The 52,878-nt window shown below is 39.8% G+C and overlaps 2 protein-coding genes across 3 annotated transcripts in view; both read right to left on the bottom strand.

Moving 5' to 3' along the window:
* Positions 1-4,363: 4,363 nt before the first annotated feature.
* On the bottom strand, positions 4,364-19,447 carry ghdc (GH3 domain containing). The gene is made up of 11 exons (XM_084135841.1): positions 19,298-19,447; positions 18,593-18,856; positions 16,959-17,155; positions 16,409-16,603; positions 11,551-11,670; positions 10,714-11,011; positions 9,140-9,329; positions 8,377-8,448; positions 7,730-7,863; positions 5,358-5,446; positions 4,364-5,269 (listed from the first exon to the last, which is right to left on the bottom strand). Exons 1-11 carry the CDS (start codon positions 19,371-19,373, stop codon positions 5,048-5,050), a joined length of 1,857 nt encoding a protein of 618 aa, XP_083991967.1. The 5' UTR covers positions 19,374-19,447; the 3' UTR covers positions 4,364-5,047.
* A 22,345-nt stretch (positions 19,448-41,792) lies between these two features.
* stat5b (signal transducer and activator of transcription 5b) overlaps positions 41,793-52,878 on the bottom strand; it is a 22,009-nt gene continuing 10,923 nt past the window's right edge. The window contains exons 10-20 of one of the 2 annotated variants that reach the window (XM_084135952.1): positions 52,610-52,697; positions 51,472-51,594; positions 51,267-51,359; positions 50,658-50,864; positions 48,394-48,488; positions 48,178-48,320; positions 47,880-48,035; positions 46,764-46,821; positions 45,094-45,198; positions 44,932-45,003; positions 41,793-43,917 (exon numbers count right to left, since the gene is read on the bottom strand). In XM_084135952.1, the coding sequence (XP_083992078.1) occupies positions 43,794-43,917; positions 44,932-45,003; positions 45,094-45,198; positions 46,764-46,821; positions 47,880-48,035; positions 48,178-48,320; positions 48,394-48,488; positions 50,658-50,864; positions 51,267-51,359; positions 51,472-51,594; positions 52,610-52,697 (1,264 nt within the window). In that variant the 3' untranslated portion in view covers positions 41,793-43,793. The remainder of the gene's footprint in view (positions 43,918-44,931; positions 45,004-45,093; positions 45,199-46,763; positions 46,822-47,879; positions 48,036-48,177; positions 48,321-48,393; positions 48,489-50,657; positions 50,865-51,266; positions 51,360-51,471; positions 51,595-52,609; positions 52,698-52,878) is intronic. The other variant, XM_084135953.1, reaches the window with a different exon arrangement.

The following is a 52,878-nucleotide window of genomic DNA, read 5'->3' as shown; positions in this document are numbered from 1 at the left end:
TGTTAATTATTTGTAAGTAAACAGCTGATTACTTTATGAATTGACAGCCTGTCTGTTAATCTTCAACCTGAGGGTCATAAGCTTGTTGTCATTGTTACTGTATCCAAATGAATTTACCTTCTTTCACAACACTTTTTCAGAACCTGAAACTGAACTCAATGATACTTTTATCCATTCATTACAGGGATTGCAGTTTGGCGAAATTCTGTTCCAGCGACGTGATTGGCTTTTGTTATAAGAGCTAGCCACTACTTCTAGATTAACCTAGACATACATGATCCTGAAATGTTGAATTTTCACCCATGCATTCATTTATACCTCAGTAGGTAAGTCTGTATATGAAGAGTTCAGATGCAAAAGCCTCTAAGTGCCATCTGAAATTTTCTTCTACAATGATCATTTTTATCAAGCTTGTGTATTTAAGGTCAATAATTTCACTTAAATGGCAATGCGAATTACCTATTAATTGTCATTTAAGTGAAATTACTTAACTTAAATATACAAGCTTGATAAAAATGATCATTCTAGAAGAAAATTTCAGATGGCACTCAGAGGCTTTTGCATCTGAACTCTTCATATATTGTTGTCACAAACAGCAGTCATTAAGCGTGTACAGATCTGTGAATGGATATGCATAAGGCTTCCACCTCAGAAACATCACTACCATGCTATCTATTTCTGATACAGAAAAGTTAGTTTATGCATTCATGACCTCTAGACTAGATTAATGTAATGCATTACTAGGCGGTTGTCCTGCATCCTCAATAAACAAGCTACAATTAGTCCAATATGCAGCCGTAAGAGTTCTTACCAGGTCAAGAAAATATGATCATATAACACCAATTTTATCATATCTACATTAGTTACCTAATAACAATCTTCGCGACCTCCGCTCTCATAACAGGGGCACTGCCACCGACCATAGTGAAGCGGACTCTCCTGAAGCGGGGAGGAGACCGCGCAAACTGAATCGTGTAGCCGAGCCTGATGGTCCTCGTGACCCAGCGGGACAGCCTGGGAAGCTCTAACCAGGCTTCCAGGAACTGTACCAGCGGGGTCATGCGGACCACAGACGTACCCTCGGTGGTGCAGCGAGGTGGAATGACCGGCCCAGGCATGGGTGGCATAGCGGGGACACGGTCATTAGCCGCGTCTTGCCAGAGGAGGCCAGGGGAGGACCAGCGCCCCACGGGGGCATGCTCTGGCAGGGGTCTGGCGACAGAGGGGGACGAGAGTGGCGAGGCTCGAGAGCGGTGCGCACTGTCATCCGAGAACTCTGTGTGCTCAGAGATGGGGAAGTGAGTTCTTTCTTTAACCACATTAGGGTGCTGCCCGTCGTGGGACGAGCAGCGGGAGTGGGGAAACCAAGGATTCTCCCCCGGCCCTCCACCGGGGGAAGGAGCGGCCCTGCTACCGTCTCCTGCAAAGAACTCAGTGCCATCTCTGAGCAGCCCGTCTCAGGAGCGCCGCTTTGCCTGCCGTTTAACGGGGCACGGGGCGGGAGCGGGCTGTGGCGCCTTCCTGCGGCGCCCTCCACGACGCGACCCAGATGGAGGCTGCTGCTGGGGCTGTGCGGGAGGGGCGGGAGCCGTAGGAGGGCGCCCTCGGCGGCGAGCAGACTGAGGCACCTGTGCAGGACGTGTTTGAGAGCCTCAGTCTGCTTCTGGGCGGTCGAGAACTGCTGGGCAAAGTCCTCAACCACCCCGCCGAAGAGGCCAGCCTGGGATATGGGAGTGTCGAGGAACCGGGTTCGCTCGGCCTCACGCATATCGGCCAGGTTGAGCCACAGATGTCTCTCCTGGACCACGCAAGTGGACATCACCTGACCCAGGGAGCGTGCGGTCACCTTCGTCGCTCGGAGAGCAAGGTCGGTGGCGGCACGCAGCTCATCAAAGAGCCCTGGGTCAGTCCTCCCCTCGTGCATGTCACGCAACATCTGGGCCTGGTAGACCTGGAGTGTTGCCATGGCATGCAGTGAGGAGGCCGCCAGCCCCGCAGCTCTATAGGCCTTCGCCACAAGCGTCGAGGAGAACCTACAGGCCTTGGAGGGGTGCTTTGGGTCACTGCGAGAAGAAGCACTCTGAGGACACAGTTGCATCGCAACAGAGCGTTCAACCCAGGGAATCCCAGTGTACCCTTTGGCGGCCACCTGATCGAGAGGAGGCAAGGCGGAGGAGGTCGCCGAGCGATCACGGGAAGACAAGGGTGCCTTCCAGGACCTCGTGACCTCCTCATGCACATCCGGGAAGAAAGGCATTGGGGTCACGCGCTGACGAGGATCAGCGGCGGCACCTAAAAACCAATCGTCCAGCCACGAGCGCACCGGACCAGGTGGCAGGGACCACTCAAGACCGATGGCCGTGGCTGCCCGGGAAAGCATGGCCGTCATCTCGGGATCAGACTCGGGCAATGCTGGGACACCCGAAGGTGGCAGCACAGCCGAATCCTCACTTCCCAAGGACTCCTGCCCACCTTGTGATGCAGCGATCGACATCACATCTTCCTCTGGAATGTGCACTCGCTGGAACTCGCTGTCACACCAACACTTGGAGAGAGGCTCGTTCGAAGAGAAGAGAGATGAATCTCAGGATTGGCTTGTGGAGTGAAGTACATCAACTTGGCTCCGAAGCGAAAACATATCTGCATGTTGCCAGCGCACTTCCTTATATACCCCCAGGGTGGGACGGAGATACGCTATGCAAATTCCACAGACCCATGGCATTTCATTGCCATTGGCTCATTTTATATACTCGAAGATGATAGGCTTTCTAAGCGAAACCCCATTCGTCGTCATCCGACGTAACTCGGAGTGACTACGAAAGGGAACAACGGGGGAGAGTGGATGAATCCATCTCAAAGCAAGAAAACAAGCAAGCAAGCCTCGCATCGGTTAGTTTTTATGTTTAAAATTCTCACAAAACCTGCAGCCAGGGGCACCATGAATAGCCTTGCGAGCATGAGACAGACCGAGGCATTTGGAAAATCTGAGGAGCAGATGGTGCGTTCACTATATCAAGAGTGAGTAACTTTGTGCTGCTGAAGGCGACGCCCGCGCCATCAGCCAGTATATTGACGTGATTCTATACGGGTTCAGACAATCAGCACCGCCCCAAGGGCATTTCCTATTGTCATGAGTGAACCTATGATAGAGAACATCATTGCGTCTCAGAATACGTCTCAGAGTTGATAAGTGGGAGAAAGCTTTTTTGTGATATACAACCATACCATAATATAATAAAAAAAGAATGGTCAATCAAAAATGAAAATTAATAAGTATGACAGCACATAACTTTTAATGAATGACTTTCTTCCACAATGCCAAGTTTTTCCTTCTCTTTGCAGGAATTTAAAATTTATATCATAATATTTCATTTCATTTATTCTAGAAATTATAGATATTATTACTAAGAATAATTATAAAGATATAATTAGTGGTGCTTTGTTAGTTAATGATTCAATGCTTTTGAATGAATCGCAAAAGTGAAATTGTTACGTTCAGGTCCATTGTTTCACTTGTGAACAATTTGGTGTTTTCAACAATTCACTTGAATTGATGATTTAATGACATGCTAATACAAAACGGTGGTCAATTATCGCCACCTATTCACAGAGGCCAACAGAAAGTCACATATAGAGTCAAAGATTTACTGGCATGATTGTCAGGCATTTACAACACCATTTTTTTCAACATTAGATAACACTATTTTACAGTGTCATTGTTACATGATACATGTACTTACTGCAGTAATAACAGTAAATTATGCACAATTACATACAACTAACCCTAAACCAAACCCTTATCCTAACCCTAAAATACACCATAAAGTAAAATTACTCAGTACTTAGATGTACAATTGCATTGTAACAAGGACACTTGTAAAAGTGTAACCAAACATTAACTGAAAAAAGAGATACATAATATAATATAATACTAGAATAATGCCAGTTTGTCCAATGGCTGATCAACAACAGGCAGGCCAGATTTATTTCTGACATTGTTTTTTATTTATGTTGTTTAAAGTATGTTATGAAAAATACATAGTTTAATTTGCTACATATCCCTGCAACATTTGCATGAACATAGCCTGAAAGTTACTCAGGAACCGAACATTTGGGTTAGCGCTTACTCTAAATTAACTTACCTAGTTAAACTGCTAAATCTCCTTTCTTGAATACACCCTAATGATAGAAATCTGCTGTGCTACAGTAAATAAGGGACACATCCGAAATGTGCAGTATTGTGGTCCTGCAGGATCAAGAACCATCACTCAACCATCAGCCCCAAGCAGATCTGCAGACAAGTTTCCCAAATGATCCTTGTGACCTCTGAAGGACACTCAGAAGCGAAGACCAGGAGACTTGGTTGCATCTTCAGCAGGATTCTTTATTGAGAACACGAGCTGTCGGTAGCTGCAGTCATCAAGTCTGACTACGGGAACTTTACATGGTATCTTATAGGCATTCAGTGGGCAGTCCTTAAAGGTGCTGACAGTCCTTAAAAGTGTTGACCTTACACACAGCCTTAGAGATGACCACTAAATCAAATAATTTAAAAGACAATACAGGAAATTGCCTCAGACAAAAAAAAAAACGGTACCCCTCAATTGTATAAACATCACATGGCCACAAGAACTAAGACTATGTAAACATTCACACATAGTTTGACTCTCAGTAGTAAGATCAAAGACTGACAAAACCCCTTCAATGGAAACTATATTGAATCTGATCAGTAAATTGATGCCCAATACTGTGTAGTTCACCTTAGTTTTTCATGTGATGTTATGTAAGGATGTAGGATCAGCAGATCTTTAATTTGTAATCCTACACCTCCATCGGATGGACAACTCATGCCCCTGGTTGAGCCTGTTCCAGAGGTCTGCTTTGAAAATGCGACAGGGGCACACTGTTACACTTTTCAGGGAATCGCCCTACCAATGGTTTATTTACAGTTGTCTCTGCATATACAAATAGGATAGGAGAAACTATTTTAACAGCCAAAAATGACACCTCAGCTTTGTATCAGAGCCTTCATCTCTAATTGAAATGCTCATGAGAAAGCCCTCTGCAGTAGAAAGTCTGCAAACTCTCTCCTACGTATCACACGCTGCATTTTGAAGGTGTTGGACGAAACACTAGAGAAGGCCATCATGCGATCTTTCAGTTCTTGGAAAGATCCATCGCGAACGAGCTGAACTCTCATTGGTCCGATGCTGCCCTTCATCCTGAAGGATCTGTAGATGTCAGAGTCCTCCTGTAGGCAGTGGTCTAACTGTTGGATTTGAAAAGATATCTAAATTATGAGCAGTTAAAGAGAAGGGTTTCTTAAAAGTTTTTTAATGAACATTATAGATAGTCACCTTGTATCTTTGTTCCTCTGAGAGGTTCCTCACACCCTTTAGCTCAACAAACACAAGATAATGCGGCTGAGATATTCCAGATGCATTGCCTACAGCAAACACAAATAACAAATTAAATGACAGGTTTACTGCACGTATTTCCATTTCAGTATTATACGCAAGATCGATCTTAGGAAAATTCAAGTTATGTTCTAGATTCATTACAACTTGTACTCTATTTACGTTGCAGACAGGGTCAAAATTCAATCACACTAGTCTTATGCTGACATGTATAATGATCAGGGGAGGGTTGAAACGAAATTCCAGTCCTTGAGGTGCTGGATGCAGCCTGGAATCATAAATCACACCATGTTTGCTCATATGGCCAGAGGAGACCGGCCCCTCGGCTGAGCCTGGTTTCTTCCATGATTTTTTTTCCCCATTTCTGTCACCTGATGGATTTTGGGTTCCCTGACACTGTCGCCTTTGGCTTCTTTAGTTGGGGACATTGAACTGACTCAAGCTGAATAATGACACTATTGTCTTCTGTAGAGCTGTTTATAGCTGCATTGAAATCATTTCATAATTGATGAACTGATGCTGTGTTTCCTGTTTACCATTGTTAAGCTGCTTTGAAGCAATCTGTATTGTAAAGTGCTACTTAAATAAAATTGCCTAGGCTGTATATCAGGGGCACCTGTAGGATTTCATCTGAGGGTATGCACAGATGGGAAAAAACAATACAAAAAAAAATTATATACACTCACCTAAAGGATTATTAGGAACACCATACTAATACTGTGTTTGACCCCCTTTCGCCTTCAGAACTGCCTTAATTCTACGTGGCATTGATTCAACAAGGTGCTGACAGCATTCTTTAGAAATGTTGGCCCATATTGATAGGATAGCATCTTGCAGTTGATGGAGATTCACATCCAGGGCACGAAGCTCCCGTTCCACCAAATCCCAAAGATGCTCTATTGGGTTGAGATCTGGTGACTGTGGGGGCCATTTTAGTACAGTGAACTCATTGTCATGTTCAAGAAACCAATTTGAAATGATTCGAGCTTTGTGACATGGTGCATTATACTGCTGGAAGTAGCCATCAGAGGATGGGTACATGGTGGTCATAAAGGGATGGACATCGTCAGAAACAATGCTCAGGTAGGCCGTGGCATTTAAACGATGCCCAATTGGCACTAAGGGGCCTAAAGTGTGGCAAGAAAACATCCCCCACACCATTACACCACCACCACCAGCCTGCACAGTGGTAACAAGGCATGATGGATCCATGTTCTCATTCTGTTTACGCCAAATTCTGACTCTACCATCTGAATGTATCAACAGAAATCGAGACTCATCAGACCAGGCAACATTTTTCCAGTCTTCAACTGTCCAATTTTGGTGAACTCGTGCAAATTGTAGCCTCTTTTTCCTATTTGTAGTGGAGATGAGTGGTACCCGGTGGGGTCTTCTGCTGTTGTAGCCCATCCGCCTCAAGGTTGTGCGTGTTGTGGCTTCACAAATGCTTTGCTGCATACCTCGGTTGTAACGAGTGGTTATTTCAGTCAAAGTTGCTCTTCTATCAGCTTGAATCAGTCGGCCCATTCTCCTCTGACCTCTAGCATCAACAAGGCATTTTCGCCCACAGGACTGCCGCATACTCGATGTTTTTCCCTTTTCACACCATTCTTTGTAAACCCTAGAAATGGTTGTGAGTGAAAATCCCAGTAACTGAGCAGATTGTGAAATACTCAGACCGGCCCGTCTGGCACCAACAACCATGCCACGCTCAAAATAGCTTAAATCTCCTTTCTTTCCCATTCTGACATTCAGTTTGGAGTTCAGGAGATTGTCTTGACCAGGACCACACCCCTTAATGTATTGACGCAACTGCCATTTGATTGGTTGATTAGATAATTGCATTAATGATTAATTGAACAGGTGTTCCTAATAATCCTTTAGGTGAGTATATATGCTTGTGTTAAAATTTTAGTTCTTTTTTTTTTGGAGTACATTTAGCATTCATGTAACTATTATTACACACTTCAATAAGACTCTGTACACCTAAGCAGAACAAAGGCGCCTCTAGACACGTTTTAAAACACAAAAATGGCACAAAAAACAACAAAAATGGTCAAAAACACCCATCTAGTGCATGTTCACAGGAAAACAACTGAAAAACAGCGTAGGTGACACAAAAATCCTTTCGGTGTGAATGGTCACTTATTCACATGACAATTCTCTCTGAAAATGAAGTTACCTCTCAAAAAGTAGCCTCGTGTCTCCATTGCTTGTAGGTGAATATCTGCTGTTGTATATATTTGTCTAAATTGTAAGACCTTGGAACATTCCTTTAAATGACAAAGAATTTGATGAAACTCAAACATTACCTAGAATACCACTCTCAACACAGCTGTAGTCTATGAGTCTGGATCCTGGCCACTGCGTCACTGTCCTCTTAAGGGCCCTCAAAAACAGCGATTCAGACACTTTCTCACCACGCACGCTCAACATCTGACCACGCCTGAACACACGTTAAAGAAACAATAACACAGAAATATGTTTTTAATTGATTAGATCAGTGCTTCTCAAACATTCAGGTACTAACTTTGATAAAATTTTCCAGCATTGGGAAAACAGAAATCTGTAAGTAAGAATTTGTAGTGTGAGGACTGTGAGCAGCATACATAATGCCATATTCTGCTGCAGGGGCAAACAGAATAATAATGAATCTGTTCAGTGTTATCTAATCACACCATTAGATAATATATTACATTAATGCATTTGGCAGGTGTATTTATCCTGCATTTAAGGAACACATTCCATCAATTTCATGCATTCCCTGGGACATGAACCCATGATCTCAGCGTTGCAAGTGCCAACACCGTTTGTTCTACAGGAATGGAGCTACAGCAACAACAAAAAAATATATATTTTATTATTTTTTAAACAGTGTGAAATAGTGTTGTGCTGTGTACCAATGTGTATCACAGTTTAAGAACCACTTGATTAGATAATGTATAATAAACATGAGTACCTATACTGAAACTCCACTTTTGGACACTGGTTATGAAACCCGACTACTTTCACAACATCTCCAATGCGATGCCTGAAAAACATAGATAAACACTTTAGTAAACGTCTAGTACGTAATTTTACCAATATTTTACTTTTCTAAGTTTCTAAAATCTGTTTATTGTTTCTCTGAAAAGACGGAACAACAATAGAAGCCCACGTTGACAAGCCGCTATGTGAGACATTTGTATTGGTCAAAACGTCTGGAGAGAAATAACGCAGACACTGTGCAAAGATGAAATTGTTGTATATGTGTATGAAATCGAACATACTTTGAAAAGCTAAGCGTCTGCTGTACACACACTAAGAGTATCTGTCAAAACTGAAGTACACTTTGGGCTTAAGCAAAAAAAAAAAAAAAAAAAACCTGTTAAAGGATGATTTGTAAAAAGATACAAAAGACTAAACATTTTATATGAATTGAGGAAGAAGCATTGCACCAATACATGATGCCATTAAAAAAGAAGAAGAATTGAATTAGTTGTAGCCTATTTGCAACGTAAGTGTTGTTCAGAGTTCAGTGAAGATCAGGTACATTCCTAGAAATTGTCCATTCAGATATTTTAACAACATCCACTTCTGCAAAACTCTTAACATCGAATGAAAATATACTTTGACATTTACTTTGTAATTATAACTGAGGAAAGTAACGTAATATCTCCATGGAAAGCAGGGTGTGTAAAGAAAACCAAGTAAATGTAAAGCAGCAGGATCATGTACCTGACCTGAATAATCCTGAGGCATTGGTGACCAGCAGCTCATAGTTGTTTCCTTCTTGAAGCTGCTCTATCAGGAGAACTTTGGGCTGCTCTAAATCCAGATCCTCCTCTGGTATAAACTCAAAGAACATGGAGCGGGGACACAGGAGATACTGTCTGCTCTCCTGCAGAGGCCACAGGTTCACACCTATCAAGCCTGAAACATGAATTACAGATTATTACACACAACTAACGCATGTATGTGAGCTCTACTCGCTGCAAGTATATGCTCCATTCACAACTTTGCTGCTGAATGTTTGCTGTACTGAATAGTAGGCATTGCTAGTTCTCAATAATTTTTTAAAATATTGACCCAGCGCCTGGACAGAGATACACTGCTTACTGCAAGGAATAAGACACTCCACTATAATAGCTGTCGCTGCATCAAGTTGCTCTGCATTGGCATAAAGTTTGATGAAAAGCTCAACACGTCCAAAACTAGTTACGAAGAGTCAATTGAAAATGAGAAAATAATAGAAAATGAGGTCTCTGCCATTTAAATTTATAAAGAAATATATGTAGTGATGGTATTTTCCAGTGCTGTATTGAAATACATTTAATCTACATATAGCAGGAATTTAGTTCAAATAACTGTATTTAACGTATTACCGTTAATAAAGACATAGAAAAACATTTCTATTACAACTTCAGGTAGTGAATTGTGAAGTATTCCAGACACAACTGTTTGATTTTGAATTTAATTTAGATAATTCTTGAAGTCAGAATTCAGTGCATGACATTATCTTCAGCAATCTTAGGGAATATGTTACGAATAACACATAAAATATTAAAAACCAATGCTTATCATGGCTTATTTCTTTAATATATCACAATCCAATTAAGAAAGGGGGTTTTCTTCCGAGGTGGCAAGGGAGGCATTGCGTCTTTTTTAAAAAACTGAATGAGAAAATAATCTACAGTACAAAAAATATTACATTAAAAAGTGTATAAATCTCCTGTTTTTCTAAAGCGGCAAACCAACATCAGCGGTTAAAATTTCGGTAGGAGGCAGCGTCCCTCTTGCCTCCCCTTTTATCTCATGCATAACCAAATAAACGCTGGTTTATGTCAAGTCACATTCGAACCTGAAATGATCTGTGAGGGTTTTTTAGTGAACAATCAGTTTGATGAAATTAAAGGTACATCTCTATGTCTGTGACCATCACGACACCTGCAGTGTTAACGGAAATTTGATGACTGATGATCCGAAAATAAGTTGACTATTAAAAAGAACAGCTTAACATCAGTGCATAAATAAAAAGTCTTACTGTGTTCTTGTAGTTACTGTTTTGAATAAATGTTTTTAAAAAAATGCTTTAAAAGCACTAACTTGATGAGAAATATTTTTTTAAATAAATGAAACATTACTTACACTATTAAGAAAACAACAACTAATACAATTCTAAATAATGTTTATTTAACCTGAAAAAAGTGTCAAAATTAAGTGTAACTGGAACATAAAACAGTGTGAACTTTGACTCCTCATTTTTGAACACCACTGCACAGTACTGGTAAACACATACACACACACGGAAACACACCTTCAGTGGCAGCGTAGAAAGGGGAGTAGAACGGGACATCTTTACAGTAGTTCTGTCTTAACATCTCCCCATAAATCTGGTTTGAGCCTGAGTCCACTGCCAGGACCAGGTGTAACTTGGGCCATAGTCTGAGTGCGATCCCCTCAAAGCCTTTCTCAAACTGGGCTGTGAGCTCAGTGGCTCTCACTGGATCTGGCTTCATCAGCTTCTCTAGAGCACAGCGCACGTCAGCCTTCAGGTTCAGACCGGAGTTGATCCTGCCCACTTCCACATCCACAACAAGATCTTTCCAATGTTCCTAAATGCAGATGAACACAAGGTCATGGGGTCTATCTGATATTCAGAGTCAGATATAAAACAATGAACTGATCGGACAAATCTAAGAGCGGGACAAGAATCTCAAGCATATTATATGTTGCACTCTATCTAGCTGTATTCAATGTTAGAACATATTTGAACAGCTCATTACAAAAAAGTATTCATGGTATCACTACTGTGTGTTTTTCTTTCTTTTTTCCTTTTGAACATGAGCAGTGCGGTCCAACAACACTGAAAACCTGGAATTATTTGTCTCTCTTTAAACCAGGAAATAAACTAAGTTTTGAATTATGATTTAAAAGGAATTCTGCATTATTCCTTGGTCACTGAACCAAAGAAATTTTTGCATTTCTGTTCATCAGATGGCTTTATACAGTGTGGTCAGTGTGATCTGAGGCCTTGTATTTAAACCTTTAAAAACAAAGTTTTTTTTAAGCTTTATTAACAGAGAGAAGTTATGAATAATGTAATACAGAAGCATTTCCATAAGTGATCTCAGACCTTTAGTCCTCATTGTACCTGCAGGGTTCTGAAGGCATAAAAGACGGTAGAGCAAAAGTTGGATTCCAGCGTGCCGAGATTGCGGTCCTTCAGCCCAAACAGCAGATGCAGATACAAGGCGTCTCTCTCATTCAGCACCTAGAGACAAAACAAACAGTATCTTTTAGATTCTGTATACTAGTGTTCTGATCATACAGAGCCTATGGTTAAACACATTTCATTTTAGTTGGCAGGTACTTTTATCCAAAGTTACTTCCATTGCATGCACAGCAGCTTTGTGGACTCCAGCTGCATGACTTGTACTTGAGGAACAACAGCATAATTAAACATAACAATCAGACATAATCAAAGAAGACTTAGGATTCAAATTAAATAGACTCGTAAGCAGATTGTACGAAAACTCATGAATGAGATTCATATGAATTTATTCCAACAACTAAAATTGTGTTGTTTCAGTTTTCTATTACGTGCATAAATGAATGCAGCAAATCAGTGATTCACTGACAGCAGTCAAGGCTTTTTTTGAAGGCACACAGTTCTGATAGACTACCATTTATTATGGCAATGATTTTATTTGTTCTCAGCATTGGAATTAAAACTGCAGAAACAAGTGTGACAGAAATAAGTGTGTTCATCAGTGTTATAGTTTTGAAATTCTGCATTTTAAATGTAGTTTCCGTTCATTTAGTTTTTATAATACTTTTAATATTTTATGGCTGCTACAGTTAACAAATGAATTCTATTATTAAAGACTAAGTGAAGGGAGAAAACAAGGTAGGATTAATCATTTAACAAATGAGTAAATACAGAAACAATTGGACATACTCAGAAAACCTGACAACAGAGGACTCAAGAAATAACAAGGAAACTTGAAAAACAGAGACATCATGTGACAAGCACACTGTTATGAACTGCTCTGAGACTTGAAGGTTGGGATCCAGACGCAGCTTTATTTGAGGGCAATCCAGAGGCGTAATGCAAAGTACAGGCTAGGGTCATACACAGGCAGGCAGTCAAAACAAAGAAACAAACAAAACAAACTAACAGGCAGGGACCAGAGGCAAGAGAGTAATCCAGGGACCAGAGGCAAGAGAGTAATCCAGGGAACAGGGCAAGATATCAAAAAACCAATAAACAAGAAAACCAGGGAAACGCTCAGAAATGCAGTGAAACACTTAACAAGACTTCGCGGTGAGTGAATGAATGAACGTGGTATAAATAGACAGACTAACAGGATGAGACAGGTGAATGCAATCAGTGAAAGAGGTACAGGTGAATGTGATCAGTGATAAGTGATGATGAGTCCAGGCAGTGAGTTATGGGAACTGTAGTTTGTGAGTGAATAGGAGAGTCCTATGTGGAGTGCCCTCTGGTGGCTCTCAAGGGCACTCCAGCTGGTGATCGTTACATAGCCCCCCCTTTAAGGAGCGGATTCCAGACGCTCCTAAACTGTCCAGGAGGGAGGTGGAGCGGAGGCGGACCCGGGGGTGGGATGGAGGGCCAGGCCCGTGGAGCGGCAGAGGACCTGGATACTGCAGCAGGATGGGAGGCCAGGGCGGATCAGGCTGTGCAGATGACCAGGGTGGAGCAGGCTGTGCAGGCGACCAGGGGGGAGACAACCCTTCAGGCGGCCAGGGCGGAGACGACCATTCAGGCGGCCAAGGAGGAGACGAACCTTCAGGCGGCCAGGGCGGAGATGACCATTCAGGCGGCCTGGGCGGAGAAGACCCCTCGGGCGGCCACGGCGGTGAAGGCCCCTCGGGCGGCCACGGTGGAGGAACTGGAACTGGCACCACCGGAACTGGTACCACCGGAGCTGGCACTGGAACTGGCACCACCGACTCAGGAACAGACACAGACACTGGCTCAGGAACTGGAACAGACACAGACACAGGAACTGGAACAGACACAGACACAGACACTGGCTCCAGCTCAGGAACTGGAACAGACACCGGCTCAGGGAAAGGCATGTCGGCAGCCATCTCTGTAGAGGGTAACTCTGCTGAGGACACTGGCTCGGCGGAGACCATCTTGTCCCGAGACACTTGCTCGGCGGCGACCATCTTGTCTGGAGACACTGGTTCGGCGGAGACCATCTTGTCCGGAGACACTGGTTCGGCGGAGACCATTTTGTCCTGAGACACAGGCGTGGAGTCGGCCATCTTGTCCAAAGACACAGGCGTGGAGTCGGCCATCTTGTCCGAAGACACAGGCGTGGGAAGAAGAAGAGGAACAGATTCAGGCTCAGTATCAAGATCAGATTCAGGCTCAGGAACAGATTCAGTCTCGGCGGGACGAGACACTTGACGGGCGGACGTGACGTGAAGCTCAGTCTCTGGATCGGCAGAAGTGACGTGAAGCTCAGTCTCTGGATCGGCAGAAGTGACATGAAGCTCAGTCTCTGGATCGGCAGAAGTGACGTGAAGCTCAGTCTCTGGATCGGCAGAAGTGACGTGAAGCTCAGTCTCTGGATCGGCAGAAGTGACGTGAAGCTCAATCTCTGGATCGGCAGAAGTGACGTGAAGCTCAGTCTCTGGATCGGCAGAAGTGACGTGAACAGTCTCTGGATCAGCAGAAGTGACGTGAAGCTCACTCTCTGGATCGGCAGAAGCGACGTGAACAGTCTCTGGATCAGCAGAAGCGACGTGAACAGTCTCTGGATCAGCAGAAGCGCACTCTGAGCTTGACGGGACCAGCGGCGGCGAGGGCTTTGAGCTGGTTGGGACCAGCGGCGAAGAGGACTTTGAGCTGGGCAGGACCAGCGGCGAAGAGGGCTTTAAGCTGGGCAGGACCAGCGGCGAAGAGGGCTTTGAGCTGGGCAGGACCAGCGGCGAAGAGGGCTTTGAGCTGGGCAGGACCAGCGGCGAAGAGGACTTTGAGCTGGGCAGGACCAGCGGCGAAGAGGACTTTGTGCTGGACAGCGATGAAGAGGGCTCTGTGCTGGGCAGCGATGAAGAGGGCTCTGTGCTGGACGGGACCAGCGGTGAAGAGGGCTCTGTGCTGGACGGGACCAGCGGTGAAGAGGGCTCTGTGCTGGACGGGACCAGCGGTAAAGAGGGCTCTGTGCTGGACGGGACCAGCGGTGAAGAAGGCTCTGTGCTGGACGGGACCAGCGGTGAAGAAGGCTCTGTGCTGGACGGGACCAGCGGTGAAGAGGGCTCTAGCCTGGCAGGCATGTCGCCTGCTGTCTCAGGCGCGGCGGGCATGACGCTTACTGCCTTGGCTTCGGCAGATCTGGCGTGAAGTGCAGGCTCGGCTGGACTGGCGTGAAGGGCAGACGGTGACATGGCGTGCCACGGAAGGAAGCTCTCCAGACATCTGGAGAGTGCCTCTCTCCAATCCAGACCGGAGAGATCGGGGAGCTCCCTCGGGTCGACCTCCTTAGCCCCCAGCCGGTAACACAACTTAATTGCCTCGTCCCCCAGAGAACAAGAGGCAGCGAGAGGAACAAACCCCCAGGTATACTGGAACAGATCGAGGCTATCCAGGGCCAAGGCTGCGATCTGTCCAGCGAACTCCCGGCTCATGCTGGGAAGATCAGGCGAGATCTGTACTGCTGCATTCCTGGAGGTCATAGCTGCTGGATCTGGGTGTGGCGAAGTCTTCTGTTATGAACTGCTCTGAGACTTGAAGGTTGGGATCCAGACGCAGCTTTATTTGAGGGCAATCCAGAGGCGTAATGCAAAGTACAGGCTAGGGTCATACACAGGCAGGCAGTCAAAACAAAGAAACAAACAAAACAAACTAACAGGCAGGGACCAGAGGCAAGAGAGTAATCCAGGGACCAGAGGCAAGAGAGTAATCCAGGGAACAGGGCAAGATATCAAAAAACCAATAAACAAGAAAACCAGGGAAACGCTCAGAAATGCAGTGAAACACTTAACAAGACTTCGCGGTGAGTGAATGAATGAACGTGGTATAAATAGACAGACTAACAGGATGAGACAGGTGAATGCAATCAGTGAAAGAGGTACAGGTGAATGTGATCAGTGATAAGTGATGATGAGTCCAGGCAGTGAGTTATGGGAACTGTAGTTTGTGAGTGAATAGGAGAGTCCTATGTGGAGTGCCCTCTGGTGGCTCTCAAGGGCACTCCAGCTGGTGATCGTTACACACACACTAGGGGTGCTTCTCATTTCTAATTTGTGCATCTTTGTTTCCTTTCCTCGTGTCTCAGCTCCACCGCCTTAGGATGCGAGGGAAGAAAATGAGGACAGAGGAATCGAAGGAAATCTTATTTTAAATTGGAATATTCTTAATCACTCGAGCATCGCTTCAAGGAAGCTCGACGTAACCAGAGGAAGATGTGGATCTTGCACATAATGATAATTCCTCTTGAACCTAAACTGCAGAACTCATCCTCTGAGAAAATATTTCTCGACGTGAAAAATGATCAATGATGCACACTTTCGTTCCGTGGTAGAACTGTCCATTAGCTAGTTTGAAAAAGTCAATGACAATACTGTATAACCACTGCTGCTCCATACTTTCACATGAGTATAATTTAGATCCAACACTAATCAAACATACAATAAAAATCTAATTAATATTTTGAGGATTACTTGAAAATTACAGCCAGGTGTGTTTGATTGGACATTTTAGCACCCTGTAATGGGGGTGGGGGACTATGTATAAAAAGTATTGTCATTTGTACAAGTTGAAAGCAAATCTATGAAAATGGCCTTTAATAAAACCTGACAACATGCGCTTTAACCTGTGAATTGTTGTGAATTGTTTGATTACAATTCTAAAATTCTACAAATCTAAAACAGTGGAAAACAGAGGAACCTCTCATGATTTGTCTCTCTTTTCACCTTAACATTTACAAATATTATCACTGAATATCATGTTAAATTCATATTCATCTATCCCCTACCTGATAGACGGGTGCTGGTGTGGTGTACAGATGCAGCATGTGTCTAGAGGAGGCAGGGGTTGAGGAGTTGGGGCCAATGGGAATACCTGCCTCACTCTGACGAAAAAGGGGCGAGTAAAAAAGCTTCAGGGTCTTCTGGAGACAGTTGGTGGCTGGAAAGGCTCGACTCATAGCATCTAGACAAACAGTCACCCCCTGCCAGAAAAGTGCACAAAAATAATAGATTACATGCCCACTGATCCTCTCGAGCCATCTGGGAAATGTACAAAGACCCTTGCAACAACCCCAAACTTGTTGCTAGTCGGTCTGCATTGGCCCATTACTTCTAAAACTCTGCTCCTAAACATGTGTTAAGGAATCTGGCAGGTTTCTCCATGTTTTTTCACTGCCTTCTGTGCAACCAATCACACTGAATAATGCATTTCTACAATAATGAATGATAAATACTCTGACCGATAGAAAGACAGGGGGAGTGTTTGGAAAACCTGTTTAAAAACTTTGGTGTAATGCTGACATAACTTTGTACTTGTAAAAAATGTTTATGTGTGACCTGTAGAAAGAATTCCGTGTTGGTGTCTCTGGTGCTCAGAAGCATACGGCTGGTTCCAGACGTTCCTGATGTCATTGCCAGAATAAGAGGCTTCTCCGATATTAAAACCTTCTGCTCTCCTTTAGCCACACGCTCCACATACTTTTCATAATGGTCATAATCCGTGACTGGATGGCGCTGTCGAAATGTTTCGGTGTCTGAAATGATAGAATAAAAACTGTCATACATTTCATGACAAGATGGTGTCATGTCCCACAGGTAATTTCCATTGCCTAGAAGCCAAGAAGTAAAAAAGAATTGCTCCACATACAACAGATTTTTTTTTTTCTGTGAATTTTTTTCAATGAAAATATACTATTGTCTAAGATTCTAATATATGTAGCCTAAATAAAATTAACTATATATCTAATATACGTAAATTAACTATACAGAATATCTGTGGCATGCAGTCAGAGCCTTCAAATGCTTCGGGAGAAGGGCGATAAAACATTATAGATTCAAAAGCTATGAAACTATATTTTGCACTTTCAATAAAAACCTTATGCATTTAATAATTTACTAATGCATAAATTATAAACTTATTTAAATTAATAAATAAGTATATCAATGTAAAATTTAAATGTTATATTTTTCATAAATTTTGTGGCTGCCACAAAACACAAATGTGATAGAAATAGTGGTAGAAACTGGCCATTAGCCAAATAAATAAAAATTTAACAGAGGCTTTAGCTAAATAGACAACTAAAAACTGTCACCCTGTTAATACAGTGGGTGGACTGAAATCAAAACGAGGGACTGAAATCAGAAGATTTATCTTATAATCGGCCATGCCAGAGAACCATTATGTCAAAAGTAGGGACTTTAAAAATAGGGCCCCCTCACCCAGACTATCCTTCCCCTAGTCAAGATGAATGTTGACAGTAATAGTTTTACACCTAGTTTGCCCCAATGAGTTTAAACATCTGGGTTTCACTCTGAGGAAAAGTGGCATCATGTTCAGCCACCTGTAAAGAAAAGGTTCACCCTCTCAACTTTTTATATGAGTGAGTGAAATTTGAGACAGATGGGTGCAGAAATAGCTGTTTTTGGCATTTATCTTGACTTGCTGATCCTGATAATATTTGTAAAAGTATATCAAATAAAGCTTTAGGGAAATTGCCTGATATCAAGAGGTGCAATACCCCAATCAGAGTTTTATACTTGTACAACATCAAAATAGTCTGCAGGGTTATACTTCATTTTCCCAACCAGGCAAGACAGAGTGAAAGACCGGATAGGTAGTCCTGATACTCAGCCAGAAAAAAATTAACAATTGCAGACTCTCATTAGACATAAGAACAGGTTAAAGACCATTAGATTAAAGTATCCAGATCAAAAGTTTAGACTGATCAGTTACAGTAAGTTTGGTCATAGAAAATAATCAAAAATAAAGTTTACTTAAGAATAAAGTGAAGCTTTTACATTTAAACACAAAAAACATGACATGAGTGATTATAATTTGATTAAATACTCAATTATTAAATCGAAATAAAGTGAGTATCAAATCTAAAATTGAACACCCCTGTTTTGATATAAATAATAAAAAAGAGTACTTTTTACATTTATTATACTGAACACGCTTCGAAATCAATCACCTTTGATTGATCCGAAGTCGTAGAGTTTGCCGTAGACTGTGTCGGAGTGTTTGCGCAGGCGCATGAGCAGAGTTTCCTCCTGAACGCGATGAACGTCCTGAGTGTCTTTCTCCAGTTTGTTTCTCTGGCGATTCCCCAGCCAGCACACTGCCTTCATAGCAGCATACTGAGCCAGAAGACTCGATATGGACCGATTCTCGATCTTTATCTTCCATAGAAGAGCCATACAGCAAAGACACAGGATCAAAAATGAGCCTGCAGGAGCTGTTACACAAGAACATAACGCATAGCATTGACTCTTCCCGAACGAAAGAGGGCGCCAATGCACACATCAACATTTAACCACAGACAGCACAGGGTTTATGTATATGTAAATATAAAATGTATACAACTTACAGTTATGTATATATGTATTAATCATTTATAGCCAAAACATAAAACAACCATTTAGGTGTACTCAAAGAAAGCCTGGTCAATTGACACTATTCTAAGTAACAAATTCATTTTTTGGATTGACAGCTCCTCACCAAGAAGTGCTGTAGCAGTACCATAGTACGCACAGCGATGGCAATACCTTGACATAAGCAAAAGGGACCACACCAGTTTGAATGTACATATAGTATGATTATCATGTTTCTTTTTGATATTGTATGTAACGGACAGAGCTACCAATAAACTATATTGTTATCACAGAAACAAACTCACCACATGTAAGGGTCACGGCCAATAAAGCAATAAAACATGGTAAAATGATCCACAAATGTTGATGTGTCCGAATCATTGTGACGGACAGTATTATTGAAAACTGAAACCAAACACTAACACCAACTTCTTCTTCTGTGCAACACGGTAGGATCAAGCGCGCCACCTACTGTTCGTGTTCAATGCTGCCACCAAAGTCCCCGAAAAGGCAAGTGCTGCTCACTGCAGAAAGGATGTCCAGCTCCCCTTCTCTGGACGTCATGGGTTGAGCTTGACCCATAGTAGTCCAGCTCCACCTCTGAGGATCTAACGGGTAGAGGGATGGGGTTAGGGTGTGGTTGGACCTTCTAGTTCCACCCATTATGATGCACCCAAATTACATCTAGAGAGCTGGACGTCCAGAGAGGGGAGCTGGACTTCAGTCTCCACCCATGGCTCTGCAGTGAGCAGCCTCTTAAGTTCAGTTGACAGCCTTTACAGAACCCATGAAGCTAGCTGAACAAACTCAGGGTTACAGGAGATGTTTCAAGTTGACAAAACCAAACCAATCAGGCTTTGCTGGTACCATGATACTGCTGATCAACTTTTTCTATCAAATCAGACTTTGATCATGAGTTCATGAGAGTAACTATGGAGCGCAAGCATATGGAACTTCTCACTGCTAAAAATGTATATGTTTATGAAAACTGAAGAATTTAAATGTATTTACACAGTAAGAAGAAAAGAGTTGATGAAAAAGGATGATGAACAAATATCAGTAAAATAAGTTAATTTATATAATTAGATTTTATATAGATAATATTTATAGGTACACAGCAACCCAAACATGTAATTTTAGTCATTTTAAAGCTTGACTTTATATATTGATTCTAAAGCTTATTTATATATGTAAAACTAAAATTATAAAATCAATTGTTAAACTAATTTTGGATTAAGGGAATAATTATAATATATACAATATAAAATCATAAAAAAAAAATTAATTACATGATTTTATGTCCAATCAAAAGCTCTTTAGAATCAAAAGCACCCTACCCCCTATACTAACCATCTTTTCTTTTTTTTTTTTACTTTACTGTTAAATAGATGTATCTCTAGTTTTACAATATAGTTCACAATATAGTTATTTTGGTTATCTTATTCTATATCTTTGTTATTAAAAATAAGAACAAATATACAAAAACACTTAGGACAAATGCAATATAAGAAAGATACAAATGAAATGAGCAGGGCTTTGAGTTTTTCATGTACAAGTCTATTTAACGGTAGAAATCAAGTAATACAGAAAGTGAATAATGAAATATTAATAATAAAACAGCATTGCCTTCACAGTATTAAACAAATATACATTCATATTAAAGCTACTAAAGGTATTCAGTCAAGAGCAGTGAGTGTTTTTCTCTTTTTCTTTTGTTGTTTAATTAATGAGGACAGACAGCAGCAGCAGCTTTATTAGGCTGTTCACTTAAAGAACTAATGCTTTATCGCTTTAACACATCAATATATTTACTATATATAGCGCGGCTATATTTACATGCCACGGTATAAACGACAGCAAATGTTATAATTAATTTAAAATATAATTAAATGGGAATTATATCATGCAAAATTTCCAGTTGAAGTGACGCATTCTCATTTTTTTTTTTTTTTTGCCATTCTCTTTAAGCATCAGCATCTTTGCGTCAGCCTTTATGACGTCACAAATAAATTGTGTCACCTATTACAGTATTTAAAAGTGTGAGAGCACAGTGTAGTGTAAAAGTGTAAAAGCTTTTGAAAGCACAACCAAACAAAGTGTTTGATATGGAGTGTACACAAACCCTGTGTACAACTCAAATGAGGTCAAATTGATTGACTTTGAGTGCTGTGAACTCATGAAGAAATCTGCCTTCAAAGTCTTCAGTGGTGTGTGTTATGAACCGCTTAGTTAATTAGCTCACAGAAACATAGTCAACATGCTGTGGAAATGTATTTAACATCAGACTTTCCTCCAGGCACAAAAGCGTACTCTCCTCCAGAGTTCAAATTCAACAGTGGGTACCATGCAAAGCCAACAACAGTGGGGTCACTAGGGATCCTCCTGTTTGAAATGGTGTGCAGGAATTATTCCACAGCCCACGATCTGTGCATGATCAGTGTGAGCATCTGGACCAGTCCTATCCTGTCACAAGGTGAGATCTTCATCAAAGACCAAAAAAAGGAAAATTTTATAAATCATGCAAAAAAGACTAATAGCTTCAAAGAGAGCAGGTGTAAAGTAAAAGCTATAATCAGACATCTCACTTGCCTTTTTGCACAGAATGCTGCAATATAATTTGTGCTTGTTTTCAGCCTAAGGCACAGAAGAGACTCATTCTGAAGGAGATGTGTCTCCATGACTGGTTGATGAAATAAGACATGGAGAATATCAGCAAACAACTCCTCTCATGGCCACCCTGTTGGTTTCTGTCTTAACTCAGGTTTGCATCTGGCAGGCTGACATGAGTGGAGATCTGCTTGCTTGGGGATCTGTAAATAATAAAAAATAAAAATTGTATACACTTCTGGTCAAAAGTTTTAGATCGGTAATATTTTGTACAGTGAGGAAAATAAGTATTTGAACAACCTGCTATTTTGCAAGTTCTCCCACTTAGAAATCATGGAGGGGTCTGAAATTGTCATCGTAGGTGCATGTCCACTGTGAGAGACATAATCTAAAAAAAAATATCCAGAAATCACAATATATGATTTTTTAACTATTTATTTGTATGATACAGCTGCAAATAAGTATTTGAACACCTGAGAAAATCAATGTTAATATTTGGTACAGTAGCCTTTGTTTGCAATTACAGAGGTCAAACGTTTCCTGTAGTTTTTCACCAGGTTTGCACACACTGCAGGAGGGATTTTGGCCCACTCCTCCACACAGATCTTCTCTAGATCAGTCAGGTTTCTGGGCTGTCACTGAGAAACACAGAGTTTGAGCTCCCTCCAAAGATTCTCTATTGGGTTTAGGTCTGGAGACTGGCTAGGCCACGCCAGAACCTTGATATGCTTCTTACAGAGCCACTCCTTGGTTATCCTGGCTGTGTGCTTCGGGTCATTGTCATGTTGGAAGACCCAGCCTCGACCCATCTTCAATGCTCTAACCGAGGGAAGGAGGTTGTTCCCCAAAATCCGCCACCTAAAGCCCTGTCCCATGTGCAGAAAAACACCCCCAAAGCATGATGCTACCACCCCCATGCTTCACAGTAGGGATAGTGTTCTTGGGATGGTACTCATCATTCTTCTTCCTCCAAACACGTTTAGTGGAATTATGACCAAAAAGTTCTATTTTGGTCTCATCTGACCACATGACTTTCTCCCATGACTCCTCTGGATCATCCAAATGGTCATTGGCAAACTTAAGACGGGCCTTGACATGTGCTGGTTTAAGCAGGGGAACCTTCCGTGCCATGCATGATTTCAAACCATGACGTCTTAGTGTATTACCAACAGTAACCTTGGAAACGGTGGTCCCAGCTCTTTTCAGGTCATTGACCAGCTCCTCCTGTGTAGTTCTGGGCTGATTTCTCACCTTTCTTAGGATCATTGAGACCCCACGAGGTGAGATCTTGCATGGAGCCCCAGTCCGAGGGAGATTGACAGTCATGTTTAGCTTCTTCCATTTTCTAATGATTGCTCCAACAGTGGACCTTTTTTCACCAAGCTGCTTGGCAATTTCCCCGTAGCCCTTTCCAGCCTTGTGGAGGTGTACAATTTTGTCTCTAGTGTCTTTGGACAGCTCTTTGGTCTTGGCCATGTTAGTAGTTGGATTCTTACTGATTGTATGGGGTGGACAGGTGTCTTTATGCAGCTAACGACCTCAAACAGGTGCATCTAATTTAGGATAATAAATGGAGTGGAGGTGGACATTTTAAAGGCAGACTAACAGGTCTTTGAGGGTCAGAATTCTAGCTGATAGACAGTTATTCAAATACTTATTTGCAGCTGTATCATACAAATAAATAGTTAAAAAATCATACATTGTGATTTCTGGATATTTTTTTTTAGATTATGTCTCTCACAGTGGACATGCACCTACGATTACAATTTCAGACCCCTCCATGATTTCCAAGTGGGAGAACTTGCAAAATAGCAGGGTGTTCAAATACTTATTTTCCTCACTGTATTTAAAAGAAGTCTCTTCTGCTCACCAAGGCTGCATTTATTTGATAAAAAACAATAAATAAATAAAAACAGTATTATTGTGAAATATTTTATTTATATTTAATTCTATTTTAATATATTTTAAAATGTAATTTATTCCTCAGATGAAAGCTGAATTTTCAACATCATTACTCCAGTCTTCAGTGTCACATGATCCTTCAGAAATCATTCTAATATGCTGATTTTATGCTCAAAAAACATTCATTATTATTTTCAATGTTGAAAACAGTTGTGTACATTTTTTTTTTCAAAATTCTTTGATGAATAGAAAGTTCAAAAGAACAGCATTTATTTAAAATAGAATATGTTCTAACATTATAAATGTCTTTACTGTAACTTTTGATCAGTTTAACTCATCCTTGATGAATAAAAGTATTGATTTATTTTATTTCTTTCCCCCAAAAATACAATTAAAATTCTTACTGACCCCAAACTTTTGAAGGGTAGTGTTTAATGTTACAAAAGCTTTCTATTTCAGATAAATGCTGTTCTTTTGAACTTTCTATTCATCATAGCATCATGAAATAAAAATGTAAAAAACTGTTTTCAACACTGATAATAATCATAAATGTCTTGAGCATCAAATCATCATATTAGAATGATTTCTGAAGGATCATGTGACACTGAAGACTGGAGTAATGATGCTGAAAATTCAGCTTTGATCACAGGAATAAATTACACTTACCGGTAACTATATATTCACATAGAAAACAGCTGTTTTAAATTGTAATAACCTTTCACAATTTGACTGTTTTTGTTTGTATTTTTAATCAAATAAATGCAGCCTTGGTGAGCAGAAGATACTTCTTTTAAAAACATTGAAAATCTTACCAATCTAAAACTTTTGACCGGTAGTGTATATATACAGTGCGTGCATAATTATTAGGCACACTGATTTTCTGATCATATTTATTTTCCAGGCACATTTTACCAATTCCAAACCACATTAATCTTAATAATTACTATTAATTTTGTATTTAATCATTTATAAGTGATATATACTTGTTCATGAAGGCTAGAAATGAAAAATGACTTATATTCATGTGTGCAGAATTATTAGGCACGTTTTCTTTTACAGATAAAATAAGCCAAAAAAGAGATTTAACTCAGACTGAAAAGTCAAAAATTATTAAATGCCCATGAAAAGGATGCAATACTAATGCAATACTATAAATGGCAGTTAGGGCATGACCATTGGACAGTGAAATGCTCATTGGGTCAGCAGGGTCAGACAAAAACAGGAGGAGAAGAAAAGACACATGTTAACTGCAAAATAATTAGGAATGAAGGTGAAGAATTAAGTGTGAAACCATCAGGAACCCTTTAGTCTCCAGCGCCACCATTTTCCAGAACTGCAACCTACCTGGAGTCTCCAGAAGAGCAAGGTGTCAGGATCTCAGATACTTGGGTTAGGTAAAGAATCCTAAAAATGTACCCCCTCTTAATAAGAATCACAAGCTGAAGTGTAATAAAATACATGAAGACTGATTTTTTTATAGACAGACAGATTGAGTGACTCTTGAAGGACCAGCACCACATCCTCTTGTACCACTGTTTGAAGAATTCATCTTCTAGAATCTGACAATAAGTTTTGGGAGTTCATTTTTAGTCCATCTCTGCAAAACAGACTTCAGGGTAGGAGATGGACTAAAAATGACCTAAAAATGAACTCCAAAAACTTAAAAACGTGCCTAATAATTCTGCACACCTGAATTAAAGGCGTTTTTCATTTCCAGCCTTCATGAACAATTATATATCACTTATAAATGATTAAAAACAAAATTAATTGTAGTTATTAAGATTAATATGGTTTGGAATTGGCCAAATGTGCCTGGGAATCAAATATGATCAGAAAATCAACGTGCCTAATAATTCTGCACGCACCGTATATATATATATATACAGTGCAATGCATAAGTGAATACACCCATGCTAAAGTTGACTAAAAAGAGGAATAAAAAATCATATTTTGGAAATTGAACTTAATGCCTTAATTTAAAAAATTAGGAAAAATCCAACCTTTAAGGACACCAATTTTCTTTGTGAATGAATAATGTATCGTAAATAAATAAATGTTCTTCCTTAAAATACATGGTGCATAAGTGAGTACACCCCTATGTTAAATTCCCATAGAGGCAGGCAGATTTTTATTTTTAAGTATTTTTTTTATTATTTTTTTTAGGATACTATGCATCCTGATAAAGTTCCCTTGGCCTTTGGAATTAAAATAGCCCAACATCATCACATAGCCTTCACCATACCTAGAGATTGGCATGATTTTATTTCAGTTAGCCTAAAAGCTAGTTTGATTTGCATTGAGAGATGATCTTATGGAAAGTACCCCATGACAATCTCTAGGTATGGTGAAGGCTATGTGATGATGTGGGGCTATTTTAATTCCAAAGGCCAAGGGAACTTTATCAGGATGCATAGTATCCTAAAAAAAAAATTAAAAAAATACTTAAAAATAAAAATCTGCCTGCCTCTATGGGAATTTAACATAGGGGTGTACTCACTTATGCACCATGTATTTTAAGGAAGAACATTTATTTATTTACGATACATTATTCATTCACAAAGAAAATTGGTGTCCTTAAAGGTTGGATTTTTCCTAATTTTTTAAATTAAGGCATTAAGTTCAATTTCCAAAATATGATTTTTTATTCCTCTTTTTAGTCAACTTTAGCATGGGTGTATTCACTTATGCATTGCACTGTATATATATATGATCACGCTCTTATTCATGCAAATGCTTTTAAACCATTCAAACGTGATAAGACACAAGAGAACTCAGTGCGTCTGTGAATCTCCTGTCTGTTTGACACACACACACACAAACTTGTGCGCACAGAAAGCCGCTTACGACAGTGCTTGAAAAGACAAAAACACATTAAATTATGCCAAAATGCCCATTTTGTTGAGTACAGTCTCAAGCACAGTCTTAAATGAGTTGAATGATGTTGAGCTGTCCTAATAAGGATTAGGCCTAATCTATATTTATGATTAATGCAGTGAAGTACTGTTTACAAGATTTTAAAAAAAAAACTACAAAAACAATAACTGGGCCAATAGAAAAAAATTCAGCCCTGATATATTGAAGGGAACAGGTAAATTACATTTATTACAATGGGTTTATGTGAAGATTGTTTTAAGTTCACATAAATTGAAAGTTGTTATATTTTTTTAAAGCCTAAAAAATGCTATATAGATAGCTTTCAATTAGACTGTAAAGCTGAATGGCTATAATTGAGAAAGTATTGGTATTGGTGATACTGGCCTTCTTTCATAAAAAGCTGCCAGTAAACAAATATTTAAAATATAGGCTAGTGTATTTCTGTTGTTTCTACTTTAATTTGGAGATTACATGGAAATTGGAAATTATTACATTATAAAAATAATCCTAAATTAAAAACTTAAAATCTTCCTTACCTCAGCTTCTTTTTCTACCAGCAGGTCGAAATACTGGTCGCTGGTGATGACACGGGCTGGCAACGGAATGCGACGCCTCACCTTCTCCAGGGCTGGACTCATGAGGTCGTTAGCCAGGCTCTCAGAGATTACACCTGCTGCCACCAGGTCATTTTTGGGAGCCACTCTATTACAGGTGGGGCCAGGTGTTTGAATGGTGGAAAGAGTGGCTGATGTTGTGTCAGTGCTGGATGTGTGAGTGGAGAGTGGGGTGAGCGCTGGATGGTGTAGCTGAAGGTGTGGCGGGAGTGATGGATGGAGAAGAAAGTAAAACATATGTAAAACCCATTAGCACACTTGAAAAGAAATTCAAGTAGCTTAGAGGATGAATTATCATTGTATTAATGTTAAAATGACCTGGGTTGTGGCCACAGCACCCCTGGACAGAGGAAAGATGCCAGCCTTGCGGAACCCAGCCTTGACGTTTTGGGCTGTGACAGCAGTGGGGTAAACATTTTTGAGGAGAGGTGAAAACTGCTTCTTCCCCACAACAAGATCCCTTTGCACCAGACCCATCCTGGAAGCCATGGTGGAGAAAAAGCAGTCTTCAGTGGGTTGAATGCAGCAATATCCAGGGGCTGAAGGATGTGTGTGGTGTGGGCAGGTAGGCAGAGAATTTAAATTTTGTTTTCCCTGCAGTACATGATTACATATTTTGAGACATGTGTCTCATGTTGGTCCATGATTAAAGTAAGTGGTCTCTCCTCAGGAGCATACCTGATCAAATGCTGGAGCAATTTCAGTAAGAGCTCTTGAGTCCATGTAACCCTTCTCCTGGATGCCATAGAGGGCGCTGGGGGGCCTATCCAGCCTATAGGCATTACTTGGGTGGCAGCCGGGGTAAATGATGAAGGGTGGAATGTTGTCCCCGGCTGCATTCACACAGCAGTGCACCGTGATGTGCTCCCTGGTTGTCTGCTACTGCTGATATATATTTCCTCCCAGTCTGGCATAGGACCTTCTCCCTGGACTGAGGCTTGTCTCCAAAGCCAGTCTCATCACAGGTGTAAGCTGTGGCTTGTCCTCCAAACTGTGCTTCACATAGAGGGTCTCATTCAAGTTGAAGAAACCTTCAATGGCCTCCAGCTCTGTCCAGGGAATCTGTCGTCTGTGAGGTCCGTCTTGCTTCTGCCTTCACTTCTTCAACTGCCTTCTCCAACATCTCCTTTGGGTACTGCTTTTTCTTTCCTGACATCTTTTCCTTTTGCTTTACTGACTTTCCTTTGAAATGAACATATGTTATATAATTACAAAACTGTGTGAATGTAAATAACAACTATTTGATGTATGAAATCTTATTAAATGTGAGAATATCCTATCACTGTGTTTAACTTGAAGTCAAAAAACTTACTTTTTTATGAAAAGTTGGCTATGAAATAACATCACAATCAATTGAGTTATAGTTCATGTTTAATTTGTTAAAGAATGACAATTTAAAATGTTAAAATATATTCAATTCATGTCACAGTCGGGCGGGTAGATGGGGCCCGCACAAATCTGGCAAAAGATAGTCATCGGATGCGAGGAAGAAAAAGTTTACTAGTCCTCTGATGCAACTTCAACGATATGTCTTTGTCTTGATCGGGGTGAAAGAGGGAGAAATTAATATGACACAAATATATAGATAGTTTATGTATGACCTGGAAGTATTTATTAAGCGATAGGCGGTAAAACGTTATCTGTACGGAACATCGTTGTGTACGGAACATGGTTAGTCTACGTTACCAGGTAAGCTAGGTAACTAGCTTTAATAAAGTTTATTAAATTCATTCACAATATGTGTACATTCATTATTAATTGCATGTCTAATATGATGAAAACGGCTTCATTAATGACAGTTGACAGTAACTGTTATTAATTAGCCTACTAATTATTGGGCCTAACGTTACATGAATCACGTAAATATTTTCAATTCAAAATGGCCAAATTAGACAAAAGTTTAATAGTTAGCATCCCTGACTATTTTCGTCGGTCGTTTAACATATGTCCTAAAACATGGCCAAATATAAAATGTTTAGTTTGGCTACTTACATCTGACCTTGCACTTTATAACCGTTACCTGACGCGTCGCGCTCTATTTTTTACAGTCTATGGTCGCGCTGCTCTGGAATTTTCTCGCGCTCAGCAGCTTCTGTGGACATGAACCCCGCCTACTTTGATTTGATTGGTCATCTCAAATATTTTGACATTGAAGAGGAGCTATAGCTGATAAGAAGGTCGGTTATCTTGGCCGGCCCGGCAATGTCTACCTCATCGGTGATAAAACAAAAAGTAAAGTTGTAAATTATCTTAACGTAGGCTATATTACAGTTTTTCCTGATTCAGTTGCAGAGTTTCCTAAACCATTCATTCAGTTCTCAAAACAAAAACACAAGGTGATTGTACTTTAGAAAATGCAATCCATTCTTTGTTCTTAATTTTTCATCAATAAGCAGGAGTTAACAAACCTTGCTGTATTTTCGTGTAATCCATTAAAAGAAAGGTACACCGCCATCTTGCTCCGACGAAACTGACTTGAACGCACCTCACGTCGCAAACACGACTTCCCACCTCGTACGTACGAACTTCCCAGGAGGACTTGAACGCACCAAAAGGCCCATAACACTGTCAGAGAGCTGAAAAATCATCCACTGGGTTTTTATAGCCTATACCACTTGGACAAAATTACAGTATAGGCCTACACAGTAACGGCAGTCCCAGTAAGGCTACTTATTAAGCGAGCTTTGTGTTTTATTAATTCAGTCAAAATTATTTCTAAATGTTGAATATATTTGTAAATATCCCTTCATTTAATTTTTTTAAATATATTTTTGCCGACGTAATATAATAGGCCTATGTCTTATTAACTAATCCCAAGCATGAATATTAGTTCAACTTAAAAAAAAAAAAAAAAAAAATTGCTCTTCCAACGTTTTATTAATTGCCGTTTTTACAGCATTTGAGTCCTTGACTCGAGAACCGTCCCTGTCATGAACGAGTCGTTCAGAGAAGTTTTGTGAAGCGAATCAAACGATTTATTGAAAAGAGCAGACTCAAATGAAAGATTTTGGCCGTAATGGCGGCTGCTATTTAGAATTCCATTATAAAACACTATGATGTCATAATATTCGGGCCGCGCTAAAGTGCTAAAGTTGAGCATCAGTCTGTTGAGTTCAGGAGGAAAACAGAGCTATTAGTAGTTATATCAGACTGTTGATATTTGCTAGTTCAAATCGGATTTTTGGATATTTTATCAATCTATTGCAGAAGTACCATAGCAGACATATCAGAGAATTGATATTGGATTTTTGGATAAGTGCCTAATTGTCAATCCATTGTGATCGATTGCGATCCACTGCGAAAATGACATTACTGAGCAAACTTTTCAGGTGCTTAAGCTTCTTCTTGCCACTTGTCAAGACAGTGGAGTGATGGCAACCTAGGATGTAGCAGCATTCAGGAGGAGCCCATCCAGAGACCTCCAGAAGATACAGACATGGAGGAAGAGATGGACTACGAGGACTCTTGTTGAGCTGGAAATATTGCCAGATTTCTCCACTGCGGCAGAACCACTGATGATTCCAGTGGAGGAGCCTGAATCTCAAACTCCACATGCTGGAGTGAAAATATTTCCACGTTCCTCTACCACAGTGGCAAAGCCATTGCTGATCCAGGTGGCACTGCAACACCCTCTTCCAGATGAGGTGGAAACATGGACATCTTTCTCCATTGTGGCAGAACCATTGATGGCTGAAAATGAAACTCCCCCTGATGAGGTGAATAAATTGCCATGTTCCTCCACTGGCAGAAACACTGATGGTTCAAGAGGCACATGCTGAGGAGGAAATACTGCCATTTTTCTCCACTGTGGCAGAACCATTGATGGTTCAGATGGCACCAGCTGAGGTGGAGCAAGAGCGTCCACCTGAAAGGCGAGGGAGGAGAAAGACAAAGAAGGAGAGACAGACTCTTCAACTATAAAACTTCCAGGTGCAACTCCACCAGCAAAGCCAAAACATGCTTGGATGGATGTCAGTCCTGCACAAGATACCAAGGCTGAGGAAGAGACGATAAAAAAGGAGAGAGAGGTTGAAGATAAAACTATTATCTATTAAAACTATTAAAACCACCACCAATGAAACAATTAATGATGTTTTATTAACAAAGTTCGGGAGGAGCACGTTCAGATAATTAACACAAGTGGAGAGCACTCAGCAATTAATGGTAAGAGGTATTTATACACTCAGCAGTCTCACCTCAATCCATTGACAGTTTTGCAGCATCCCCCCACCACCCCTTCTCCACACTTCTAGTCCTAAACACTTACATACGGGGGGAGTACTCTGGGTTCGGGGCGAACTCCGAGCTCGGAGCCCTCCCCCCTGACAGCACGCCAAATACGCATTAAACTTTACCCCCTCAAATTGTATGTAAGTGTGAACTCGTGAATTGTTGGTTAACTTAAAAAAGTAAGTTACCTGGTTGCCTTAAAATTTTGAGTTCATTGAAATAAAATATTTGAGTAAATACAATGAAGGAAATTGGTTTAATTAATAGAAACTCAAACTACAGTATTATGCTATGAACCACATTAATTATCTAAGTTGATTTGACAAAAGATAAAAATTTGTGAAAACAAATGACTTTTTTACAGTGTAAAAATAGTGGAGGTGGATCTGAGACAAGAAAGAAGAATGAAAAATGAGAGAAAGACTGAATATACTCCACCACCAGCAAAAGCAAAGCTTGCTTGGACGGAGATGGATGGAGAAAATTCACACATACGAAAAAAAGAGAAGATGACCAGAGAAGGCCTGAAAGACAAGCAAAGATAAGATAGAAAGACAGATCAGGCAGCAGATATTACTCCACCTCCTGCAAAGGGGAAAAAGACACACGTACAGGAGCCTGAAAGCAGCAGCAAAATCAGCCAGAAGTCCAGCAGAAAGGACTTCTTCTCATTTATAAACTGGCAGAGAAAAAGGTCACTGTAGAGAGAGAGAAGAAGAAGATCAGAAAAGAGAAAATACAAAGGCAGTTACTGTACGAAAAATACGCCAATGATCCATCCATGAAACACCTGCTTATCAACAAACACAACAAGTTCAGCAAGTTAAATGCTGTGGTCTCACTCTCATCATCTGAGCATCAAGAAAATATACAATGAAAAACTTTTAAAGCAAATAAAACATATTTTTATAAAATATTTCTGATTTTTATTTCGCCTTTTTTCACCTTTGTTGCCATTGGCTTTTGCCTTGCTTAGTTGGGGACATTTAATTTAATATTCAACAATAATATTGATCTGCCTGCATTGAAACCATTATATGAGAACTGAACCGAGCTAAACAATGACGGTTTTCTCCAGAGCGGCTATATACAGTGGGTACGGAAAGTATTCAGACCCCCTTAAATTTTTCACTCTTTGTTATATTGCAGCCATTTGCTAAAATCATTTAAGTTCTTTTTTTTTTTCTCATTATTGTACACACAGCACCCCATATTGACAGAAAAACAGAATTGTTGACATTTTTGCACATTTATTAAAAAAGAAAAACTGAAATATCACATGGTCCTAAGTATTCAGACCCTTTGCTGTGACACTCATATATTTAACTCAGGTGCTGTCCATTTCTTCTGATCATCCTTGAGATGGTTCTACACCTTCATTTGAGTCCAGCTGTGTTTGATTATACTGATTGGACTTGATTAGAAAAGCCACACACCTGTCTATATAAGACCTTACAGCTCACAGTGCATGTCAGAGCAATTGAGAATCATGAGGTCAAAGGAACTGCCTGAAGAGCTCAGAGACAGAATTGTGGCAAGGCACAGATCTGGCCAAGGTTACAAAAAAATTTCTGCTGCACTTAAGGTTCCTAAGAGCACAGTGGCCTCCATAATCCTTAAATGGAAGACGTTTGGGACGACCAGAACCCTTCCTAGAGCTGGCTGTCCGGCCAAACTGAGCTATCGGGGGAGAAGAGCCTTGGTGAGAGAGGTGAAGAATAGTGATGGCCAAATGAAGCGTTTCGAAGCATTATTGCTTTCTGATACAATTGTGTCGAAAATGGTTCATTACTCGAAGCTTCATTCAGATAGAAATTACAGCACCATCTCCTGGTGAAGTAAATGTAATGCAACAAAGCTGACAACCATAAAATGCAAAGGCTTATATGTTAACGCCCCGTTTATGACGTGTTTACCGAGGCGATCAAAGCTGAACCAGTGTTAGTGCTGTGAAACTCATTTATGTAGGTGAATTTTACAGATACTGATGAATTTCATGTGTTCACCTTGATAATAAAACATTAAGCATGATGTGTATGTGTAATTATTTCTTTAGACAAGGACAGAAGATCAGACCCGCTTAAAAAAAGTTGGAAACCATCACAGAAATTCTAATGGTTTCTATTAAAATACCAGTAGGAACCATTGGCTTTTACCATTTAAACCACTAAAGAATTATTATGACCGCCGCTAGCGTAGCTAGCGAAAGCGGTCATATAGGGATTGTCAAAGTTTTTTTTTTTTTTTTTTTTCGTCACCTTACTGAATTTTTCGTCAACGATACCAGGGACACCGAAGCACCGGGGAACATGAAATTTGGTGGGCATGTAGCCCCACTAGACTTCTAAGGAAAAATTTCGTTTGGTCCCCGGGGGCCACTCCCCCCCCGCGCTGGGCCCCCCCAAACCCAAAAAAATGCAGTTTTTCCTAAATAACTACCTGAACCGTGGCACCGAGGATGACGAAATTGTTATGGTATGTTGGTCTACTAGACTTTTACGGAAAAATTTCGTTTGGTCCCCGGGGGCCACTTCCCCCCCCGCGCTGTGGCCCCCGTAAATTTTTCGTCAACGATACCAGGGACACCGAAGCACCGGGGAACATGAAATTTGGTGGGCATGTAGCCCCACTAGACTTCTAAGGAAAAATTTCGTTTGGTCCCCGGGGGACACTCCCCCCCCGCGCTGGGCCCCCCCAAACCCCAAAAAATGCAGTTTTTCCTAAATAACTACCTGAACCGTGGCACCGAGGATGAAGAAATTTTTATGGTATGTTGGTCTACTAGACTTTTACGGAAAAATTTCGTTTGGTCCCCGGGGGCCACTTCCCCCCCCCCCGCGCTGGGGCCCCCGTAAATTTTTCGTCAACGATACCAGGAACACCGAAACACCGGGGAACATGAAATTTGGTGGGCATGTAGCCCCACTAGACTTCTACGGAAACATTTCGTTTGGTCCTCGGGGGCCACTCCCCCCCCGCGCTGGGCCCCCCCAAACCCAAAAAAATGCCGTTTTTCCTAAATAACTACCTGAACCGTGGCACCGAGGATGAAGAAATTTTTATGGTATGTTGCTCTTAAGGGCCCACATCAACCTAGCCCATAATCACTCATTTGTGATTTGCGCCCCTCCCATAAAAAATGAAAATGCAATATTATTCTGCTTTAATCGCCCCTATCTTCAGTGGAGATGTTCAGAACTGCACCATATTTCATGTGTATGATTAACTTGACATCCTCTGGGGGTATCCTCTGCTAAGTTTTGTATAATTTCATCCATGGGGGGGTATAAAATAAATTCATTTATGTGCACATTTAGTGACTGTACACTCATCGGCCTGTAGATGGTGCTGTTGAGCGAAGGGTTGCTGGTTTAGGATGATACTGTCACACACACACATGCAGGAATACAAACAAACGCAAGCATGCACACACACTGACATCCACACGCACAGACACACACCCATACACACACATACAAATCCACATGCACAGACACACACACACAAACACACACGCGCACACATGTACGCACACATACATACACGCACAGACACACACACAGACACACACATACACAAACACACACACATACACACACACACACACACACACACACACACAGACAGACAGACATGCACATACTATTACTTTTTTTAGGTATATACATAAACACGCAATACAGCCAAATTACTCCACGTCATTTATTTTTGTGGAAAGCCAGTGCAGGCCTGAGCGGCGGTCATATTTTGTACCGCGATGCGGTACATCTAGTTTTTTGTAGTGTATTTGGGATATATTCCATTAGGATTTAATGCCCCCACCAATAGAACCCAAATCAGTAGAGACCCACAGAGACCACTATAAATCCCATTACAACCAATAAAATTCCCATGAAAACCATTAAATCCATTAGAATTTCTATAATGGTTTCTATAGTTTTTTTTTTTTTTTTTTTTTTTTTTTTAGCAGGGCAGTATCATGTGTGAAAGCTTTATCTTGTTTAGCTGTGGGAAGCAGTACTCTATAACTTGTTAACTGGTGGGACTGATATTTTTATATGTTGAAAAGGATGTGCTTGTGTTGTACTTGTATAATGTAGCAGAGGGTTTTTGAAGTTTCTGTCTTTGATGCATGTTTTTATGTAACAATGTTCATATGTTCTCTAATTAATAATAATAAAAAAATGTGTCAGAGGCTGTGCTTTGGGTACATGCAGAAGGCTTAGACAAAGTGTTCATTAAATGGTATGGTTTTTATTCAGAAATATTATTTATTTTTATTTTCTTTCTCGCTGGCACAACACTGAAATAAACTCAATCCACTCTCCTCAACAATAACGCCAATCCAAACACCGACTACAACCCACGGTGTTGCCATGGTTTGGCTTCACTTTTATAAGAAATACATCCGCCAGGTTTCAAACCTGTCAACACTGGATTGGGCAAATCAAAGCAGTCAGGTGGTTCACTACTAGAATGAAGCAGTGTGTTTGCTTCAGAAGTCATTTTCACGTGACTAGTGACGTAATGATACAAGCTCCGAAGCAGTGGTTCATTGCAAGGACCGTTCGAGTTTGAAGCAAGCTTCGGAGCGTCGGTGTCAGGCGTAACATCACTAGTGAAGAAGAACCCAAAGATCACTGTGGCTGAGCTCCAGAGATGCAGTCGGGAGATGGGAGAAAGTTGTAGTAAGTCAACCATCACTGCAGCCATCCACCAGTCAGGGCTTTATGGCAGAGTGGCCCGACGGAAACCTCTCCTCAGTGCAAGACACATGAAAGGCCGCATGGAGTTTGCTAAAAAACACCTGAAGGACTCCAAGATGGTGATAAATAAGATTCTATGGTCTGATGAGACCAAGATAGAACTTTTTGGCCTTAATTCTAAGCAGTATGTGTGGAGAAAACCAGGCACTGCTTATCACCTGTCCAATACAGTCTCAACAGTGAAGCATGGTGGTGGCAGCATCATGCTGTGGGGGTGTTTTTCAGCTGCAGGGACAGGACGACTGGTTGCAATCGAGGGAAAGATGAATGCGGCCAAGTACAGGGATATCCTGGACGAAAACCTTCTCCAGAGTGCTCTGGACCTCAGACTGGGCCGAAGGTTCACCTTCCAACAAGACAATGACCCTAAGCACACAGCTAAAATAACGAAGGAGTGGCTTCACAACAACTCCGTGACTGTTCTTGAATGGCCCAGCCAGAGCCCTGACTTAAACCCAATTGAGCATCTCTGGAGAGACCTGAAAATGGCTGTCCACCAACGTTTACCATCCAACCTGACAGAACTGGAGAGGATCTGCAAGGAGGAATGGCAGAGGATACCCAAATCCAGGTGTGAAAAACTTGTTGCATCTTTCCCAAAAAGACTCGTGGCTGTATTAGATCAAAAGGGTGCTTCTACTAAATACTGAGCAAAGGGTCTGAATACTTAGGACCATGTGATATTTCAGTTTTTCTTTTTTAATAAATGTGCAAAAATGTCAACAATTCTGTGTTTTTCTGTCAATATGGGGTGCTGTGTGTACAATAATGAGGAAAAAAAAATAACTTAAATGATTTTAGCAAATGGCTGCAATATAACAAAGAGTGAAAAATTTAAGGGGGTCTGAATACTTTCCGTACCCACTGTATATAAATGAACTAAATTAATAAACTTTTTTTACAACAAAAATGAAACCTCATTGAACCTACTTAAGATGGACTGTGACGCTATTTTCTTCTGGAAACAAACTTTGTTGCATTATTTTCCTGTTATCTCTGTAAAGCTGCTTTGAAAAAAATCTGTATTGTAAAAAGCACTATATAAATAAATGTGACTTGACTTCACTAGGTTACTTAACATGAGGGCAATTTCATTACTCTGTGTACAGCAAACTACACTACATCCTCAAACTCATGATTGTCAAATTTATTTGTAGCAATTTTTTTTCCCATGTACTACAGTATTTTTTTTTTTTGCAGAACTGAGAAATGACTGCCTAAGGGAGGTAAAGTTAGTATTTTTTTGTCAGAAGACCAAGAAACTCTATAGTACTGTATACTGCAATGAAATTTGTCAGAAGGTTTATCAGGACGCTTCAGAAGAAATTTGTTTTTACTGTAGCTACTGTAATTGACAGTATACTGTATTGTGTTATATACAGTGTTCATATTCAATTCTTTGGTATTTGAACTTTTCTAGTTCGTTTCATCTACTGTAAGAACAATTTACAGTAGTGTAATGAAAATACATTTTTCTTAGAGCTCATTGTATTTTACGGTAATTGCACTTTAGTTTCATATCGTGTATATATACTGTAACAATAGACCTTAAGCTGCAAAATTATTCTTAAATCCTAATAAGATTTTTGTTAGTGTTATGAATTGATCTCACTAGTGTTCAATGGGCATGTATTTTCTTCCCTATTGAGATGTGTATCCAAGTGAAATGGCTTCTTAAATGAGAAAAACAACAGTAGGGCGGGACTTGATTTTGTCCAGCAGGATTGGATCATAGGGTCGTGGGCATCACAGGAACTCCCCTTTGCTGGTTTGAATCTTACACACAGTAGTACTGCTAAGTAAATCCATAATCCTGTCTCAAGGCAACAGCACACTTTCCAAAAGAACTGACTTGAGTTAGATTATCAGTATTCACATGGCTCTATGAAATCAATCTGATTTGATCATGACTGTAAAGCGGAGGATTGTGGTGGTTTTTCCACTCTCTTGAAGATAAAATAATTTCAACTCAAATCCATTCATTTATATTTTTATTAGTCAGGCAGCCATATAATAAGAGGGTTAGCGTATAGCCAGCCAATCATCATCAAAAAATAAAATAAAATACAATTCCAGGACAACCCCTGCACTTAGTGATGGGGTCCTGATCACCCTGTGGGAGTTTATGTTGTGATGAATGGCTGACTGGACATCATCCTCTTACATACAGAACATAATGTGATGTTACTTCCAACACAATAAAAGTACAAATAATGTTCGAAAGAGTAGATTTTAAAGGAGAGAAAAAAAGAAGAAAAAACCCCCCAAACCATCACATTAGGTTCACATTAAAAACAAGTAACAGTTGCTCTAAAGACAATTCAAGCACAATTTATTTGCATCGCAACATTATATATTTTTAGATAACAATTATAACTATTTCTCAATATATATATATATATTTGTTTATTTTTATATAAAATTCTGTGTCTGCATAGGTACTATAAAGACATCTCTTTGATGTTTATGTTCCTGAGATCTATTCTTGGGGGAGCAACTTTATCTTGACTGAAGTGAATTTTTCATTACTCAAGAGGGTTTTTTGTGTGTGTGTGTGGTTTTTTTAAAAAAATGGACTGGCTCTTTAAAGACAACATTTTTTGATTAACATGGTAAACCCATTTCACTATAGAGGAACATTTGCCAATGGGCTAAGGAAAATAAACTTGATATTTTATGCAACTTTGCCTACCAAGTAAATGGGATTAAGATGTTTTGCAATGTCAAGTTAATTTTTAGATCAGTATTTCTGAAATCTAAATTTGAATGTGGCAGACAATCTGAAAGCTAACACTAGACTTTGGTATAACTACTGGACAAACCTCAGCTGTTTAAGGCACAGGAAGAGGAAATGACAATGGCTCAGGTAAAATAAAGAAACTAAAGTAGGGTAGAGTCAGTTTTTAAGAAATGGCCAAAAGATGCTGGATAGATTAGACACTGATAATAAAAGCTTTTAAATGATTGTCACCTTTCAAGTTAAATGCGTACCACCACAACATCATTGCCTGTTTATCAGAGAACATGCCGTTTATGAGTAACATAAGTAAACTGTTCGAGTCAAACTCAAGGTTATGTGTTAAATATGCTGAATCTAGACACTGCGGTCATCTTTCTCTTTCAATGCAATCTTTTACAGTCCATAAAGGAGAATTACTGCACCACTAGTATCATCAAACTCTATTTCCACAACACGTTTCTTATGTATTCACCCCATCTTCCATTGGTCAGACAATCAGATAGTCCCAAACTCACACCATTGGTTGAGCAAATATTGCTATGTGGGGCTGGTTGCTGAGTGATATTTAGAAAGCACCACAAAGTCAATGTCGCAGTACTTTTTGGGGACTCGCCTAATAATGGTTGACTGTCTCTGCAATTTAAGACAGGATAGAAGAGGATATTTGAACATTACAAAAGCTACGCATTTAAACCTTAACCAAGGGCCTAATATCAAATCTCCAAAAGTTATCAAAAGAGTTGATTCCTCAATTTGTTCTGAAGATGCAAGTCTAAATTTATCAAAACTTGGTGCAGATAAACAGGACATATTGGAAATTCAAGCCAAACTGTGCTAAACTCTACCCAAAGGTGTTATTAATAAAAAAAATCGCCATAACTCAGCAACTGTTTGAAAGAGGTGTTAATGTTAAGATAATATTAACAATCTATCAGACAAATCATGAAAATTGACAACCAAATATCAGTAACTAATAACTTAAGAGTGTGAAAGGTTGATCATGATACCGTTTAGCTGATATATATGGTGTGTGGCTGGTGAGAATCAGCCACATAGTGACACTAGGCCTATAGCAAGCTAATTTATATTTTAGCTTCTTTATATATCTGGAACTGCAGGCAAGATGAACAGGATTCACAAAGATTAACCAAATTCCTTCAGTTCCCCCAAATCAAATGGTCACAAGCATATACATTTCTAAAAGTTTTTTGTTTTTCACCACTTGGATTTTTTTTTTTTAATTTTTTTTTTTAACTTTAGTCATTCTAGGCTGTTTGTCTGAGTTGTTGAGTGTGGCTCGGGCTCATAAAGACTAACACACAAGCACAAAATCCAAACTTTACAAAACATGGATATTCTGAGTCAAATTTCATACATTTTTAAAGCTAGGAAATGCTGTAACTAAAGTTGGGGATATTAAACACCACTTTAATATTAACCAAGACAGCCAGGACTACCTTTTTGGTAAACAATGAAGGGACCAAGCCACAACACAATGGAAACAAACTACAAAAGTTTCTCGGCCACCATAAAGGGGTGGGTTAAACATTTGGGTTAACAGTTCAAGTGTCTATAAAAAATATTGGTACAGTAAAAACTTTGGTTTTGTTAGTCCATTAACTATAATATAAAGCATTTATGCTAACTAACACAGCCTCTATGGTGGCTGAGAAACGGTGCTGCGAAATTGGCTGATTGTGCAATATGTGGCTCTGTGTATTCACCCATATGGGAAGTTCAAGGGTTCATAATTAAAAACTGTATATTTAGATTGCGTTAGGCCATTATTCCTAGTTTGAAGCACTTGTGTTAAGATTTAATGCATGCTCCGTTGTGGCTGAGAAACGGCACTTTGAAATGGGCTCAATGCGTATTGTCCCTCATGGGTCTAAGTGTTCATAAAAAAAAGATTAGTACAGTAAAAACAATTCAAAAGTTGCTTTTTGTTAGACCGTTAGAAAGTGTATGTTATATGAGAGGCTGTCTTGAACTTTGCATGAACTAATTTTTACATTTAAATGAACCAGTTGAAGTGTCCATTAAAAAAAGATTGGTGCAATAAAAACTTACAAATTGATTTTTTATAAGATAAATAGACCCTGCTTTGTTGGATTTAACATACCATTTACAGGTGGAGAAATTCTGACTTGGCCATTTTGACTCTTAATAGTACGTATTTTCAGATTGTTTTTTTTTTACTTTGAAATGTGCGTTTCCTGTCGGAATGTCTGTTTTTGTTTTGGTCTGTGTGGTTCCGCCCACTGCCAATTTACTAGTGCTGTAGCGGTGCGTCGATGACGTCGACGTCAAAATTACGTCGACGTCATATTTTTTGTGTCGACGCTTCTTTATTATTTAAAAAAAAATAAAAAATTGTACCATTCCCGGAGGTACAGCTCGCCACACACACACCGCCCGCCGTGTTATTCTGTCATGTTTTCTCCCTTTCTTTCCAAACCGCGACAAACGCCAGTCTCCTTTCTCTGCAGAACGTGATAAATCCGCTCAACCAATCACAGCGCACCATTCCACGCATTGTAAACAGTAACGGTGGCGCTTTGAATACACCCGGCATCCTAGTTTTCCTTATCTACTTTGCACTTTTTGATCAACAAACAAACAAAAAAAATGAATACATTTGACGGCATTGATGAACCTGTGGTGGATTCTGCTGTAGGGAAGAAACGTAAGCCATCGAAATCTAATCATTTACGTGAGGAGATTAACAAGATGAGGCACGCGGGAGGAAGAGAAATGCCGACTGTTGCTTGTTCTCACACGACAGCGTCAAACTTATGTCGAATGCTGACACGTTAACCCCAGGGGATCTTTAAAAAAACTTTCAATTCTTGTACTCAGTCAACGAAAACCGAGCAGGACCAAGCCATTTTACATCTGATCGCCGTCAAAAAATATCAGAAGGTATTTCTTAGCGATGGCTGATTGAATGTAGCCTATGTTTAGTCCAGTAAAGGCCCTTTCACACTGGATGCGATTTTGACGCACGAATAATTCGCGCGATGGTTTTATTTTTTGATCAGCTGTTTGTGTAATGAGTGCTTTCACACCGAACGCGAATGTGCTGCGGCGAAAAAACGAATTTTATTTTTTTCGTTTCGATGTCGATTTTTTTTTTTCTTTTGCGGCGACAGAAAAGGCTTCAGCCAATCGCATACTACAAGGACAATGATTGTGTGGCATAGCATTGCCAACCAACTCGGTTTTCACGACTGTGAGTATGTTGTGTGATAGTTTTAGTTGTTGTATAGTCCTGTGCTGTGTAGGCTAGCAGGCTAAACTACATTTGGGATAGAAAGCTAATCGTCAAAGACAGAGATAGAGACCGTGTTTACGCGGCTCATGTGATGGGTTTTGACGCGAACTATTCGCACACGAACTATTCGCTTTTTCGTTACGCATCCGGTGTGAAAGGGCCTTAACTTACGTGCTAAATATAAGATTAGTATTGACCGAGTTCAGAGGCTGTCATGTGGGTCAACTTACTTTGTTGTGTATTTTCAACAGTTTCAATATGAAAAATAACTTTTATATTGATTCAATGGATTAATTGCATTTAAAAAAAAACGTGTCATGAATTTAATGCATTTTTGGGAAAAAATAATCTGTTTTTATAATAAATCTTTGAAAATCTAAATCTGGATTTGAATTATTTATGTTATTATAACCTAAAGATGCTATGTGAAAGTTTGAAACAGAAAATAGTGGTTTTCATCTTGCCACTTTCTTGGTAAAGAAAATATTTTTTTTACTCAAATTAATCAAAATGGATTTATCACGTTTATACTATATTATTCAGAAGTAAACATTGTAGCTGACAGTGTGTTTATGTCAGAATGTTTATTTTTTAAACCACAACCTTCTAAGTGCTTCTTTTACTGATATATTTAACAATATCTTTTGCATTTCTCATCCAAACAACGTCAAACTTGGCACTGCACTTACTCGTGCCCAGACAGCTGTCGAGTTTGAAATCCATCGGAGTAACGATTCGAATAACAGACAGGATAATTAATTCAAATTAGTCGTTAGATTAGTCGACTAATCCATAAAATAATCGCCCGACTAATCGTTTAATAAATAATCGTTTACCCCAGCCCTACAATTTACCCAGTAGCATTTCGACACCCTGGGTTGCCAGCTGGCGGAAAATACAGCATATTGCAGCCATAGAAGCCAGCAAACGAACTGGGTCAGAGATTGCAGATTCTACCCGACCTAAAAACTCTCATCATCCATGTAAAAAGCTCTATGACCAGAGGCATCTTAAAACGTGGATAAATCAATTCGTCAACTTACATCGTTAGGCTCGTTGCCTTCCATGTTGCGTGTCCTCAATCTGGCAACCCACGTAAGCATTTAGTCTGAGAAGGAGGGGCGGGGCAAACAACTCTCTACAATATTTTGACTGCAGCACCCATTTCAACCTCTAGCTGTCAATATTACATACTGCAAGTAGTTAGTTTAGCACACTAGTGTGCAGGAGCACTTCCATTGTGTTGTCACATGATTCCCTTCTGTTGTGGCTTGATTCCCCTGTGCTGTTAACTTTTGTTTGCTTTTTACATTTTGTTGTTTTGTGCACCACTGGCCCACCATAGAAAAGACACAGCTGTACAGCATTCTAATTGGAGGTGGACAAATTGAGAAGACTGAATACTGACAGCTAAATGTCTTCAATGTGCCAACCGTCTGATTGGAGATTTTAGGTAGGTTAAGTAGGTTTTTATAAGATGACTGTAACATAAAAGGTTAAGGGCAATGAAAGTGGAAAACCCACATTGGGCTAGTAATGCAGCCACTCATATCCAGCCAAATAAAAGTCTACATTGTGAAGTCCACAATGTGTATCACTGTATATGACATGATATTCTGTGCTTTGCTGGTTAATGATAGGAAATTACACAAAGTATAATAAAAATGCAAAGGCAGATAGACATCCAATAATCAGCTTTGACAAACATAACATTTCACATTTGTTAAGATAAAAATATGGAATGCAACCATAAAGTGTTTGTGTAGTTGGGATGAGAGATCACAGGGTTAAAGGTCATGACTGTTGTCCACTCCATTGGGTTTCCATGGGCTGTCGAAGGAACTCCTCCACCTGCCGGGCCATGTCCATGGTCTCATCCAGATCGAATTCACCTTCAGTGTCTAACATGGACTCATTCCTTGAGACACACAGCAATCATACAATCAGGGGCGTAGAATTTAGTAGGGACGCTAGGGACGTGTCCCTACCAATATCCAGTGACACTGATATATCCTTAGCAATAATTTCGATCAAAATTTAAAATATATTTATATTGATGTCCCCGTCCCCACCAATTTCAAAATCAAACCTACGCCACTGCATACAATCATACAAACAGACAATCATATCTGCAGGAACGTATTTTGAGCAGGGGTGGCAGTGAAAACAAGAGGGGGAGGGGAGGGTCCATAGACCAAGAGAAACTGCGCAGAGCTACAGGACTAGAGTGATGCGCGATGACTGACAGGACGATGGCAGAGGCAAAAGCGCAAGAGAACTTCTCTTTAGAAAAAAGAAAAAGTTCTCTTTGGTTAAAGGGATAGTTCACCCAAAAATGAAAATTGTGTCATCCTTTACTCACCCTCAAGTTGTTCCAAATCTGTATGAATTTCTTTCTTCTGATGAACACAGAAGATATTTTGAAGAATATTGGTAACGAAACAGTTGATGGGACACATTGACTTACATTGCATAAAAAAAATAAAAATAAATGAAGGCAATGGGGTCCCATCAACTGGTTACCAGCCCAGCATTCTTCAAAATATCTTCTTTTGTGTTCAACAGAAGAAAGAAACTCATACAGGTTTGGAACAACTTGAGGGCAGTAAAATGATGACAGAATTTGTTTATTAATCGAAAATCCGCACATCCCTAGTGTAAAGCCTAGACGCTTAAGTAAATAACTAGAATGCAAGATTAGTTGCTGCTGAGGGACAAACAGACCCTTGCTCTTTTTCTGCTCTCTCTTTTCAATGACTAGAAATTCTTGTTAATTGTTAATGTTGGCTATAGAATTATGTTACAGGTTGACTTTTTACAGTCAAGTCATTAATGTTTGCAATGAATTCTAATGAATAGATTAATTAATAAAAATATTTTTTCTCTTTTTTTTGTTAAAACAATTTTAGTTATTTATCTTTAACACCCCCACCTAATTTTTTCTTGGGCTCCACGGCAGGGGAGCACCACTGCAGCACCCTCAGCACCCCTACTTCCCCCGGTACTGCATACAATCATGCAATCATGTTATTGGAGAGAATGACACTAATAGCATGGGGGAAAAATACTAAAACAAATGTTTCTTAGAACTTACATTGATGGATAGATTGTGAAGTTATGGTTTTGATTGACCGTGGGCGATGCTCCATGCTCCATGAAGGAATTCCCAGAAGACGGTTCAGGATTGGGTGAAGAAAACCTGAGAAGGAAAAGAAAATACAAGCAGGTCATTTAACCTAAGGTCTGTATTAACATTTGATGTTTTGCTCAAGTCATTTCTTGTAATATACTGAGAATTTGTAATGCTTCTGGTATATGCATTTAAATACACATTATAATATTGTGTCGAATAAGTGTTCAACTTCCAAAATTTTGTTTGCATCTCGTTTCCCATTATTAAATTAAATTATTATAATATACTGATATATAAATGGGTCCATAATAGGGCTTCTCAACAATGGCACAAATTATGATTATTTTGGTCCATATTAAGGTCACGATTATTTAACAGAATATGTGGGGCGAGGGGCAAATGACCAAAATCTTATTACAATATGAGTAAGTCTATTTGACAATAATGATAAATATCATGATATAATTCATTTTTTGTTGGAAATAAGGTTTCCAAATTGCAAACAATAAGACAAAGAAATATAACAGAACAAAGATGCAAATGTAATAAACAGCACTTTAATTTTTGATAGTACATTAAGTAATATCTAACAGAAGAAATACAACAGAAATTGAATACAGTAATCAAATATAATAATAAAACACTGCACAGTTTTCACTGTATGAATTAAACTTATGTTGATTCTATAATAGGCTGCTGTCAGACCTAAAGGACAAATCCAATATATTGTATCCAATATGCACATTCGATTTTATCTTAACTGCTTATGTTCACTTAAGACATAACCAAATGTGTTTACACAAATACATGCCAAGTTGGCATTTTTAAATATTTTGGGTTGTGCAGTATATGACTATTTAGGTGCATAACAAGGACCATAAGAAAAGCTGGTTGTCAGTGTGGAAGTACCTAAACATGGACTATATTACATATTCATTACATTTTTACACCCTCAGAATGGGTCGCTTCCCCTTAATGCTATTCCCCTTAACAGGACTCCTTCACCTGAATTCTAATCACATGTGGACTATTTAAGCACTGAGCATGCTGTCTTGTTATGCAAATGCAAATGTTACGGAGCATTTTTTTATTTTTTTGCCTTGGACTAATGATTACATGCAACATAATGACTTTTTAACTGAAACCAAAAGTCACAGTACAACACAAATATAGAGCATTTTCTCTGTTCTGTAGATAATGCTTCTTTGACAGCATTATCTGCTTCCTCATTTCCAAAGATCCCACATAATGTGCAAATTTCACATTCAAGAGATGAAAATTTGATTAATGTGTTCACAATTGTTGGGTCATCTGTTTTAACAGATCCCAGTGTTTACAGAGATGTTTTTGAGTCAGATATTTTTAGTTGTGGTGCACTCAATGCCAGCATTAGAGCACTAGCTTCTGAGGTGAACATGCTTTGGTCAGGAATACAAAAACCCTGACATAGTTGTTGCAAAGACAGCAGATACAGTATTTCATAATAGATCCATTTGTATATATTGGCATATGAAATGGGAAAATTTCTCTAATTTTTAGAAAATGCTGATGATAATCATGTGGATTTAATTTGGATTATTTTTGACTTTTTGTAAAATAAAAATCTGAGAGAAGAAAAAAAAAATACTCACTCAACCTTCACCACCTGCTTGATCTCTGGTTTGACGTATCCATCCCCCACTGCTTTTGCTGGAAAATCAAGATCATGTTCATTAAAGACTTGCTACTGGAAACTCTTACATTCACAAGACCCAAAGTGAGCATTTTTCATCTAGACAGAGCATTATTCTGATACTGGTCCCCCTCCCCAACACTGCACATTTTGTATGACTCCCTAATTAAGCACTCCTGATTGACTCCAGTCAAAATATAATTTTGTCACTACACGAATAGTGTAATAGAATGTAGTAAATTATTTGTGCTTTATTTGCCTGTGGTTTAGCGCGTTAAGCACATCCACATTGGGAGTCACATATTCTGACTAGCATGGTTCAAGTTCACTTGTGCATTTGCATCCTTTTGTGCAGATGTAAGTTCTAGTTTATGTACTGTATAAATCTGAATAATCTCATATAGGATGCATTTTAGTGAGCTTATTATCCTGTTAATCAAGTGCTACAAGTTTACTGGTGTTAATTTGCTCTTCAGCTTACGAAGTTCAGCTGGTGATGCCCTGCATTATTTTAATATGATTGGAATATTTGAACAAAATTATAATGATAATAAATTATACACGCAAAGATCGCACTCTTTATTATCGTTAAAACTGCCATTTCAGTTCAGCACAAACTCACTGACATAGTTCCCCTCACTCCTCTTATCTGTGACGTTGCCTACATTGCACAATACATTTCAAAAAAAATTATTTTTACATAATGTTCATAATTTGTTGGTTATAATAAAAGGATTTGTGAGTGTGCAGAACTTGTACTGCCGTTTTGAGTGGATTCTGACTCACACACTAACTCAGATTCACACACTCAACAGACATGTCTGTGATTGGCTCTAAAGCTCAACACTGAAAAAACATGTAAATGGAAACTTGTCGCTCTTAATAGAATGTGCATGCAAATATGCATGGAAGTTTTTGAAAGCAGCTGCTTATCAGTGGGTACCGAATTTAGTCATACTACCATTATTGCAGAAGTCGGATCTACACTAAGTAATTGTCTCTGCTAAGTAATTGTAACTATGCTAAATATCAATCATAACATTTTTGATACATTTGCAAAAGGCGGTATGCATACAGTTTGGAGGTGTGCAGTAACGGGAGAAGACTTCCTCTTTGGGCTGGTTGGGATAGAGGAAGAGCAGATGGTTCAGATCACTGATCCGATCGGCCAGAGAGCGGATGGAGAAATCTTTAGTAGTAAAGGGCATCAGGTTCCACACCATCCGTTCTCCTGAGCAACGAAACACACATACTCAGTATGATGGATGCCGGGTAAAGTCATGCATTTCTGTTCAGCTCTGACCCACGTTTGGCTGCATGCAAATGGATTCTGATGAACATTGTCTTTACTAACCATTTACTGTGCTTCTTACCTGCTTTGTTCGGGTTTTCTGCGACCCATGCAATGGTGATGCCTCCGATTTCAGAGTCGCTGAAGCGCAGAAGGAACGTGCCGTTTGGTTTGGACATCAACATGTCCTGAGCTTGCTGCTTGTTAAGAAAACCCAGAATTGCTCTGCAGAGGAACATACAACATTTTACCAAATGTACTTTTATTACTGACTGAAGCGTGTTGAATCAGTCTTTACCCATCATTCCAGTGAGACTTCAGGTGTCTTTTCATTAGCTCTATGACTCCATCAAACCATTGCCAGAATGTGAAGTTCCTGCCTGGCAAACTCTCCTGTCAACACAAAAACAGCCAAGACTGGATACTGCATTGCATTCATTTCATGTTCTGAGAAAAAAAACTAAAGTAATGGCTCTAAAGTGAGAACGCATAATGGAAATGATTGCTGAACGCTAGCGTTGGGAAGTCCAACTTATTTATATTGGCAGCTCTGGTGACCCGCAAGTTTATTCTGTCCCACCAGTTTGATCTCTCCCACCAGTTTCATAATGAACAAAAAATATTTTTACACTTCTCACAATAACATAAAAGGTCTCTAACGTTGAGTTTTGCACCATTGCTTTGGCAAAGCATTGGTCAACTGAAATAAAATCTAAAGCACGATAAGGCTTAGTGTCCTTATCAAATCACAAAAGGCTATGATTTAATGAAATAACTACATATTCCGTTGCGCTGCGAGTTTCAAAGCGAAGTGTGCACTTTGCTCGCACGATCAGCTCGTGATCCTGAGTTTTCCGTGTCTCAGATTCACACTGAATGCATCTTTCATACTATACTCCATCTCTTCATGTGCTGTGAGTTTAATGTGCATTTAGAAAAGCAAACAGCACGAGTTATACTTTATTTTCACAGTTTCTAACTTTTTTTTGTACAAATGATTTGGGTGATTTGCATTGGTAAACATGTTTTCACAGAAACTTTTTCTAGGGTTTAACTCTTGCAAGTGAAAAAACACAGTAAAACAATACTTAACATTATGTATACAATATTAAAAAAAAGAAAGTATTTTACAGTGCAGCTGTATTACAATACTAACACATTACTGTCTTAGGGATAATAATTATAGTAATAATAATGATATTATAATATTATTTTTACTATTATAATATTGTAATTGTTTGGCTTCCTAAAATACCGGTGTCAATGTAATGTAAACTGAGACAAGGCATGCCCCCATACCCCACCAGAGGGACCGAGGGCCATCCCCATAGTCTCACAAAATCCTATGGGAAACACTAATGCATGCCTCTAAAATGCTATTTATTCATATGCGTGTTGCAACATTATTATGATTCTCTGCACATTTAGAGTCCCACATGACCAAAACGCTGCATCAGACAATTCAACTGATTCCGTCCGAATCGTTCAGTCTGATTTGACAACAATTGAAAAGAATCAATTTAAAGGGTAACTAAACACTAAACCAACTTTTTTTATTTAATGATCTGTAAGAATGAGGCTTTATTAGTGCTGTTCATTGATTCGAGTAACTTTTTTGACATTTGGGTATAAAGTATTTTAATTTTACAATATATGGTGTAAAAACGTCTGAGTGCTGCCCTCTTAAGGTTGAACGGTGGCTACTGCAGTTGAATTTTCCTATTGGATGTTGCGGTGGCAAGTGACGTAAAAGGTGGCAGGTGACGTAAGCAGGTTCCAGCTCTACCACGCCCCTGGTACAAGCTCACCACGCCCTTGGTATGAGCTAGCGTAGATTTATCTGTGTACAGTGATGCTGGTTGCAACAGCACTGATTGCTGGACTGCATAGCTTTCCAGCAGACTTGGAAAATAGGCGCCAGTGTTTGCATGCACTTGGCCTGGAAGACCGTGAGTGTGAAACCTGCATTTTCGCGGGATTGCTTCTCCAACGCAATAGAGGTGGAAATGAGCTTCTCCACACAGCTCGCGCTGAAAAGCGACGCAGTGACAAACGCACGCTGCTCCTCCTGCATGGACTCCACCACCGCAGCGCCGTCTTGATGTGAGTGATCATATATATTTTAATCACAATTTATGGTTAGGCTAAAGTTATTCCTCTGGGGTCGACAAACGCGTCGGCGCATTTTGCTGGATTTTTTCACATAGCGGCAAAATATGAATATGCCTATATAGAGAGCGCGCGCTATTGACATCAACTCGATAAAACCTGAGAATGACGGGCTCTGATAAAACTCATCAGATGAATGTACTTTACGTCGTCTTGCGACCCTGTGAGTCACTCTCCATTTTAGAGTCTGACAGCAGGTCTCAGTTGCACGCCCTCCCGCTCACGGTTCGTCCCCTCTATCTCCGCTGGGGTCTGCCCACTTTTCTAGCATTTTTCAAATATTGACAGTGGGTGGAGTCAGGCTCTGACCAGGGGTTTAGTTACCCTTTAAAGAAAAACATCTTCAGGTGATAAGCATGTACAGACACTGGTTTGTGTATTAGTGATGGTTACCCTATTGAACTGAGACCAGGTGATGGTCATGTTGCAGTAGTCCTCAGGGTTATTGCTGGAGCTGCTGAAGGCTTTCTGAGCGAGGAACACCAGATTGTCTTCTGACAGGCCTCTATCGCTCTGAACCTCTGATTTATATTTCATGTTCAGAGCCTCACACAACTGCGGCCACAGCACCTTATCAGGCACTACGAACGGCACTCGACCCTAAGGAGACAACAAAGAACCTAATGAACACAGGTACATTCTGTTGTGAACACTGTAGTATGTGGCAAAGCACAAATGTTTCACTTTATTGCATTTTGGTCATGTAAAAGGATTTAAAGACATTTCCCCGACAAACAACAGTGTGGATGCCAGGGCTGGGTTGAACCGAGATCTTTTAATCTATGCTGATTTCAGTTGATGCGTGAACAATACTTCACTAAACATTATTTGTAGCGCCTCCCATCCAATAATTGCAATAAGCTTTGTGCTTTGATAATTCTGATTTGAAACAAATCTTTTTTTTTTTGGTGCATCACTAAAAGATACCATTGATGAGGTTTCAACTGAGAACAGTACATTTCATTCAAATATGCAAACAATATGTAAATGATGTGTCCTAACCGGCTCAGAGAAAGCATTATCCCACAATACTGTCGCTGTAGCGTTATTGTCTTGACTCCCATGAACGATGACCACAACAGGCAGGGATAATGTCTGCATTAGAGAGAGAAACAAAAAGGAACAAATGTATTAATGATACAATGTTGAATAAGACAACAAATAGGAATGACTATGACAAGATTTCTGTTTTAGTTCAATGTTTCACCTTCACGTGAAACACAAGTTCATTTCCTCCCACACTGAACTGAGACTCAAACAGAACCGTAAACTTCTCTTCAGTCACTGACTCCGCCCCACGGCGATCTGAACGCTTAATACGCTTCAGAGACTGCAAACAAGAGGAAAAATAGTCATAAAAAAACAATAGGTTTGATTCATCAAAACATCCACTGAATCAAGTAACAGGAGGTCAAACAATAAATTACTGAAATAATAGTCAGAATTTTTTTGAAATGGAAGCAAGCTTTGATGATGATTGAGAGATGAACATTCTTCAAAAGTCTGGTGTTTCATATTTGATACTCGCAAATTAACATGATTTTTCTAAAAATGTATGTATGGATAATCAAGTTAACCTAAGTTGCTCAAGAAATAATACTAACAACATGTTAACCCTTGTAATACATAAAAAAAAAAAAAATTTTTAAAGAAAACTGTATACACCTGTTGCATTCCCAGGTCGGTGTGGACCCTGTGGAACGTAAGCTTATAAAACAGTCATAAATTAAATTCCCCCTGTGGTGATAATCAAGCGTTTAATGTTGTTTATATGTCTAAGTGGCTTTTTTAAAATGCTTTAAGACAAACCATGTGCAAATTCATGTCAACACCATTGTTGAGTATTTTCTCCTTAAAACTGCAGTGAACCAAAGATAGTCTCAAAAACACGGTTTGAAATCGCTGGTGTTTCTGACGTCACAAACTACCTTGTAACCAATCACGTCAACGAGTGATCGTCAACGAGTGGATCTCTGAGCTGGTTTGAGTGAGTGGAGGCAGGGCTAATTTGCATATTCATAGAACTGCGTATACTAAATGAGGCAAGGGTGTAGAGTTACATTCAAGATACTTTAAGGCATGACTAAACATTTTTCAAGAAAACAACCTTCAAATATGTCATTTTGGTAAACAAAGATGAGTTTTAAGGGATAAAATGATTGACTACAGGGGGACTTTATTTTTCAACTAAAACCATATTGCCTTTCAGCAATGTTTTGATCATGTTGATAATTGAGGCCTTTGCATATCAAATATGATACAGTAGGCTTTATAGGGTTAACAGCATTTTGTGGTGCGTGCAAACACACTAAATGTGTAACATGAAGCATTTAAGCGCAGTTTACCATGGTCCTGAAGTGTGCGCTCAGGGTGCCAGTGGTTTGATGGTACTCCATCACACAGTTGTTGTTCAGAATCTCTCCACTGCTGTCACTTCAGTATAAAGAAAGGACAAACAAGTCATGTACACATGTAGGAACAAAACAGTGTTTCTCGACAGGCCTTGGTGGAGACGTCCATAAAACTGTATAATATGGTAGACATCTGTGATTCAGATGCACGTGCTGTATGCGGTACGCGACTACAGTTGCAGTGTGGTGTCTAGGGATGTGCC

Source organism: Abramis brama, assembly GCF_963993115.1.
Source record: "Abramis brama genome assembly, chromosome: 14".
Lineage (NCBI taxonomy): Eukaryota > Metazoa > Chordata > Actinopteri > Cypriniformes > Leuciscidae > Abramis > Abramis brama.
The sequence above is the reverse complement of the archived record's forward strand: the minus strand, read 5'-3'. Positions and strand labels throughout refer to the sequence as shown.

Excerpts from the sequence above, each read along its gene's own strand:
- ghdc (XM_084135841.1), bottom strand. The coding sequence starts at position 19,373 with ATGATTCGGACACATCAACATTTGTGGATCATTTTACCATGTTTTATT. Across the intron at positions 16,604-16,958 it reads ACACGGAATTCTTTCTACAG|GGGGTGACTGTTTGTCTAGA; the intron begins GTCACACATAAA and ends CTTTTCTGGCAG. Across the intron at positions 7,864-8,376 it reads AAAGTGGAGTTTCAGTATAG|GCGTGGTCAGATGTTGAGCG; the intron begins GTACTCATGTTT and ends ACGTGTGTTCAG.